The sequence below is a fragment of the Hetaerina americana genome, unplaced genomic scaffold (assembly GCF_022747635.1).
Source record: "Hetaerina americana unplaced genomic scaffold, ioHetAmer1.1.p SCAF_3, whole genome shotgun sequence".
In the NCBI taxonomy this organism is placed as follows: domain Eukaryota; kingdom Metazoa; phylum Arthropoda; class Insecta; order Odonata; family Calopterygidae; genus Hetaerina; species Hetaerina americana.
The window spans coordinates 95,482,858-95,554,946 of NW_027286874.1; the positions used below are offsets into that span (position 1 = coordinate 95,482,858).

General features: G+C 35.9%; 4 protein-coding genes and 1 non-coding gene across 8 annotated transcripts in view; 2 read left to right on the forward strand and 3 right to left on the reverse strand.

Moving 5' to 3' along the window:
- Positions 1-14,915: 14,915 nt before the first annotated feature.
- On the forward strand, positions 14,916-15,879 carry LOC139690471 (uncharacterized). The gene is made up of 2 exons (XM_071587927.1): positions 14,916-15,254; positions 15,703-15,879. Exons 1-2 carry the CDS (start codon positions 14,916-14,918, stop codon positions 15,877-15,879), a joined length of 516 nt encoding a protein of 171 aa, XP_071444028.1.
- Positions 15,880-16,862: 983 nt separating this feature from the next.
- On the reverse strand, positions 16,863-24,023 carry LOC139690221 (ribosome biogenesis regulatory protein homolog). Its single transcript, XM_071587531.1, has 5 exons — positions 23,847-24,023; positions 23,518-23,770; positions 23,195-23,431; positions 21,819-22,069; positions 16,863-17,194 (listed from the first exon to the last, which is right to left on the reverse strand). The coding sequence occupies exons 1-5, from the start codon at positions 23,993-23,995 to the stop codon at positions 16,939-16,941; spliced, it is 1,146 nt and encodes a 381-aa protein (XP_071443632.1). The 5' UTR covers positions 23,996-24,023; the 3' UTR covers positions 16,863-16,938.
- A 3,107-nt stretch (positions 24,024-27,130) lies between these two features.
- On the forward strand, positions 27,131-27,206 carry TRNAA-GGC (transfer RNA alanine (anticodon GGC)). Its single transcript has one exon. It is a non-coding gene; the product is annotated as a tRNA-Ala (tRNA).
- A 6,776-nt stretch (positions 27,207-33,982) lies between these two features.
- Cdk2 (Cyclin-dependent kinase 2) lies at positions 33,983-42,892 on the reverse strand. The gene is made up of 5 exons (XM_071587348.1): positions 42,634-42,892; positions 40,676-40,871; positions 36,142-36,414; positions 35,194-35,397; positions 33,983-34,085 (listed from the first exon to the last, which is right to left on the reverse strand). Exons 1-5 carry the CDS (start codon positions 42,747-42,749, stop codon positions 33,987-33,989), a joined length of 888 nt encoding a protein of 295 aa, XP_071443449.1. The 5' UTR covers positions 42,750-42,892; the 3' UTR covers positions 33,983-33,986.
- Positions 42,893-58,178: 15,286 nt separating this feature from the next.
- Positions 58,179-72,089, reverse strand: part of LOC139690326 (microtubule-associated protein 4-like) — a 79,229-nt gene continuing 65,318 nt past the window's right edge. For all 4 annotated transcript variants that reach the window (XM_071587717.1, XM_071587715.1, XM_071587718.1 and 1 more), the window contains 2 exons: positions 65,661-65,840; positions 58,179-60,374 (listed from right to left, as the gene is read on the reverse strand). In XM_071587717.1, coding sequence (XP_071443818.1) covers positions 60,312-60,374; positions 65,661-65,840 — 243 coding nt within the window. In that variant the 3' untranslated portion in view covers positions 58,179-60,311. The remainder of the gene's footprint in view (positions 60,375-65,660; positions 65,841-72,089) is intronic.

Sequence of the window (72,089 nt, forward strand, 5' to 3'; positions counted from 1 at the left end):
AAACCGACCGTAACTTTTGCAAATGTCAAGTTATGACACTAAGATTTAAAGGGAATATCAACAACAGATGTACCAATTTAACAAAAAAAACAGAACTCAAATCGGAACGATGGGAGCGCCACACGGTGATTATTCCGGGAACTTTTCGATCAAGGTAGTATATATATATATATATATATATATATATATATATTTATCCTTAAAAATGTTTCGCTTCACAAATATAATGTAATTGATTACGCCTAGAAGATGGATATGAGAACACATTTTTAATGTGACCAAAATCATTACGAATAAAACAATATAGTGATAAAAGTAATTTAAAAGGCGAATATTTCCATTGTTAGATTTGAAAGGTATTTTTGTAACCAAAACGATAAAGCTATGCATTGATAAATCCCATTCTTAAATACAGCATTTCTGCCTAGTCTTTCATAAATTATCACCATGGTCATTCATCACAGTTACTGTAAGATAATATAAATATATAGATACTACGTTTACAATTACAAGGCCTAAACTGGTCAAAAAATACAATGGAAAAACATTAATGTGAGCCCTGAGCTCTCATATTTTTCCCTGCGTCTGGAGTGGAGAGAGGGAAGTGATCAATGCCCAGGCAGGCATGCGAACCGGAGAGGGGTAGATCTCGAGCATGCCATCCATTAGGGCAAGAGATGTGGAACGGAGCTAAGCCGATTACCCAAGGCCCTTCGAATTCAACTCACAAATGCCAGCCCCCCCCCATTTCCAGCATTAGTTCCTCCCTCCGAGATTTCTCTTTACTTCAAGAACATCATTTAGTCCCATTATTATACAGGTAGAAATGAAAGGAAACTTGGACCAAAGAATGCTCGAACATTTTAACTAATTAAAGGTTTTGGATTTCAATAAAACGCAACTGTGGTTTCTTAGTTGGATTTTTGGAAAGAAACTCACACTATTTAGGAAACAACGTGCGTGCATATAATGGCTCTTGAAACTTAGTTATAAAACATTCACTAACATTTTCAAACATCTGTTAGGAAATTTCTATTTAAAAGGATTGATTTGAACTTTTAAGGTGTGACAAAAATTGGTTTATTAACTGATTACGACTAACTTATTTTTTATTACAGATATCTCACAGAAGAAAATAGAGTTGTGTTTCTAGGGCGGAAACCTTTATCTGAGAAAGCAAATATGTAAAATTATATATTTCAGAACCTATGGTATTAATCCAGGATAAATCTGAAAACAAGAACCTGCACTTTCGACCTCCTTTTGTTGCTCACATGGGACACAAAGAAAAAGCGAGTCACTGCGACAGCGTTCAAATCCTAAGTAAAGCATATATATGCATGCATTTTCTTTAAATGCAATATATTAAAAAGGGTTGATGGAAATGTACGATTAAGGACGCCAATAGGTGTGATGATGTACACAAAATTAGATATGGAGGAAAACTGTTGCAGGTGAGTCATTCAGTGGCTTACTGAAAGAGAGCAATGAGACAACTTAGCGTGTAGTTACTAAGCTGGACAATCTTTACGAAAAAGGTGACGTGATGAAATCATGGCAGATCTGCACTGCGATGTGAAAGGTCGTCGGAAGTGGGCGAAGTAGAGATATGGTTGACAAATGCATCACTCGTAAAACTCGAAAACACTCCGTCAGATAGTACGAGTAAAAGAGGGTATCAATGTACATGGTCAAAGACATATTGTCAAGTTTGTGGACGAAAAATGGAATTGTCTTTATTTAAAAAAATCATGGAATGCTCAGGTGTCATTTAGAAAATCAGAAAATGAAATTTTGTTATATTAGAAAACCTTGACAGCTTTTAAGCTCAACCGATAATAGATATAAAATAAACGGACATTATTGAATAAAAATTCGACTTTCTTACAAAAACTGCAGGAAACGATTTTCGATTATATGCTTTAAAGTGTTTTTTTCTCAGGTACCGCGAAGTAGCGACCGATCTTCGTCTTGCCCACTTTATGAGATGGGGCGCACAGGGAATTCCTTGCAAGTAGATAGGGAATGCGGGTCGCAGAGCATCTCCATATTGGATTATTACAACCCAACTTGAATCTATTTCCCTGCAACCTGGTGATAAAAAGCCGAACTAAAAAAAAATGAATGTCGTAACAAAAGAAGCACGCAATGCGGCGAACAATTGAATCACGCAATGCAGAGAACAATAGAAACACGCCATGCGTGGGCGGGGAACGATTGGTTGTGCCCGAAAGTTGAAAAACGCATTGCGGAGAACAATTGAAACTCGCGAGGCGTGTTAAGCCCGGCAGTTGATAAACGCAATTCGGAGAACGATTGAAACATGGAGAAAGACGTTATGCGGAGAACGATTGCTTGTGTCAAACAGTTGAAAAACGCAATGCGGAGCACAATTGAAACAAGCCATGCGGAGAAGGCGAAAACGCGATGCGAACGTTCGTGACGGGGCGGGGCAGGGCCGGGCGGGGCTCATCTTGCTAAATGCATTCTGGCGGGTGTCTATGCACAACGACGTCATGATGTTGTGCGCATGCGCAGAGGTGTATAAAATTCTCAGCTCATACGCGTAATTCATTCAGAGTGAAAATGTCTGTGTTACGTTCAATTACTGCTCACCTCAGAGGCGAGCATTCGCTCGTTGTTCCCAAAGTGAACGATCATGTGAACTCAGTGTACCAGTCTACTTTCCCTCTACCACTCTTGATCGACAACGAAAGAATGATCTCATTCTGGAGGTGGAATTAGTGAAAAGGTTCATCGCAGTATTGGAAAACTCCATTTATCTCGTCGCACGGAAGGTGAATTTGTCAGGTTTCGAAAATCCTGAGTAAGAGGTGCGAATCCGAAAGCAATAGGTCGAACGCTTCAACGTCTTCCCGATAATAAACCTCAAATTGGGAGGGGAGATGTAGGAAAAGGCCGAGCGACAAGATCCATCCATAACGTGCCGTTAACGGAATAAGGGACAGAAGGAGTACTAGCTACTCCTAAGGGCATACGGACGAAGACGGACTAAGACGGACGGTGGAAAGGGAGCTTCCGCTCCCCCAGTGACTTTCACCACTGGTAAAAAATCAAGAGTGAACTATGGTGTGTGCTCAGAAGAATGCGATAGACTATTGCGAACACTTACATTCATCATGAAAGTTGTTGGATCGCCTGAAATTCTGCTGTTTTAAATTTTCATGTGATATATACTAGATAGATATAATAAATGCGATGAGATTATGAATAAGTAAACAGGTATTTTTCGTGTGAACAGGAATAAAGGCCGTAGGTAGAGAAGTTAAGATACGGGTATAAAAACTTTTACAGATACAGGAGAAGGAAAATCAATAAAGGAAGCTTTGCAAACGCGCTCCTTAGAGACTGTTGATAATTTGAAAAGAAAAGCAGAACACAAAATGAAAAGGGAAGCCGGAGCAGGTTTACGTGCTCCGAAGCGAGCTAGAATCGGTCGTGTCAAAACAAAAAACGAAATAAAAATCGTGTGCAAGTAGGGGGAAAGCGAGAAGGCCTCGAAGGCGAAAGCGTACGGTGAAAGAAATATACGAATAAATAGTTCGGTTGTAGGTGGGTTCGGCTTATTAAAAGCTTCGCCTCCGAAGAGTTATCACGGTTTTCAGAATGGAAGAATACATCCCAGAATCTTTTAACCTTTTTAGTGAACCAGTACTGCAACCGAGCGTGGATAGTTGTGCATTATTACCCCATAAACCGATCACTTCTCTCGATAATTCTCGCGAGATTCCTTATCGGTAATGGATAGTGGTGAGCCATACAGAAATTTAGGCGGAATAACTGAATTTGAAAGTAAAGTTATGTGAGTCCTACGGTACAGATAAAGCAGAAAGTGATATTAAACAACCTAGGGTGGGTATTAACCTTCTACATTCAATATTCGAACAATTTCAACTTTATTTTAATGGGGTTCAAATGACCTCCTCAGAAAATTATCCATATCGTTCATATTTGGAAATCTTGTTAAATTACAGCGTTAATGCTTCACGCACTCTCCTCGAGTATAACTGATGGGCCTTGGATACTGATAACGATTTAGACATTCAGAGCAGGGAAGACAAAGGATTAACAGTTTTAAATCAAGGAAAGTGAAACCTCGTCAACGCTTCTGATTTTAGCCGCTACTCTTCGTCCCGCATCAAGACATTAATCCCACAGTTTTGTTATCTCATCAATATCTATTGAAAAACAACCAGCTATATATCCATATAAGCGAACGGAAGTTTAGACTTTCACCTATTCCAGTAATATCAATTCAATTAGTATTGAGAACTTAAAAGTCGGTCAAATTCCTTCTAGCCTATTAGTAAAAATAGTAGATGGAGACGCATTTCCGGGGGAAAAGAGAAAAAGCCATTAAGCCTTAAACATTATTCGATGACCGGATTCAACTTATAAGTAAAATGTACTGCTATACCGTTAAGTGGTGTGAAAACGAAAATCAACAGCGAAAATGATAGTTTTGCTACTCGCGCCTTCCTTAAACTCTATTCAGCCTTAGGTACGAACCAAAAGGATTGGGGTAATCAGACGATTGACATGTTTAAACACGGATAAACAGTATTATCGTGGGATCTCACTCCGGATAGTGTGAAAGGTGAGGAAAGTCACGAGTCTACACCGGTTTACAGTTCATGCGAGATTTCAAGCTAACTTTGCGGTTAATCTTCCAAATTCCGTAACTCTCATCAGCTATGCCCAATATATTTACATATTAAGATTGATAAAAATAGGCTCACTATTCTTAGATAAGTTGAGTAGTCATTCATCATGCAAACAGATGACATCGAAGACGTTGTATCCGGAGATCCTAGAACGAAAAGTAAGTATAGAGGCGTTCTTCAATCGGATCGACTGCCCGACCAGCCCAAGCGTGGAATTGATATAGTCAATTTCGATACTTCGTAAAAACCGGGAATACGCTGGGTCGCGGTAAGCGTTTTGAACTGTAAACGTGAAGAGTATTTCGACTAATATGCTTTTTCTCCTTCGGTCGGATATATTAATACTTTTCTGAAACCCTTCAGTCATAGTCAATTCCGTTCGGTTGCAAAATTACCAATCAGATCTTTGTGGAGAGTTTGCTGTCTGTATGCACTTTTCCGATCCATCACTCGCAAATCTATTTCCAAATTCACATCCTTATTTCTTCACCCCACACTCATGGACCGCATCTCTGCTAAGCTTTTCGACGAGTTTGGACGACGCGGAGGAAAAGGAATAAAATGTCACTCAGCATCGCAGAAATCCGTCCAATTTGCGAAATACTTCGGTAAACCTTACGTAAATTTGGGGTTTAAGAAAAACACTCGTCACGTTGTATCGTTTAATGCTGGCGATTGGGGAGATATAGTAGCTTCTTTTGAGTCGAACCGATTAGGCGGAAAATTGAATTATTCGAATATAAATCATATTAACCAGAAGGATCCAGGGCTGACGATTATTTAAAAAAGGAAGACCATGTCGTTAGGCATCGCAGAAGTATTGTGCTTTAGTGGAGCCTAGCACCAGCTCCACTATATACAATCAGGGTAAGAGTCTCAGTTCAGCATCAGTTAACGATGCAGCAGTCTCAAGAGAAAAATAAGAGATCTTCGTTCCATAACTCCTACCCCTTATTCTGGACAATTGAGCCTCTAGGTAAGAACAAAAGTGTACGCGTCTGTTGGTTGACGGAGTCGGCAACGCCTTGCATGAAAATTTCCTCTTTGACCGGGATTGAAAACTACACCGTCACCGTTACAGACTATTTCAAAACCGGTGATTCCATCACACGTGCATTCTACGTTCAATTTACTTTTTCTGGTGAAATTCATTTAAATTTGTGAAGTTGGAACAATCGCGTAGCTCTTATAGCTGAAGATTGGGAAGCATTAATAAATTTTTCGAGTCGATTTATTCATCTCTTAATTTAGTCAGCAGATTGGATGATTCAAATATCCACCATCTGATCGATTCTTTCTTAGAATGTTTATTGCACGAAGAGACATCCGAAATATTCTTTGAGTAAGATTACATTTACGATGAATGGATGTATCCTGCAGTTTATAAGCACAACGAGAGTCTCACGGCATCAGTTAATTATGAGGCGGTCTCAAGTGAAGAAGAGATCTTCATCCACCTTCCCCATACCACAGACAATTAAGCCCCTGGGCAGAAACAAAAGTGTGTATCGCTTTTTGTTTGGGGTGGTATACGCCATGCGTATACCATCCCAAACAAAAAGTGCGTGCGTGCGTGCAAAATTCCTCTTGGAGAAAAACCGTGAGACTCGACCTAGAACAGTGGACTAACCTAAAAACGAAACTGCTTCTGTTACAGACTATTTTAAAACATCAGTTATTCCTTCGAGCGTGGCGGATTCAACAATCGTTCAATATATAACATATTCTGGTAAACCTCGCGTTAAGTTGAATAGTCGGATGCCTCGCTATCCCATTGCCCTTGAAGCTAAAGAATTGGTAGCATTAGTAAATTCTTTCATTTCGATTGATTCGACTCTTAATGCACTCAGGGTATTGTTTAAAGAGCTGGATGCATCCTCTAATATACAAGCACGGTGATAGTCTCACGAGCATCTGTCGAGAATGCAACTGCAGCCAATGAAAAGGAGGTCATCATCTTCTGACCATAGGAGGTCCCCGGCTCTGCTCCGGTCATCAACCTGACCAGGAACCAAAGTGTACACTTCGATTGGTTGACGGAATCGATTACACCGGGTGTGGTAATTTCCTCTTCGGTTAAACCTCAAGACCCTGCCTGGAACAGTGGACCAGCCTAAAAACTACGCAGCTTCCGTTATGGACTATTTTGAAACCTCAGTCATTCCTTCGTTCGTGGATTCATCCGTCCAATTTGTTAAATATTTCGGTAAACCTCATGTTAATTTGGGAAGTATTAACATATGCGTTGCTCTTAAGACTGAAGATTGGAAAGCATTAGGGAATTCTTTCGAACCGATCGACCCGGCTCTTGATGTTGCCACTCAATCGAGTCATTCGGTAATTAGTCACGTCCTGAGAGTGAGATTTCCAGTGGGATGAATTGTACATCCGTTCTAGAGTTAATCCACTAGGGTCAGTCGTAATCAATGCATTGATATTGGACTTTCAAGCCCTAGTGGGGAAGAGTGGTGTGATGAATGAATTCATAGTCAGAGAACTAACCATCAAGGATCTCGAACATGAACGGCGCGAGTCGTTGGTGTTTCAGACCTCCTGAGTGTTCTGAACTGTGAAGATACGTGCGTGCAAGAGCATAACAATGGGATACCTCCCAATGTGGGGGAAACACCATACAATGAGCCGCATAAAATTCTTACAGAAACCACCATAGCCTATAAGTATCTCTATGTAAAAGGTATTGAAAAATGTTAATTCCTCTCTAATGCTTTCGATCGTGATGTGTTCGAAGTTGGAAACCTATTTAATGTACCCTCTAAAGAATCTTAAACCATTGGGATGCACGTGCTAATTAGTATGTCATCAGACGCATAAGTACACGCGCGCAGTAGAAAATTGTTCGAGATTGAAAATATGGAATTGTAGTAATATTTTTTAGAGCAGATTATCGTTAAAATTGGAAGGTGAAGAAAAAGAAGAAAATGTATATTTATTTTAAATTGTATCTTACTCCATATACTTGTACTAAATATGCTATAATATACTGTGAAATAGATCATCATATCCTTGTGTTTCATGTACATTTACCCATTAAAGGAATAAAAACAACAATTTCTTGAACAATTTTTTTTAACTTTACATATCGAAATCAGTGCAAGTACTGATCTCATCTCCATTTCTGATGGGGTTGTCCTCCTCCACATATTCTTCAGTCGACTCGGTGGCGGAAAATTATTCACCATCATCAGATTCCACAGGTCCACAAAAAGGTAATGTGATCATTACAACATACTCCGCCTTGTTCGGAATAATTTTCGAACACCTTTTGCATTCGTGAGCAGGTCTCAAATCCACAGGGACTTGACGATAATACATGCCGCAAAAGGTAATTTCCGGGTAGAACGTACACTTTTTCAGTCTCGTGTGTATAATACACTGACATGAAAGGTGCGTTTAACGTATGAAAACATTGAATGCAGACTTTCTCGAATCTTTTGCACGGTATTCTGTACTTTTTCCTTAGGATCTACCGTGCACTCGGTATGTGACGTACCTCACGCAGGAGTATAGTGGCTACTCCATTGGATATATCGCAGAACAAGTGTGTGATTGCGAAAGACCTAGGGGTGTTTTATAGGTCCGTTGTGCTCTCAGATAACATATAACAGCTAACAGTTAGCAGACTACATCTGGTCGCCGTTCCTTGTGCGTGAGGACCATGCTCGGCAAAGCTTAATTGTGACATCTGGTTGAAAAAAAGCACCCAAGCTGTGCGTGAGAACCATGCTCGGCACAACTGAATGGTGACATCTAGTTAAAAAAAGCACCAGCCGCTCAATCGTGGGAAGCAAAAAGGAAGAAAAAGAGCTCGGAGTCTACTCCCCGCTGTCCTGTGTTTTGGTGAACATACTATTTAAATGTGGCAGTTTCCACTCTATTGTTTCCATTCTTTATTCCCGTGAAAATATAAAGAGATACTCTTGAAAGAATAAGACCATCAAAGCTGCTCCTAGAGCGTAAGGAATTGAGCATAAAGAAAATTGGAGGCATTTGGTGTCCCCGCGAACTTTGTGTGTAGATTATCTGCGACGCTTGCATCTTTATTCAACATTCTCGTCATCGCAGTTGGCCCGAAGTTGTAAGCTGTCCGAAGTGTAACGAAATCATCACCTGCGAAGGCTATCGGGAGGATTTCCTTGTTCAGCCCGAGCGACGTTCGTATGATTTGAAATCATTAATATTCATCAACAAAGTTCCGAGAGAGCTTTTACGCAATACAATTCTTCAATTTTTTCGAATAATGGACCTAATGCGTACTGAAATTTATAAACAAATTTTGAAATCTTGTGACATTTCTTTCATTTATACACCTCTGAAAGTTTGCGCAACGTATCGTGACGTTAGCGCGAAACAGACATGTCCCGGGCAGAGCGGCAGAGCTCTTTAGGCTTTTCAATTTTTACCTGTTTGTGCGTGCTTCATTTGGGTCAACATTCATTTGTTTTTAGTTCCGCGTTTTACCACCAGGTGGCAGGGTAATCAATCCAAGATGGCGGCGTAAAAATCCAACATAAGGGTATGCTGGGACCCGCACTCCCTATCTACTCTTACAGCTTATATTTGGCAGATATATTAACACTTTCGAACATGCCATGTAGCTACTCGAATTTCATTACAAACTGTGAAGATTCTGCAACGTACAAAAGCGTATTTGTTCCTCTGAACAAACATCTAACAAGACATTTTATTGGTGGCAAGCGATCCGAAAAAATATCTGAAACTATGAACATCTCAGCAAGTTATATTTTTCCCTTTTTTGTTCGCCCCAAAAAATTTTTAATGTTTAACAGCTGCCTTGATCATCCATTGGTAGGACGACATTTGAAACAACGGCTGGTAATTAATATAACCTGGTAATATTATTAGGCAATCTACCGGTTAATGTACGAGGGTCATCCGGAAAGTAGTACCCGTTCGTGAAATAAAGACACAAAAGTAAATATTAACAAACATAAAAAATTTTATTTGAAAGAGGATACTTTAAACTACTTCTCAACATAATCTCCAAGCAAATTAAGGCATTTGTCATAACGTGTGACAAGTTTCTGTATTCCTGCTGCATAGTCCTTCGCCGCCAGCTCATTGAGATACGCGAGGGACCCATCTTGCACAAATTTTTGCATAATGCAGATGGTGTTTAACAATTTCATGAACAATTGTTCGAGAAACATTGGGAAAATGCTCACAGATGTCATCAATTGTGACGCGCCGATCGTTCCTCACGAATTCGTCAACTGAGCTCACCAGTTGGTCTGTAATGACAGACGGTCTCCCCGAACGCTCATCGTCGTGTGTGTTCCCCCTCCCCATGTTGAAGTTGCGACACCACCGCCGAACAGACGACTCGTCCATTACATTGTCTCCATACACCTCCTTTAATTGGCGATGAATATCACATGGGCGAACGTTTCTTGCATTGAGGAATTTAATCACTGCCCTCACTTCACAACTGGCGGCGTTCTCAATTTTTTTAAACATTGTAAACAATCACAGAAACAACACAGGCAATGCTAGCGTCACGCAACTTGGCTCAGAGAAGGCAGACAAGCCACTGAAGCTATCTGACCTCGTCCAGCGGCTACTCGCGTCGTCAGCACTTCATGCGGCACGAACGGGTACTACTTTCCGGATGACCCTCGTAGGTTTTTGGATGGACATAATTACTAATTATATAATTTGTGACCCCTAGCAAAACACAACATCGTACTCTACATCAGGTCCCTCTTCAGCTCCGAGTACTTTCTACCCACCTTCATCCCGTCCAACATCCCTATCCTGCTCCTTCCCTTTCCTCATTTGCCTTACATTCTTCCCTCTATTACAGTCTTCAACACCCCGCTGCCGGTCAATATCCCCCCTCCATCCACTTTTACTGCCTCCATAGGATTTCTCCCAACAAACCCCTCTCTTCGCCCACCATACCAAGTACTTCCTCATTTGTTTTCTTCTCTGTCCATTTCACCTTCTCCATTCTTCTCCACACCGACATTTCAAAAGCCTCCAGTCTATGTCTATCCTCCTGCTTCAATGACCACGTTTCCGCGCCGTACATAGCTACCCTCCAAATTAAAGTTTTTACGAGTCTTTTCTTAACATCCTTGCTCAAGGTCCCCGTCATCAACTCCCTCCTCCTTGTGAAAGCCTCTTTGCCTAGCGCAATTCTTCTCCTTACATCCTTACTACTTTGACCGTGTTGGTCCAAAACACTACCGAGATACGTAAATTGTTCTACCTGCTCTAGTTTTTGCCCTCCTATTTTAATGTTAAGCTTAGCCTTTTTCTTTCTAGAAAATCGCATAACCTTTGTTTTATTAATATTGATTCTCATCCCATACCTGTCGCACTGAATTTCCAATTCACTAAGCAATGCTTGCAGCCCCTTGGCTGACTGACAAACTAAAGCTTGGTCATCAGCAAACCTAACTGATTTTACGAATTCCCCGCCCACCTTCATTCCTACCTCCAGTTCCTCCCATGCCTCTTTAATCATTTCCTCTGCATACAGGTTGAACAGCAACGGTGATAATGGGCAGCCCTGCCTCACACCTCTTCCTAACACTGCCCAACCGGACTCCCCGTTCCCCACTCGTACCTGAGCAGTCTAAGACATGTACAGGTTGCGGATTAGCCACCCTCCCCCTCCAATCTATTCCTATTTTCTGCAGAATACTCATTAGTTTTTCCCAATTCACTCTGTCAAATGCCTTTTCGAAATCTACGAAACAGGCAAATACCTCCTAGTTGTGTTCTATATTTCTCTCGATTAATAATCTCATTACTGCAATGGCATCATGCATACCTCTCCCCTTCCTAAATCCAAACTGATCATCCCCTAAGTAATCATTTGCCCTACTCTCTATCCTTTTGTTTATGATCCTGAGAACAACTTTAGCTGCGTGGGATATCAAACTTATCGTCCTGTAGTCCTCACATGATGTAGCCTTAACCTTTTTCAGAATAGGAACTAAAACTGATCTCACAAAGTCTTCCGGCCAGATTCCTTCCTCATAAATACTAGGGATCAGCCCATATAGCCTCTTCTTCCCACATTTTCCTAAGCCTTTTAAAAGTTCCACGGGAATGTTATCTACCCCCACGGCCTTATTTAGTTTCATCTCCCTTAATGCCCTTTCTATCTCATTGTCTAGTATGCCTGGACCTAAGCTGTCTTCCTCTACGTCATTTTCTTTTTCAATGTCTAACTTTGTTGGTCTGAGATCCTTACTATAGAGTTCTTCTATATACTCCTTCCATCTCTCTTGGATCTTTCCTGCGTCAACTATTACCTTACCCGCCTTATCTCTAACTGTTAGCATAGCTCTTCCTTTCTTATTTCCCGATAACGATTTAACTTTGCTGTACAGCGCACCGATTTCACCCTTCCTCTGCAGACTTTCCATATCCTCGCACTGCGTCTTCCACCATGCTTCTTTTGCTTTATTTGTTGACCGCCTCAATTTATTGTTTAATTCTTTGTACTTCATTTTGCCTAATTCTGTATTTACATTCTTCCATTTTTGCCGCTCATCCATCTTTGTAATCATCTCATCCGTGATCCATGGTTTCCTAGTCCTTTTAGCGTTAAAGGTTCCAATAGTGTCTTTTGCGGCTTTAGACAACCCTTCCTTGATACTTTCCCATTTTTCTTCGATAGTACTTAGCTCTTTACTATCCTCCATGATTTCCTCTACCGCCTGTTTGTATTCCTTCCTTTTCAAACCATTTAATGCTTCTACATTCCATTTTCTAACTCGCTGCCCCTGCCTTATCTTTTTGAAACGGACTCTACATTTCATAACAACTAAATTGTGGTCAGAGTCCGCATCCGCTCCCGGGAAGCTGTGCGAATTCATCACACTTTTCCTAAACCTGTGTCTAACCAAGATATAATCTAGCTGATATCTTCCTGAGTCACCTGGCATTTTCCATGTATACCTGCGTCCTTTGTGGTGTCTAAACCAAGTATTGGTGATGACTAGCCCCTGTCTCCTGCAGAACTCAACTGCTTTCTCCCCGCGGTCATTCCTCGTGCCTAAACTGTAGTCCCCGACCTCGTCACCATCTCTTCCTTCATGTACCTACCCCCCATCACTATCAAATGTTTCCCTGCGGGAACACACGCAATTATGTCCTCTAACTGATCGTATATCCTATCCACCTCTTCTTCCTTATGGTTGCTCGGTGGCATGTATACCTGAATAATAGCCAAGTTCGTTGGTTCTGCTTTTATCTCTACTAGTAGTATTCTGTCCGTTACCTGCTCTATGTTGACTATGCTTCTTCCTACCTCTTCATTTAATACTATGGCAACCCCTCGTTGGCTCTCGTCCCCGCCGCTGTATATTATTCTATACTTATCACTCCAGTAATCCCCGCTATCTTTCCATCTCACCTTGCATAGACCTAAAATATCTATTTTTCCCCTTTCCATCTCTCGCTTAACATTCTCCAATTTCCCTGTCCTCATCATTGTCCTAACATTCCACGTTCCTATTCTAACTACTTTGGTCTTCTTCTCCTGCGTCTTCTGTCCTGCTGCTGCTGGTTTTCCCTTGCAAGGGTTTCGTGGGATGACGACCTCGGAAGCCTTGCTTCCCCCGCTGCCGGGCACAACACACGGCCGATTGGGCCGAGCCCCGTAGTTGCCAGGACTCTAAATCTCTGTGTTGTCCATCATTTGAATCTTGGGAATGACAATGGAGGTGGTTTCCCGTTGCCTTCCTCAATAGTGTTTTCTACGTGACACCATCACTTAATGGCCGCCCCACTTGGGGCAGACGCCATTGCAGCCGCCTCACTGAGGAACAGACGCTGCGTGGACTACCTTTCGTCTGGCACCTAACCTTCGACCTATCTGACTTGGGTGACCCTACCAGGAGCAATTATTATTACTCCCACCAGCACAGCTCTAGGGGTCATCGGAACGCACAAGCCGTTCCACAACGTCAAGGTTGTAGACTGGGGAGGGAAACCTTGTATAGTTAATGGCAAGCAAGCCGACCGGCATTCCTTTTCTTGGTAGATATGTTACAATAATTCAAAATGACGCTGCACAATAAATTATATCCCTTTAGTAAATTAAATCCTTTTCTTACCCATGTACACAGTTTTATACGACGGTCAGTTTCGGCCAAACAATGTCAACGGTACCAACATTCATGATTTTGCCCGCCAGTCGTGACCTCAGCGGGTAGAGTAGTTAATTCATGGGAGACACGGTCATCATTCCGGAAGGTTATGAGAATTTTGACTTCCTATTCAGAAATAATGAAATATCATATGGATCAATGATTGAAAAAATGTAGCTGCATGCCCTACAATCCCTCAGGTAAATATAAATATATGTGCATAATTATTAAGCTTAAATCTGGAATCATTGAATAATCTTCAATACCCACAATGTGAAATAAAATAAACAATTAGTATTTAAAATCGGAATGGATATTTATTTTAAACAAAAAATAATAGATGAATATGAATGCTCTAATTATTATGCATACATATACGAAATTTTATTTGAATTCTCACCTGCACTTTATTGTTTTGCAACGACTCCTTTCATTTTTACTCTCATGCAAACACAATTATGATTTCAAAATATTAAATTCACTAACATGTCAAAAAGAATAATAATAATCATAAACAGAAAATATTCAACTTGTGTTTTAACATTTTCCTAGATGGTTCCATCGATTGATGATCGACTGTATGAGGCAACGTTGGAAAAAGTGAGGAAGTGGAGAAAGCGCATTGAAACGATTGCTACTCGGTTAGGATATTTATCGTGTTTATAAGTAATCGTACTTTTTTATACATGCCTCCTTAATGTCGATCTTTTTCCTTGCTTTAATTCTAAGTTATAGCGACGCGGCTGTCCCTCGAAGCCGTACGCGTAATAATTAATTCTGTTCAATAATCATTGCTGATTAGTGATAAGTTTTTCGTTTTCAAATATTATTGCATGAGTTTCATAATATTTAGACTCTTCTCCTTGAATATTACAGTTTTAACTAGCTGTAGACCTCAGCCCAACGCATTGTCGACAATTAAGTTTGTTACTGCGACGACTTCGTTTATTGAAGGTGGTTTCAATATTAGTGAATCCATATGGCAATTGTGCAAAATGCCAAATATCCCATAGCTGAAACTCGCGGACTATTTATTAGTTTCGAGTACAAATTTTTGTCGTAAAAGCTGTATTTAACCGCTAAAATGTCCCATTTCTATGATACAGAATTCGAAAGGCTATTATGCCGAGCAAGAGAGATAATCATGAAAATAAACAACATTGAAGGTGCGCTCATCGTTAAAGGCATTGACCACCGAAATCTATGTGTCACTTATCATTTATCTCTTTTAGACAGAAGAATTTGTGCTCAGTGGGTAGCTAAGCTCTGTAAGTTGCAGTCAGAAAACATTGCTGTTAAGAAGGACCGGAATGGTTTCTTCAAGTACATGCTCCAAGTAATTGGTCAGGGCACGTTGGCTGGCCCGTTTCTATCGATTCCAGATCAAGGTCCACTACCCAATTTCACTTATTCCGACGAACAGGTGAATGACATGTGACAATTAAAGAAAAGATATTTTATCCGAACTTCTTTTAAAAATGTACATTATGTCGAGATATGACTAGGGTCAAACTATATTTTCAGTTACGCAAATAGTTTTCAATATTGTATCTTAAACGTGGTTGCTCTGTTTTTATTGAAGTATCAGATAATTTAGTTGTTTGGGAGTATACAATTACTATAATTTGAACGCACGACACATTCAAAACAAAGATCGAGGAATAAGAGAATTTTATGGACTAAGATTTATTGCAGACGGTAAATTAATTGTCCAATTAAAATGTTATCATGGTTCAAAATGGCAATTTAAATAAATGATTCGGGATGAAATTTATGGCACATTAACTTAAAATAAGAGGATGTGGTTATTTTTGCTGTACATATTATTTTGTCTGAATCAAATAGTAATAATCTAGCATCATTCATAATAGGGAAATCACCAAGCTTCTGAAGATGATGAACCAGTGATCATAACTCGATGGTCAGATGACAAAAGAACTTATGTAGCAGTTAAGGCTATACCTAATCAAGGAGCAATTATATACATGGCAGTGGCGAAGGATCCTACTCAAGGATGGGAAATACCACAATCTGACAGCATGTTTTAATGCACAAAGCTCCAAATTTACAAAATATGCAGATGAAGATACTACGACTTCCTAGGCAAATATTTTTATATCATGCATATTTTCATTGCATTCAATTTTATGCCAATCATGTTTCCGCTGAATTCAGATAGCTCTTGAACAATGTATGAAATAGTCCTAAAAGAACATTTGATGTGTACAGGAGCAGTTATAATATTTTAGCAGGAGAACTTATAATATTTTTGCTCCTGTCAATATATTAATTGAAAAGTGTGTTCAAATTAAAATTATGGTAGAAACATTTTTTAAATTGGCTGGATTTAAAAGTTATGTACACAACTCATTGGGAAAGTTTTGAATAATTCTTTATACTAGCTGAAACAATACCATCTCCTTACAAATTACTGTGAAGTTACAATACCTATTTCACCATTCTACTGCAACATCATTGCCCATTAGCAATACTGAGCATATGCATCAGGGAGGATTAGGGTGCATATATTGGTTCAGTTGAAGAGGATAATGAATGTATTAATGTCCATTACAGTAAGTATCCAACGCATCAGCCACTACTAAGTTAAAAGCAATTGCTTAGCAATGATCAACTATGAATATGCCCAAGAGATCTAATTAAAAAAGTAATTGCCATAATTTTTAATTATTTGAAGGTTCCCTTGTGTTTGAAACTTCTGCTTGCTATGCTAACTTCATCTGCATGTTGAGTTTTTTGTGATGCAAAGGATTAAATAAATATGAAGAAAAAATAATATATGCCTGTACTTCAAGTTACTGTAAATGGAGGATTAAAATGTTTTATAATTTCCTTTCTTCCTAAAATAGTTTTTGATGGACTATCTCCCTTAAATATTGAGTATATACAAGCTAAGCTTAGTTGTTATGCATGGAATCATATTTAGGTAGAACTCTGCAAAGACTTAAAAATGGAATCTAAGTAATAATGTCAAAACAAACACAAATCAATCAATGAAATAAAACCATAAACAAATATTGCAAAAGAAATATATTTTTTTCTGTAGTATATACAAGGCCAGATAAAGTCAATGGGTACTAAACAAAGCATCAACGCCTTTTACGGCCCTTAGCCTTGTGTATTCTCTGACCCTTTCCTGATGACTTGGGTCCAAAACCTTTACCCCCAGATGATTTCGGTCCAAATCCTTTACCCTTTCCCTTGCCACTGGAAGCACTCAAAGAGCCCTTTTTATTTCCTCCGTCTCCCTTGAATTTATTTCCTTTACCCCCTTTCCTTTTGCTGCCTTGGTGCATTGTCCTCTTTTTGCCTTTTTTTTTCTCTGTTTTCTTCTGTTCTGCTTTCCTGAAAATTACAACATTAAAAAAAGAATGAACAAAAATGAAAGAGATGTGTTTATAAGTTTGTGTCATTAGATTTGAAAAGTACATTGATAGTAGATTTGAATATATTGAGGGCTGCAACATTTTTGTATCAAATAGAGCAAATTAGAACAACCCACAAATTTCTAACATTATCACATTAATAATGGGCTAGAACTGGGTTAGAGTATGGTAATTTGCAGGCAGCAAATTATACATGGAAAAACTCATTAATTCATCACAGAAACTAAATACATAATAGTAAATTTGACTATTTAAACTGTTAACAGATTCATTCCATTTGTGAGGCTGGGATTAAGAAAAGGGATGGAATAATACTTTTAACCACAATTTAATCTTAAAGAACTGTAGCATTATCAAGAATGCAAGATACTGTCTCTGACAGCATGACAAGGGAATACTGTTACTAGTCTAGGAGTTAATTTTGATGACCTTAAACAAATGAATTTACTGACAATTTTCATGCATTGTTAACTATTAGGTTTGATTTTGGGTAACGAATAATGTTTTCTATTTTATACAGGTAGGGAGTTTCAGCTAATGGGTCTAAAATGAATCCCTTGCAAGGATGTCATAAGTAAGCATATTAAAAGTCCATATAAGATTACCAGAACTAAAAATTGCCATTGATACTTTAATTTTTATAGTTCTAAATATGATACATGAGCAGCAATCAAAGAAAATTCAAGTGGCTACTGAGTGGAAACCGTGAACATAAACATACTGTGTTTTGAAAGTCAAGATTTAGGAATCATCAAATTGACAGTTAAATGCTTCCAGGCATAGTAATACACACACTATTCTCATTTATGATTGTTTATACTAGGTGTCTCATTTCTTCCGTGTGTACTTGAAACTTATGTCAAATTTATTTCCCAGCATACACAAACAAATGATAGAAAAAGTGAGCAGAATCAAGAGTAATGGAAATGAAGAGAAGGAATGTCTAGGAACTTACATAATTTGAGACATTTTTAAGAAAACAAACAATGTGGATGGAAAAGATATTGAGAGATTTTATATTATTTCTTGTAACTGAGCACTAAGGCATAGGGCCATCCACCAGCCTGTGAATGGGGGGCTCCTCTCAAGATACCCAAAATAAGTGAGGGTACTTGATGAATAAATGTCCTTGGGGAATCTTTACACTACATGAATCTGACAGTTAATCACTTTTATTTCGGCTATTTTGTAGCTTGAATAATAATGTAGTTTTTCCAATCCTATGGCATCTAATACATTTGATGTTGCATTAAGAATATTAAAAACATCATAATTAAAAACAAGGTTTTATGTATTCCCCTGAAATTCTATTCCTATCCCTAGATATTAATACAAATTTAATATTTTTACATCCATTTTAATCAACTTTTATCTCAACTCGATAGCACATAAATTTATTTGGTTCACTATTTGGTTTTTATTAACAATAAGATCACTGTCACTGACAACCTTTACAGTCCTAGAATATTTCTATCCTTTCTATATTTCTTACAATAAGATGCTTAATTATTACACTAGTAATTCAAAAAATATTTAAAAGGTTATTTAATCCTTACTGATTGTTAGTCAGATTTTTAAGTAAGCAGAGATAAAACTATACTTTGCCCTTGTTAACATGATTTTCCTTACGGAAAATCTGAGTTGTTTTCAATAACTGATGTATTGTAAAAATTAGGATTAATGCAAGATTTTTTTGCCGTTCCAGTGAAATGTTCAATATTCTCAAAAAGTATTTCCTTTATACCATTCAACATTACCCTTCAACATAATAACAACAGCATAAACAAGATCCTCCCTACTGAACAGGTCATGCTGAATACCAAATAATCTGATTAGCACTAGCAAATCTGCATATACGATAGTCAACATTACTTGTAGCCACCATTAAAACTAATCCCCTTCCCAGAGTTTGGGAATCAAATATGAAGTCTCATCTCTCAAGTTTCTTGTAATGGATATTATGGATTAGAAAATTCATGGGGACACAATATCTAGACATGCTACTGCTGGAATCTACATGATATGCATAACAGCTTAATTTGTTACTGTTGATTATCAAACATGTGCATCATACTTAAATCCAAACCCATCAACCATATGGGATTCTCTTATGGTGCAATGCCCTAATTACCCTTCTTGTGCAAATTGGCTATCTCTTTTTACATATTTGGGAATATTCAATGTACCTAGCATATAATTAACTATCTTGCAGCGACTTATCGTAAGAAAAACAAGTATGACTTAATGATGAATAACAGTTATCACTCTCAGAATACCAGAAGATTAAAAGATATACATGTGAAAACATCAAACCTGTCAATTGTAGCTGAAAGACCAGCATCAACGTACACAAAATTGTTTAACAATCCACCAAATCATTTCAAAAATGAGACAAGAACTTCACTATTCAAGGATAATCATTTGCATATCTGGATGATGGAAGATATTATAGCATAAAATTTCACATATTTTGTTTCAAATCATATTTTTTGCTACGAGTTTTGCTCGTATATTCCAATATATGTTGACTTCCCAGATAATCATAATCTCACTGTCTTTTGTGTCTTTTAATTTTTTATCAGTATTGCATTATATGAATTTCTCAATGTCCGCTGACAAACTGAGTTGATAAATTATTATATCTACTAGCTTGTTCTCACCCATACATGGATTTTTCCTAAAATCATTCTCACCTTCCATTCTGAGCAACACGTTTTACATAATAGTTTGTCTTGAATGTTCCCCGTTTAATTAATAAGTGCCCTATACTGTAATCACCGATTCCAAGATGAATTTAAACATTTTTTTAATACATCATATGGCCAAAGTGGGGAAAAAAAGCATTTTATTTATTTATTAACCATAGCAGAGCCACCTGCAGATTTGAAAACAAATGCTTGAAGTTCACCGGGTAAAAATCATAGGGCATCCTTTCTCAACATCATTATTTTCACAAAAATGCAAAAAATCTCCTCCTAAATTCATACCAATTGCAAATCACACCCAAGAGTGCTATTAACCACCAACATTGAACAATTAAAAAATTGAAGTAATCCATGACTAATATCTTGAGTTCAGTTATTTTTATTATTAACAGGAATAACAATTTTTAGAATGCGGGTTGAAGTTTCAATTTTGATGACTTCTACTGAGATTGTTAAAGATAAGATAGAAATACAGGTTTGAGTAAGAAAATTGTACTTGGGAATACATACTATCATGCATTAGATACAAAGATGAGAAATACTTTGCAAAAAGGCAGGCCTTGTCATGATACAAGCAAACGGAAAGATCATTAAAAACATGACATTGGGTCATCTGTCAAGTCTCCCTCATTCTGTTGGCATGATTCCAAAAACGTTTTGTGTTATGCTTGATGGATGACTTAAATTATCTTACATAGCCGTTGTAATGATCCCTTAATTAATTTTGCACATTCTGACCTCGCCTACAGAAGTTTAGCAAAATCTACAGGCATAACATTTAGTATAATAGAGCTATATATTTAAAAATGTTACATTCTTGAAAATGCAGCTATGATAATTTCAAATATTTTTAAATTCATGAATTGCAGTGGGCTCAGAAGTGCCATCCAATCTATAGAACTATTATTAGCCACATGGGAGTACCAGTAACTGGCTATGCCAATGAAGAATTTTCACTTTGGGTTACAGAGATAATTTACAGACAATGGCATTTTTCAAGCGATGAACTACCAGCAATGATGGCATTTACTTTATGAGCAGCAGCATGCATGCATGGCATAATTCAATGTTTAAGAGTGACTGTTCAGCCTATTGAAAATCACATTGCATCATAAAGATCAACTCTAGAAGCGATTTTGGAACTAAATACATAATTAATTATATTTTCATTCATTGTGGATAGTAAACAATAACCGAAACATTATTCTCATTATTTAACAGATATTTTTCAGTTATCGTGTGCCAGGAAGCTTGAAAACAGAGATTAAACAGATAGAGAGACTTTTAAAGGAATAATTTCTGCAAGGTTATAAGCGACTAAAATTTTCCTCTATTCACCGCCAATATTGGGCTTAGGTGGAATAAAATTTTTATGCACAAATTTTAGAACAACTATTTTTCACATGAAAATCCTTCCAAACAGGGTGAATACAGTTAGGTCAAAACTTTTTCAGTCACTAACCACTGGGCTGAAACCTCGACACAAAATGACTCCAAAAACTTTGTGGTGACCTTTTATTTTTGCAAGACCTATATTAAATCAATAGTTTAAGAGAGCAATATTGTATACATATATATCTATTTATGGGTCACAGTAGTCCAGGGGTAGAGCATTGCACTACTGACCGGATTCGATTCCTAGGCAGGCCTCTCTCGACAACTGCAGTTCCACCCAACCTAAGTGATTTTTTGGCAACTAGGTCTTCTTGATAAACCGAAACCAGCACAGGGAAACATACTGGCCTCCCTAAACTTATGTGCGAATATCACATTCCGTCGGGCTTAGTACTGGGTGAACTCTACCATCACCTACTAAACAGAGCTTAGGGTTGATTACTATGTTTACGGTTTATATAACTATTTGATGTATGTACTTACTCTTGATCCTGATTGTATAATTCAGTGTTGACAGCCTTTTCAACATCTAACTTAGGCTTTTTACAAAGAATACTGTCAGCAATTGATAAATGAGTGTTCTTTTCCATTTGTGGAGTAATAGACTGAGCATCAATTTTTCTTTTCTTTGGAGCTAAGGGAGATTTTGCATCAGTTTTCTCCTTTCGTAATTTGGGCTGAAATTTTCCTAAGGAAGCTGTTGAAGCTTTAGCCAAATGAGTGGCAACATTGAGCTGCAAGTAACAGTAATAGGCAATTAATTTTCATAATCTCACTCATACATGCAAACATACACTCATGCAAACTTCAGATAAATTCTGAATACAACAAACAAAAAGATGAGCGTTTAAATGATAATACAGTTGCAAATTATTGATTTGCAACTGTATCATCATTTACTTGCCAACTGCAAATCGAGTGGCAATCATCAATTTCAAAAGCGAAAATTGATGACAACTTGAACTGAGGGAAGACCCACAAAATCTTCACCCCAATTGTGTCAACACCAAACTTTTCATAAGATTTGGTGAGTAAAACACCAAATCTTATCAAATGATAGCAGCCACTATTCATCAAAGTAATTGATAGTGGATTGGTGAATGCTTGCAGAATCTATAACTATAGGTAACCAAATATATATAATATTTTAGCCTCAGTACGTATATATGTGTGTATATTTATTAATTCAAACAGACATGAACAGAAGATGGATTTTTGAGAAACTAGCAGATTAAAATTATTTGAAGCAGTACCATTTGGGTGCCTGAGGGGTAGAAATGAAAGCTAGGCTCTATTCAATTCTGGATTAAATTTCAACTTTGGTAGGCAAAACTAAGTATAAGAAATTATGGTAAAATATGCTAGGATATTAAAACTGAAATAAGGCCTTACAAGTTCTATCATGCAAACTTCAGTATATTTTGGTCTCTTAATGTCGTTACGTTATGAATACCTTTAAGGGTCGTACAATGAAATGACAACTGTTATATGACATACCATGTGAAATTTGCATATCCACATATGAACTTAAAATTGGCAATACTAGAGTTCGCGAACTTTCATATTTTTAAGCATCAATAAAGACAATCGCTGCTATGCAAAATATAGTTAATATCTAGTCTAAGTACCACGTTATATGGTTTTATAACACATCACTTATGTCTCAATGATTATGCATTTGGCATAAAAATATTTTCATTGGCAGTAGTTGGAATGCATTAATTATAAACGCGTGTGCAAATCGTAAATAAAAATGCAGAAAGTGGTACAAAAATGAACAATATACATCACTCAATGTGTAAACGACGTTTAAAAGCTCTATATGGCGTCAATTCCTAAACTGTTATAAATGGACTCACATGGGCAGAACTAGGATTATCTGTAGGGAGCAATCCTATTTTTGGAACTTTGATATTCTTCGCAGCGGCTAAATTTCGTAACCTTTTGAGTTCATTCTTGGCCACACGTTCTTTTTTCTCTTCCACTTTCTTGGAAAATTGATCTTCGTAAGGATCTGCATTTTGAGGTACTTCTATGATCCAATCTTTATCCCTCTGAACCGAAGCCTTCTTATAACCGTAGTTGGGAACCCATTTCTGAAAAAAAACATTATTCAGTTTTCTGTTGGAACGACTGTGTCTGAAGTAATCCATTAAAATTAAATTACACCAGTCACAAATACCTGAACAACTTCATCCCACACCAATTTTTCCTTCTTCTTCTTTTTAATACCTTTTTCTTTAGCATATTCTTGCCACTTAGTTAATGGCCTTGGTTTCGGTATGGGTTTCTCGCGAGGTAGAACGAATGATGAAGCTGGAAGCTTCGCTACAAATGCTTCTTCAACTTGTTCCGTAGGAAGTTGCCATATTTTGTTAATTATTAACTGAGTGTTATCTCTTGCCAGCTGTTTGAGATAAGATTCAGTATTTTTCCTAAAACAAATAAAAGGTATGGAAATAATGATTTGTTAGGTTAAGTTGTGAAACTCACGAAAAAGCTGTCAAATACCTTAATTCCTTTTCCTCTAAATCGTTTTTGTCAACTGTAATCAAATTTCCAATGTCATATTCCAGATCTAAAGGTTTATTTACGGTTATTGGCTTGAATTTTTTCTCATCTTCAGCCGCTTTTGCCAAAACTTTTGCAACTAGATCCATTATACCAAAACAAATTCACGTGGACTTATTTAGCTCGCAGGACGATTGTCACTTGTCATTCGTCATTTTTAATAAACAATTGAATAAAGTATGGCATTAATGAGTTGAAGATTTTTTGGTTGATATTGTAGCTTGTGATTATATCCGCGTAGGAATGCATGACTGTCTAAATGATGCTATTCTTGAGAAGGAACTTAATTAAATATACTTTCATGGTGAAAAGTTGGTGGAATACGATCGAACCAATATATTTGTCAGCCATACTTACAAAGCACAAAATGAAAGAATAAATTTTCTTTCGGTGCTGGGTACTACTTGGAAACTTTGAATTTAAATACACCATTTAAATCCAAACCCATCAACCATATGGGATTCTCTTACGGTGCAAGGCCCTAATTACCCTTCTTGTGCAAATTGGCTATCTCTTTTTACATATTTGGGAATATTCAATGTACCTAGCATATAACTAACTATCTTGCAGCGACTTATCGTAAGAAAAACAAGTATGATTTAATGATGAATAACAGTTATCACTCTCAGAATACCAGAAGATTAAAAGATATACATGTGAAAACATCAAACCTGTCAATTGTAGCTGAAAGACCAGCATCAACGTACACAAAATTGTTTAACAATCCACCAAATCATTTCAAAAATGAGACAAGAACTTCACTATTCAAGGATAATCATTTGCATATCTGGATGATGGAAGATATTATAGCATAAAATTTCAGGGTTTCAGGGTAAAATTTGAGGGTACTTGATGAATAAATGTCCTTAGGGAATCTTTACACTACATGAATCTGACAGTTAATCACTTTTATTTCGGCTATTTTGTAGCTTGAATAATAATGTAGTTTTTCCAATCCTATGGCATCTAATACATTTGATGTTGCATTAAGAATATTAAAAACATCATAATTAAAAACAAGGTTTTATGTATTCCCCTGAAATTCTATTCCTATCCCTAGATATTAATACAAATTTAATATTTTTACATCCATTTTAATCAACTTTTATCTCAACTCGATAGCACATAAATTTATTTGGTTCACTATTTGGTTTTTATTAACAATAAGATCACTGTCACTGACAACCTTTACAGTCCTAGAATATTTCTATCCTTTCTATATTTCTTACAATAAGATGCTTAATTATTACACTAGTAATTCAAAAAATATTTAAAAGGTTATTTAATCCTTACTGATTGTTAGTCAGATTTTTAAGTAAGCAGAGATAAAACTATACTTTGCCCTTGTTAACATGATTTTCCTTACGGAAAATCTGAGTTGTTTTCAATAACTGATGTATTGTAAAAATTAGGATTAATGCAAGATTTTTTTGCCGTTCCAGTGAAATGTTCAATATTCTCAAAAAGTATTTCCTTTATACCATTCAACATTACCCTTCAACATAATAACAACAGCATAAACAAGATCCTCCCTACTGAACAGGTCATGCTGAATACCAAATAATCTGATTAGCACTAGCAAATCTGCATATACGATAGTCAACATTACTTGTAGCCACCATTAAAACTAATCCCCTTCCCAGAGTTTGGGAATCAAATATGAAGTCTCATCTCTCAAGTTTCTTGTAATGGATATTATGGATTAGAAAATTCATGGGGACACAATATCTAAACATGCTACTGCTGGAATCTACATGATATGCATAACAGCTTAATTTGTTACTGTTGATTATCAAACATGTGCATCATACTTAAATCCAAACCCATCAACCATATGGGATTCTCTTATGGTGCAATGCCCTAATTACCCTTCTTGTGCAAATTGGCTATCTCTTTTTACATATTTGGGAAAATTAAATGTACCTAGCATATAACTATCATGCTGCGACTTATGGTAAGACAAAAACAAGTATGACTTTATTCACATGTCTATCGATCTTCCTCATGGCATCTCCTCTTCTTTAATGTTTCTCATTAATCTATTGTGCCTCAAGCTGTCTAATCCATCTAGTTCTTCTTTGCTATAGAGTTCTCCATATGGCCCTTTACTCTCCTCATTCTTCATTTTGTCCATTTAATCTTCAGCATTCTCCTCCAACTGCATTTATCAAAGGCTTCTATTTTTCACTGGTCATTTTTCACAGATATTTATTCCATGTAATGCACAATCATCAGGTGCAATAACATTTGAATAGTCCAGAGTGGGGTATGCATGCCTATATACATTATATATATGTATATATATATATATATAACCATTAACACAGTAATCAACCCGAAAGTCGGTTTGGTGGGTGATGGTAGAGTTCACCCAGTACTAAGCCCTATACGGAGTGTGAAATTCACACATCAGGGTAGAGGGGCCAGTTCCTTTCCCTGTACCGGTTATGGTTTCCCAGGAAGATCTGGTACCCGAAAAATCACATAGCTTGGGTAGAGCTGCAGGTGCCCAGAGATATATGTATTTCCCCCCTGCATATTCTGTTATGGTGTTCATTTGTGAGGGGGGTCGTTTTTGGAGATGTGAAACTTGAAATTGTCTTGTTTTAATTCTGCCTCAATATCCTGGAACAACTGGAAATCATGCAGCTGAATAGGACAGGGTAACTTTGATTTCCCCTTCTTGGTGCTAACCTTCATAACTTCAACTACAATAATTCCCACATGATTTCCACCCCACTGCTTCCCCCATCCCCAAACTCACCCTAATTTTGCTAGAAATTAGGGTGAGTTTGGGGATGGGGCCCGGCAAGTGGAAAGATCCGGTGTTCGAGTCCCGGTTGAGGAAATATTTTTACTCTTGTGATCCGTTCGATTCCGCCTTCCCCACCTCTATTGTGTTCGTCCTTTATACGTGTTCCTATCCCTTTTCCTTATATATGTTTCTGTATATATGAGTATTTATTCGCCGTTTGGCGGGATTTCGTGTTTGAATGTGTATTTGGCCAATGTGGCTCATCTCTTTCTTCTGGCTATGCGTGCCACGAAACGCACTGTTCTTTTCCTGTATGATGTTGTATGAATTCTAACCACTTTCCTTTCCTCTTGTGTATTGTCTATTTCTCCTTTGGTGGGTGAAACAGCCCCCTGACGCCATCTCTTGGCTAAAGAATCGGGGCGCTTGGCGACATATAAGACCCACGGATCTCAGGGTAAATTACATATCCTCGATAGCTCAAGTGGTTAAGAGCATCCGCCTGGCAAGTGGAAAGATCCGGTGTTCGAGTCCCGGTTGAGGAAATATTTTTACTCTTGTGATCCGTTCGATTCCGCCTTCCCCACCTCTATTGTGTTCGTCCTTTATACGTGTTCCTATCCCTTTTCCTAATATATGTTTCTGTATATATGAGTATTTATTCGCCGTTTGGCGGGATTTCGTGTTTGAATGTGTATATATACTACCTTGATCAAAAAGTTCCCGGAATAAACACCGTGTGGCGCTCCCATCGTTCCGATTTGAGTTCTGTTTTTTTTGTTAAATTGGTACATCTGTTGTTGATATTCCCTTTAAATCTTAGTGTCATAACTTGACATTTGCAAAAGTTACGTAGCCAAGAGTACATCTATCTCTGTGTGTGTTGGCGATTTTTTACAATTTCAGAAATGGATTTAAATTTGCAACAACGAACTTGTATTAAATTTTGCGTAAAAACGGATTTAGTGGCGCACGGACGTTGGAAATGTTGGAAAAGTGTTTCGGCAACGATTCTCTAAAAAAAACGGTCGTTTACCAGTGGCACGAGCGGTTCAGAAGTGGTCGTGAGTCAATCGAAGATGATGAACGCAGTGGCAGACCATCGACATCGAAAGTCGGTGAAAAAATTGATAAAGTAAAAGAAATGTTGGTCAATAACCGCAAATTAACCATCAGAGAAATAGCGGAGGACTTGAACATTGCCTATGGATCCGCCCAAGACATTGTGGTTAATGATTTGGGTTTCCGTCGTGTAGCATGCCAAAAGACCTCAATTTCATGCAAAAAAGAGACCGTGTTGACGTCGCAAAAGACATGATTTGCGAGGCTGAATCCGATCCCACATTCATCAAAAGGATCATTACTGGAGACGAGACGTGGGTTTATGAGTACGACACGCAATCCAGACATCAGGCAAGTGAATGGCGTTCACCAAATGAGCCGAGACCAAAAAAACCACGTCGTTTTCAGTCAAAAAAGAAGGCAATGCTGACGGTTTTCATGGATTACAACGGTGTAGTGCATCATGAATTTTTGCCAGAAGGCCAGACAGTAAACAAAGAGTATTATTTGGGCGTTATGAGACGTTTGCGTGAAGCAATTCGCCGAAAGAGACCAGAAATGTGGGCAGAAAACTCGTGGATTTTGCACCATGATAACGCACCGTCGCACAGTGCTATCATTATTCGTAATTTTTTGACGAAAAATGCAACAAATACCATCCAACAGCCACCGAATTCACCTGATTTGGCTCCCTGTGACTTCTTTCTGTTCAATCGAGTTAAAAAACCATTACGGGGAACGCGTTTTAGCAGCCGAGAGGAAGTAATGGAAAAATCGCAGGAAGCACTGATGGACATACCGAAGACCGAATATAAAAAATGTTTCGAGGATTGGATCAAGCGCTGGCATAAGTGTGTTGCAGTCGATGGGGATTACTTTGAAGGGGACAATATAGATTTAGATGAATAAACTTGTATTTTTAATTTTCTGAATAAATTCCGGGAAATTTTTGATCAAGGTAGTATATATATATATATATATATATATATATATATATACACATTCAAACACGAAATCCCGCCGAAATATATATATATATATATATATATATATATATATATATATATATATATATATGTAAACAGGTCACACATAAAACATAGAGGACAATCATATTGTAGATTGTTTGAGCTTTCGGCCTTCTTCTGTGTTATAGGTACCTGATGATGCATTAGAATTGTAACTAGCAGGAAAAAATAAAGAGCTGAGGAAAATTACAATTTTATTATTCCACATTGTGGTATTCCCTTTAATGTCCCCCCTAAGCAGTTTTGACATGTTTTCAAGGAGATATGGGTTGACATATACCTGCACTATTATGAATATAATACTGGTAGGAAGGTGCCTAGAATATAAATGCACTTTTCCACTTGATGAAATTTTTTTATTTTACGACCAGGTTACGATGTATTACATCATCATCAGGCAACAAGATGAACTGACACAGCTTCAGTTTGTTACCTGATGATGATGTAATACATCGAAACCCAGTCGTAAAATAAAAAAAAATTTATCAAGTGGAAAAGTGCTTTTATCAGTTATTCATTATGCTCGTCTTCCATCACATCACGCCAGAAGCTACTCAATTTGTCAATAGAAATGCTTTTCCATTTATCCATCATCACCAATCTGTATCGTATTATGACACTCATAAGTTACCATGAAAAGTACATTGTATTAACATATTCCCAGTTTTTCCATGTGATTATGGAGAGCAGAATGAAATCCATATCATAAGACAGCATTATATGACAAGTGCTGCCTGTAAGTCATTGATAAAACTTAGAACCATTGTAAGCTGTACCTATGAACATATGAATAGTAACTTTTAATATTTTATAAATGGAAAAAATTCATAACCGAGAAAAAAAACCACGACAATTTCTTCTCCAAGTTGCTATACACATATAAATGTATTTACACAAAAAAGGGTAACTTTTCCTCGGCAAAATCTGAACAGATTTGAGAATATAATTTTTGTGTTTATGGTGCTTGCCTTTGTCAGGGATTCTATACAATACAAGGCATCTCGTTTTTCCAAATACACAGTATAAATAAGTGCTAATTGCAATGATGTGTATAATGCTGATTGCAGAAAAATATATTTATTTCTATCCAACATTGTATCACCGAATAAAATAACAGCATGTTTATCCAAATTATTGAACTACAAGGTGATTTAAATCATTGATGATACAAATGCCATTGTGCCAGCCTCCTCAGTAGACAGTTTGACAGAAAGAGCAGCTGAAGTAGCTCAGATTTTCAATGAATGGTGTCTTGATAACTTTCTAAAGCCCAATATAAATAAGTCCAGCCTGATTTATTTTACTAATAAAAAGGAAGTTTCATCTGCAATGTCAGTAGATGTAGAAGGTGTGAGCATTCCCCAAAATTCCAGTACCCAATTCCTGGGAGTAATCCTGCATAGAAACATGTCTTGGGAGGAACACATTTTCAAATTACGTAGCAAGTTAAGCTCCCTATGCTTCCTTATTAGAAATATTAGATATTCTGTAAATTTAGAGGTCCTTCTATCCATTTACTATGGTGAATTTTATTCTCGTGTTACTTTCAGTATCCTCTTCTGGGGTTCCTCTCCCCATGTGGCCATAATCTTCAAAATCCAAAAGAGGATTATATACGGAGTATGAGCAATGCTCCTTGCCATGCACCATGTAAACCTCTCTTCAAAAGACTTGGTTTATTACCAGTACCTTGCATATATATATTTAATGTCATCTTACATGCAAAGGGTAATATTTCCCAGTACAAGTCCAACCACAATTACCATAGTCACTATACAAGAACCTGCAATGACCTGCACCAACCATTTGTCAGGACACCCAATACTGCCCATGGGCCCAAAGCAATGGGCTTAAGGTTTTCAAATAACTTCCCCATGAAATCAAATATGAAACAAAAGTACCTGTTTTCAAGAAAAAGCTGTTTACCCTTTTAAAAAATAATATGTTCTATTCTGTAAATGAATACCTTGAATTGTCGCTAGGGGTCAATTCCGGCTTAAACAATTAATATGTAATTATACTAGTGAATTGGTATGTATATATATATATTGTATCTCTTCTAAAATTGTGAAATTTATATCTGACGTGTCCTATATTTGTGTATGTATGAATATGCAACAAATCTCCGGACAAATAAATGTATTATTATTATTATTATTTATTTCCATCACTGTTCAACTGCTATCACCATTAAGGAGCTCATAAAATTTCTACACTTTACTCACACCAAACTTGATCAAATCATGATGGATAAAATGTTTTAACAAATTCAGTTTATACTGTGTAGTCTAAAACTTTCAGGTTAATAGTTTCTGAGACTTAATATTATCAATACTTAAAGTTGGAAATAAGCCTAAATTCTTTTAATCATGAGAAAAATTAGCAATAGTTCCAAGAAATATTTCAAAATACTCGCAGGTGGCATCCTATTAAACTTACATTCTTTGTTATGGGAAGAGTCAACCCCAGCCGTACTCTTACAAATGGGCAAAGGATATGGCGAGAGAAAAAACAAAATAAATAAATAATTCAAATTTAATAAAATTCCTTCTCTGAAGAGGACTGCTTAGCAGTTGAAACACACTGTCAGCTTCTGGGCTCATCCCTAACCTTTCCTTCAGTGCGATTACAGGACTAACGTCAGAAGAGATTCCACGGTAGACCTGTCTGAGTGAGTGAGTTTTGAAAGGGTTAAGGTATTTACTCATATTCAAGCAAGTGAGTGATTGGCGGGCCACTGACACAGAGGGAAACCTCTCACAAGTCCTGGTTGTGAGTTCCTGCGACTAGCAAGGAACAATGCTACTTAGTACATCCAAGCTGGAGTGTGCTTGATTTATTTGCATTTATTTTATTACATGTCATTGGTGGGCCACTGGCACAGGGAGAAAATCTCTCGAGACTTGTCTGGGTGAGTGATTGACAAGGGCGACGGTCAATGCTTTCTAGTATACCTTAGCCAGAGCTTTTTTTTGTTATTTTGGTTTAATTGTTTTCTGTTCTAACCCCCTATATCATTTTATTTAATTTGAATGATTTATTTTGTTTTTAACTCTCTAATTTCCCTCACCATATCCTTTGCCCATTTGTAGGAGTACGACTGGGGTTGACTCTTCCCATACTATTCATACGGCCGTAGTTACCTTTCGCTTCATACATTACATTCTTTGAATGAAGGAAGATTTGGGATGTGCAGGTCAGCTTCACTGCATGGATACACAAACAACATTTCTCTGCAGCAGTTGGATTAGAAATATACAGGCACAAGAAAGTGACTATTATTTACATGCTTATACCAAGAAAAGGTTAATGACAAGGGTATGTAGAATGTTGCTGTGTGAGGTTCTGGAGAAGTATGGGGTTAGAGATATGCTTCTGCAGGCACTATATGAAGGTGAGAAATGAATGGTTTAATGTGATGAAAGTCCCAAATGGCAGTTCAATATCTTTATTGTAAGTTCATGACAAGTGTGTGAGGAAGTTTGAAGGAGTCACAATCATAGATACAAGAGTATCTGTCCTCGGGTATGCAGTCTTAGAAAATTAACAAGTAAATGAAAAGAAATTTTTGGCTTTTGGGAGTGGAAATGATGAGTGTGATTTGGAGGGTAGTGGAGAGGTGGAATTGGTGAATGAGGTTGTATATTTGTGTAGGTTGGGAAAAATTATGTTATGGATGGCGAGATTGAAAGGAGTGTGTTTGAAGATGAAGGGTAGCACTAAGAGCCAAGCAAGGAGTGAGCACTGTCAAAAAAGGGTTTAAATTCCTATTAATAGCCTGATGCTACACCTTAGCATGCAAGTAAAATAAATGAGGTGGATGTGACTTTCCTACGTGGGGTCTAAGAAAAAAAAAGAGAAAAGTACACAGCCCTGCACAGAAGCTATACATGAATTTGAAATAACTTAAGTGTTTATGAACCCCACCAGAGAAACATGTTGATGTGGTTTGGGCAGATAGTGAAACTGATGGAATAGCAAGAATGGGACAAGAAGAAGGGGTTACCCAAGGAAAGCCAGGAAGACTGCAACCAAGGGATCATTTTTTTATTGCACAACAATATTGCACTTTGCAGTTGGCAATTGGTAATACTAAGAAAATATGAGAAGTCAAAGGCATCTAGGCAATAGTTAGTGTGAAAAAAACAATAGAAAAGAAAATACAATAAAAATATTGATCACCTTCATTATTAGGTGCCTATAAACACAACAAAATCCATCAATGTGATAGTTTTAAGAAGGCAGTCTGGGAAATGGACTAAAAATAAATTTTCTAAAGATTTTTATCAACGGTTCTTAAATATTCTAATAAATTTAAATTCATGTGTTTATTTAACATGACCTCCAGGCTTTAATAACCATATTTCTAGTGTTACCAAAATAATGCACTCCCCATTCATAGGAAGAATACAATTATTTTATTTGCAATGATTTAAACATAAAATTCTTTTTTAAAAGAGTTTCTGGTTGGAGTCAAACTAAAGAATAACTAGAACAGTCATTTATGTATCTAAATAAAAAGTAGGTCGGAGTGAAGAAAGTAAAATCATTATTAATCCAGCCTGTTAGCAAAACTGCCATGTCTTTTGAGAGATGAAGTGGCAGAAATACAAGGGCAATGAAAAGTAATTGAGAACAGACTAACAAATTCAACTATACAGTAAAATAGTTGATACAGCCCATTACCAAGTACTTATTAATTGATAAATGTATCTCAAATTCGGAATGATCTCATTGTAGATTCGGGTCCAAGAAACTATGTTGTTATTGTGTACGTATTACTGGGTTCATTGTGTATGTACATTAATTCTTCAGCATTTTGCCTAATGCTATGTCCTTGGTACAACATGAACACCAGTAATACGATTCACAGTGGAATCCTACAATTGATAGTGCCTTCATTATCCGTATTTCAACTGCTACTTAACCTTTTATTGACATGTCAAAATTCTAAACAGCTCAAAGGGAAGAAAATGAAAAATATAAGTTTATGATAATGAATATCAATTTTCTTTATTGAGTAAAATACAAAATAAATGAAAAATAATTCAATGAATCAATGTCTCATAGCTAGAAAAATCACTGGAACATAACCCGAGAGATGTGATGTCACAAAAATGACACCCAATTTAGACTTAAAACAGCCATACAATGGAACATAAGACAACAACATTCACTTTTATGTAGTGAACTAAGTCATGTCACTGAAAGTGAGAAATTATTAGAACTCACTGATCATAATGGTGGTTTCAACATCTTCCAATCACTGAAATACCGGTGACGTGAAGCAGCCCTAGCAGATATTCTTTTATGAGGATCATATGTTAATAGTTTCTGAAAAAATTATATAAATTTAACAGTTAAGGATATATATTACCATGACACTGCACACTCAAGTAAAAACAAATAGATATGTATCATGAATGCGGTAAAATGGAAGAATACTTTTAACATATACATGCAATAATTACTGGTAAGTATATTGTAATTAGTGTTCCATATTATTATTTAAACAACAGTGAAAATTTTTAGACAAGCATTTTGCCATAATTTAGACCATAATGGAGGGCACAGAGTTTTGTGGACCCTGTTCCACACTTTGATTTGGAAACTTCTGAGAAGTAGAATAGTTATTAAGGTAATCCACCTTAAGTACCTGATGGAGACAGAACTACCAACCATGTTAGCACTTGATGTGACTTTTGCTTGTCTATTACTCCAACATTACTTGAACCTCTTAAAAACCAGTCGAGTACCAATTACCAATATGGTATCTCTCTTTCCTTGAGTAACTAGCCACAAGGGAATAATTTTTGTGCAACTCAAGAATATGAATAAAAGTGAAATAAAATAGATGATAGTTTAGCAGACTCTCCACCCCCAGTAACAGAATACTTGACTTATTTAAATCCTCTCTCATGAAAGTCATCAGTATATGTAAAAGACACTCCTTTGCCTTATTAGATCCTTAACTCGAGTAAAATACGTAGTAAAAATTAGTGAGCAAAGAATACATTCCAAAGCATAAGCTTGAAAAAAAACAGCATTTATTCGCCTAAAGAGCACAATGACATTGCAATTTACCTGCTTAAAATTATTTGCACACTTCATTAAAACATGCACGTCACTAAGCCATGAAAATCACAGAGGTACAAATCTCTCTCCTGTCATTCCTTTCAAACAAATTTTCATCATGGCACTGGTATAGCAAGTTTGCACAATTTTCATTCATTACGTGTGATAAGAATAGCGAATACAGCCAACAAGTGGTGACAGGACAACTTAAGTGACAATTGAGCCCTGACCTAAGCATTGCCAGCCACCCATGGTGCCCATCAGGCTAACTGGCTGACTTTATGATTGTTTCTTATCTCAGCTTCAACAACTATGGCAATTGCCTGGAAATGGTGTGTTCAAACAGTCAAGTTCTATGTAAACTCACCAAGAATAAGTCCTTTGCATCTGGATCCATATTAGGAATAACTTTAGATATATTTTGTGACTCCCATCTAGGAAATATAGATTTATAATCAGGCAGGTTAGAAACTCCTGGCCACATACTCTCATCTGGTGTGCCTAATGTGCGAAATATTCTAAAAAGTTGATCAATTTCAGAATCTCCAGGAAAGAGTGCTCTCCTCGTGAGCTGTAAAATAGAAATTGTACAAATTATTTACTTTCATTACATTCCATATTGGAAAACTTTTACATGCCTTAAAAGCCGATGTAAAAAATTCCAAAGCAACATTACAGTAAACTAAAAACCATGTAATTAATACCTTAAAATCTTAGAATACTACACAATATTTTTAGCGAATTTTAGATATTGCGTTAGCCTACATATTTCCTTGAGATAATATATATCACTTTTACATAAATTTGACTCATTTAACACTCAACCTAGTTTAAAACAATAACTACATAGAAACAAACTTCATTACTTACAATCGCAAGGAAAAAATCCAGGGAAGCAAAGAAAGAAATGTTTTGTCATCAACATGTTAAGATAAAAAGCTAAAAATATGTAAATAAATGTTCACTTTTGATAAAATTTTAAAACTTACAATTTCCTCACCAGCAATATTTCAGTTATTGCAAAAGCGAACCTACAATTTAGACTGCATTACTTCAAAAGGCAACAAATTCTAATATGTATTTGATGAAAATTTCTGCAATAGCATACCCTTGTTTCCCAGTAAAATAAATTGAAGTTATTTCACCATACCATCTCATTAAAATATGCACCCAATTTGGTTATATATAGCCAAATATCAGGCATTGCTCGGTGACCAAATAATGAAAAATTGAAAGTGAAATAAATAAATTTTGCGTGCATAACATTGCTAAGTCATATTAATATCACCAATACAAAAACAACTAAATTCCTTACCATTTCTGCAAAAATACACCCAATGCTCCAAACATCTACCGAAGTAGAGTAAAATTTAGTCCCTAAGAGAATTTCTGGGGCACGGTACCACAGTGTAACAACTTCATGAGTGTACGTGCGAACAGGAACACCAAAAGCTCTTGCAAGGCCAAAATCAGCAAGTTTGATCGATCCTTCTGCATCAATCAGCAGATTCTGAGGTTTAAGATCCCTGTGTAAGATTCTGTGAGCATGGCAGTACTTGATCCCTTGAAAAAGCTGCCATAAGTAACTCTGTAAAATGAAAACTAAGGATAAGAGATATTCCCGTGGTTACACAAGTTTAAAAAATGTTCAGAAAGTAAGGCCAAGGGATTTAATGTTTATTCATCATTTATTCACCAAAAACATAAACACACACTGGATTTCCACCACCTTTGCCACCAGCTCTAGCAAGTCTTGAATCACATTAGCAAAGTGAAAGCTCAAAATGCTATTCAGTATAGGATTAAATGATTTCAACTGCTATTCAAAGTATCCCACTAGTAAGGGAGTTGCTATTAATAGCCTCAGCAGCATACTGTCAGGATGCAAAAAATTGCATCTAGCCGGCCCCGGTGGCGACGGAGTAATGTCCTCGCCTGCCAACCCAGAGGTCATGGGCTCAACTCCTGCCAAGGTGGGTTTTTCTACATCTAGGGCTTGGATGCTTGTAATTGTTATATCATTGTTAAAAGTCTGATGTTAAGGCCAAAGGGCTGTTTTTGTATTAATGTGAAATAAATAAATCCAGTCAATCATCTCATGAACATTGTATACAATTAAGGGTTTTTACTTCCAGCAAAAGAATTTCTTAACTCTTAAGTAAGCATTATATTCTTATTTACATGCTATAGGTGGAGCCATTATTGTATGCTCTAGATATTTAAGAACATACAAATAATGCAATTTTAAAAATTCAAGATGGAATAAACAACAAAACTATATTTTCATCAACTTTGACAGCTAGTTAGACTTAAATATACATATATGCTTCTCTTAGGGTTTTATTTAGAGAGCTTTATGGAATGTATTATCCTTAGTCTCTTAAAATTATATATTAAGATAAAGTAACATGTAATTTCAATTAGGCATAATATTTGATATATATTAATTAAATTAAAAGACATATGTACTAGGACTTAACTACAACTCTTGCCAGTAGCATAATGTTGGCAAGCATCAGGCCATTAAAAATTGAGATAATAAAACAACTCATCATTTAACATCAGTCCCATACACCAACATTCAAATTTTGCGCAATATATAAATAATTTTAAAGTTCTGATCGACTACAAGACATTCTACATGGGAGTTTCATAATTGTTTCCATCTATAAGATAACTTGACTTTTTGCATGAGGTGACGATCAAAATGGAAGGGTCTTCTCAATACGCCACTGAAAGCCGGTAAGGATTCATAATGACCCATGAATTCAGGGAAAAATTGATACTCCTTATTCTAGGCCCAACCAACAACTAGTCATGCTATTTTACAATCCCAAACACCTAAGCCTTACATGAAGGAAAGCCCACCTAACTGAGATCTAAACCTGTGGCCTTTTGAACAGCAGGCAAGAATATACTTCCAATGCCACCAAGGTTGGTTGGGTAGGGACCCTAGTGAGTTGGGACCCTTCATGTATTTTAAGAGGTGTACATATTCACCACAATGCACAGTAATTTTGATACTATTGCAAAATCTATCCATCCATCAAAGTTAAAGAACAGTGGCTCAAATTAAAATTATTGGTTTCAACCAGTCTTCTTGTGTTTCAAGAAACCCAAGACAAAAGAATGATTCACTTCAAATGCTTTAACAATGTCAAGAATTTAAATGAATTTGCAAAAATATTTCCTATATGAATCTGATGTTATTCTGGATTTAAAAAATAAATCATTGAATTAACACATGACTATGTATCACCTGACATAAATCACCCTGAAGAACAATCCATTCATTTGAGAATTGTAACTACTTCTGCCCCAACAAAAATCTCAGGTCTACTCAAAAGCAATATTTGTTCACTTAGATGCACTCAACAACTGTAAAAATCAACCAGTAAAAAACCTGCTGTATCTATTAACATTTGCCTCTTATCTTACTAAGTTTTAGTTTTCTCAAGGTACATTAATTTGGAGAAAAATTATCGTACATTCAGGACACAAGCCATATTTCTATGAATCAACATTTCCACACATTGTGTACTATAAATGCTTGGTACTTAAAATTAATAAATGCCATAACTTATTATGAAGCTGCCACAAGACCCTAACAGCTTATTCCATGTGAAAATAACCGATTAACGAAAGCAATAGATTTTCTTGGGCAACTGGAAACTTTAGAAGGTTAAAATCAAAATCTCATGTGAGCCTGAGATGAGAACCTTTGATATATCGCATATCACATCAAGGAACACCGCAATCTCTTCAATAAGTTCACCAGAACATGAATTTTGTTCTATTATGACAATGAGGACCCTTATGAAGCTAGTCACCCTCGTTTGATTACCTTGAAATAATTAATTTTATGTTGAGTAATTCCTTTCAACATTCACAGCTTCAATAACAAAACTGAAGAATACCATATGAAGACAGCCCAATTCTTGATCCATCAACATTTAACGATTCCCATTTAATCCATATCCAAAATTAGCCCATCACATTTTATGGGTCACTGAAGCGTTAACATATGATATACCATACATGGCTATCTGCCAATAATATAGCATTTCGAAGATGGGCTGCCAATAATATACATTATAAATGATACTGCCAAAAATTCCAACATTATCATTATCTAATTTTGATGAATTACTAACTTGACTACCGATTATTAAAAATAACAGGGGGGCAATTTCCATATTTAATATCAAAATAATATGAATACTTCTCTTTGAGTCAGAAGCTTGAGCACTTAAGTTAAGGAATACCTTTGTCCAGAAAGTTCTCAAGACACTTGAAAGTATCCAATCAGTTTTCGTGACTGGCCTGAAACGTGTTGCTCATCATCACACATTGAACACACATGGGGCATCTCCATTTTACTTGTTCATATTTTTAAATTAGTACCTTTTCCCTTTTTCAATATTAGGTTATTTATTTCCTTCTTTATTATTTTGGGATCATTCTGTCTGGGAGATCAGGGACCTATTTCTGGAATCTTTTTCTTTGATCATACAGAATCTATGGCTTTGCAAAAATATCTACTTCATGTATTACAGGATTGTGAACGTTTAATACTGTTAGGATTGTTATATTTACCATCATCTTTAACAATAGACCCCAGATTGCTAACATATGGCCCCTTTCTTTCCATGCATCTGTATGAAATACACAAAGTTAAGACTAGAAAACAAACTTCTTTCCATTTATGATTAATGGCTATTTAATCTTTGAATGTTAAAGGAAAGCTAATTTATTACATGAATTTCTGACCAAGAACCTCGAAGAAATAAATTCCTACATGTACAAGATTCATTATCATTAAGGATATCCATTTAATGGCTTGCCATTAATTTACTTAATCATGCACCTAACATGCAAACTACTTACTCTCCACTACAAATGAGTTACAAGCTGGCTCACGATTTTATGCAAGCGTCTATTGCTTGAGTAGTTGTAAAGAGAGAATTTCAAAAAGGCGAAGTCTGCACCACTTAATTAGTTCAATGCTAGGTAAGAAAATATTTTACCTCCTTAGAGCTTTAGCAGAGCCTGCTACCTTAGGAGTGCCCCTCACAATACACATTAATATTTTGCGCATCAGAAGTGACTCACCAATGTTTGTTCATTAATAATTGATAACCATCAAATAGCTTACAACAGCATATTCTTCCTTTGATGATGACAAGCTACAATCCTGTTCATTCTATTCAAACTCAAGTGCTAACCACTTACCAAGATTGCAAATCTAACCTAAAGAGCTATTTAGAGTGAAATTAAATTTCTAACATTACTTCGACTAATTTACATGCAATGAAAAATTTCAGATAAAAAACTTAACACTCCACCTTACTAAAGCTTTTAATGACTAGCACTTATAGATGTAACATTCCATTATGGAGTAGAAAAAGGGAAGAAATGCACTTATGTATACATTACTCTCTCCCCATTAATACTCTTGTGACCAATACAACTCTACACTTCACCTTCCTTCATGCGCAGCTGATGTTATATACTGATAGAAAATTTAAAACTGATATTACTCTACAAAACATCTATGGAATTTCATATATCAGACTTCAACAATGAAAAAACATTTCACAAAAAATTTAGTGAAATAACTGGTTAAAGTTTAAGACATATGTTATTCTGGTAATGCCTACACCTTTAAATTTAAACTAAGTCGATTTGGTATGGAGTCGACAACAATCAAACAAAGAAGTTCTGAAAGACGCAGGCTTGATTAGGATACACAAGTTTTCAAGACATTGCAAATGGATTCATAACAGCCTCCAATTGATAGAGCCTGATGGCAAAATGAAAACCTGCCCAAATTCAATATATTCCTATACCTTAACTAATGCAGGAGGAAGCAAATCCTTCGAAGAATCAAGAAACTTCTTCAAGTCTTGGGTAAGAAATTCAAATACAAGATAGAGTTTCTTGTCTGCATGAACCACATCCAGGAGGCGAACAACATTAGGATGTTTTAATTCTTTCAGAAGAGAGATTTCTCTGATGGCAGTACTAGGAACGCCTTCTACTTCCCTGAAATAGGTTAATTAAGTTATAAATAATACCGCTTCCTTGGAAGAGGGCCGTCAATGCCGCGAATGAGACACATAAGATGAATTCAAATATATTTATTCAATACCAAACTCCACACAAATCTAAATACAAAATACAAAGACATTCAACATGTTATAATTAATCTAATCACTGCCACATGTACATCTTAAATCACATTGTTAAATTTAAAAATCTATTAGAACTATTAATTAGGTTGCAGCCGAAGTAGTATTGTTACCCAATATTAGTAGGCTTTCTTCTGTTGGAGGGTGATAGGGCTTGAGGCTTAATGCGAAGTCGATGAACGGGCAAAGCACCCCAGCGGACTAAGCTGAATCATGTGGTGCTACGCTCGGTCACCACGTATTCACCACAAGATTCAGCTCAGCCCGAAGGCAGGGGATGTATTACTTAGAAAGAAGACGAGGGAGCCCAATAGATGGGAGCTTGACACCCTGAAAGTGAGTTGTAGCACAGTTCATGCAGGCGTTTGGTTAGATCCTCTCTCCATGCGCACTCCCTTTTACACAAGCATTTCATTTAAAATGTGATACATTTTGAGCAAAAAGATATAAAAAACAGTTAGCAGTTAAGAGCAATCATACATTGCATACAAGCGAAGTTAGCTTACACACCAGTGTCATCGTTCATGCTTTATTTACAAGCCAATTAACCCACATTGGATATAATGACATTAAAGCAAAAATCTTTCGCATAACTTGGTACAAAAAAGAATAAGCCATTCCAGAGAGCAATATTTACAGAGCCCAACAAATACATAAATATAATTGGAAACAAGGTCAAACATTGCGTATTTTTTTCTCAGAAATAAATTCGATTAGTAGGCAGAAAGTAACATTGCAAAATATCACAAACGATCCAACTTAACCATTTTACAAACTTATGGACACAAATGGGATATTCCAACCTCTGCGTTTTGTTAAAACAACATTTTAGTAACACAATCGCCAATTGGCAAACAAGGCAAACGTCAACAAACAAAGAGCGTATTAGCAAATACAAGTACAATTAAATATATATAACTTGCTGTACAAATGATGATACCTGAGATTAGAAAAACCAATACGGCCAAATTGTTATATATTAAGAAATAGCTCGGTTACTAAAGAAAATGAGCAAATTGTAGCCACGGATACGACGCACATCCGCCATTTTCACTAAGCCGAAATGCAATTTTCGCAAAGGTGCTGCCACCTAGATACAAGCGGAGGAAATCTACGAAGCCCAAGCAAATCGAAAAATTCATACGCACCAAAGAACTTTAAACCGAGCATTCCTAATTCGTAACAAAAATAGCAGTCAAATACTTGCAATGCTCCTACCAAAAATGCTCCTGCTACCTACAAAATTTCGAAGACTTGTGCATGCAAGATATAGAAACTCAGAACTGTGATATAATTCAGTTCCCATATACCACAGAGCGAGTTCCTTAATCCGACATCCAACAATTTGCACTAGTCTCGCAGTAATAGAGCTTACACAATATTCTTGCAACTTTAACCAAATAAATAGCTACACGACGCTGCTGCGTTTAACGTCTCCTCTACATAACGGCATAATAGGTCGTAATGACGTCACCAAAAATGCTAAAAGCTTCAGTTTCCCAAGTTCATTCAATATGGCGACTAAAATGAAGGGAAATTTCATACATTTCGCGCACCATACCGTGGCGAATACTTCTCTCGGGACTTAAAAGAATACAAAGTCTTTCAATACTCACGTTTCCAAACGTATTTTCTTCAACGCGACAAGTTTTCCAGTTTTCGTGTCTTTAGCCTTGTAAACCACTCCGTAAGTTCCTTCTCCAATCTTTTCAATTTTATGGAAAACGTCCATGCTGATAACTCAATAGGTTAAGTACCACTTACTTATATGAACTACGACCACAGACACACCATTATCACTAACTTCCAGAACCACCTGTTTTTTGCTCCACACACCACATTGGGACGCACGTCCTACGGATTCCCGCGCATTTTAGAAAATGAAATTTATTCTGCGGGCGTCTACGTAATCATGGGAAGGAAATGACAAAATACTTGAGTAAGCGCAATATTACTGTTAACAATGGAGAAATTATAAATGCAAACTTCAGTGAACAGCTGTAAGAGGATTTTTATCGGAGATAGTGTGCTTGTTAGCAATCCTTAAATTATTATTAATAATTAAAAATCTATTGCTCATAGTAGTGTTCTTTGACAGCGTGGCGTTACAATAGGAATGAACTTTTATGGCTATGAATCCGTTAACCCAAGGGAATTGGCTGACACGACGAAAGTTAACATGCAAAACTGCTTAACGTTGAGCTGTGGTGGCTACGGTTTTTGCTGAATTCAAAAGGCCAAGCATACAAATGACCATCACAGGGTCGAAGTCTATTGGAAATTTTCTTTATTTTTTCTAAATTGAAAATTTGTCACTAAATTTGAGTTGATCAATTACTATGCTTACTGAGTTTTAAGAGCAAAATTTAGATAAAGTGTTTCGTGCAAAATTTAACATTGAATTTTTTAATAAGATTTGTTGCATTCGAAAGAGCCTCGGCAGATTTTAAGGCCGTTTTAATGAGTTTCCAAATGACCGAGTGATCCGTAGCAGTGTACTTGACGGATAATTAAGATTCACTATTGACGGCTGATGGTCGCGCAGAATAATATATTCGTTTCACTAGTGAGTAATTAATTCTGATGGAATTGCATCAGAAGCGCAACAATATTCGAACAACCACTGAGCGCGAGGAACGGGCTGGCGGGGAACTTAGCTGGTGCCCCTTTAGGTCACCAGTTACCATTAATAAATGCTTTTAACTTTTCTCAGTCTTGCCCAATAGGTTATGGATCAAACGTTTGATTGTTCATAGTCTCGCTCACCGAACATGTAATAGTGTTGAATAACCATTGAGTTTATTATTTTGTTTCTTCTCGTTCCTTTATATCTTTGTTACTCAAAGTATTCTAAGAAAATAATAAATGAATCGATTGAAATACACGTAATTTAAACTTTGCGTAATACAGGGAAAGGCATTTTCATCAATTTTACAAGCGCAAAACCTGGTGTTTATGTAAAGTAGTTAAAGATGTATAAGACACCCTATGCCCTGCTGATCTTGTAGATGCAGCATAACTATCTACGCTGAATGTTGTCTGACGTGTGTGCCCTCCTACTATTTCTGTACACTGATAGCGTGAGTAATGAATTATCTACACCATGTACATGAGCTCTTTTAACTATTTCGTCTAACTCGTGAACCACACTCATCCTATCCAAGACTTAGATAGATATTTGTCAATATAAGGGCAAACATAAGCTTCTTTATGGTATTTCACGTGTTTTCTCATCCAAAGGCGTTTGAATTATTGACCCTTATTATGAAGTTCATTGGCGCAGTTAATAACACCTACACAACAACCACTCACATTTTTCCGTGTATCTAAACATAAGAAAATTCAACTATGGCCTTAAGAAACCAAAGATTCTCAGGTGAGCGGATTATATACAGCTACAACAAAGGATGTTGATAATTTTCCTATTTTCCTTGTTTCACAATAATAATATGATCATCTTTACTGTCTTCTAAACCATTCAATTGCAGGAGTGGTGTTCCCCTAAGTATCAGCTGACCTAAACTTACTAATGTTTGCACATGTTCAGGAAGCCTTTAATGAAACATTTCCATGCTGTAAGCATATTTTAGATCTTCCTTCATTTCCTTCCAAGGAATACAGGGCTTCACTTGGCCATTACTAGCGAATGAAATCACGTATAATGATTGAATGGCGTAGAAAATATTTTGTACTTCCAAGAGGAGTGGAAATTAAATCCCATATTTACTTTACTTTGAAGAGTCCATAAACAAATTGATTGTATAATGTAGTGTTGAGTTATTATAGTTCTCATATATTTGTTCTTGTATAGTTTTCATGAGGTTTTCAAATATGTTGTTTATGTGTGTTGCCATCATTTAACTCTGCTTTTAGGTCTGATTATTATAGGAATATTATCTCATTAATGTAGTTTATTTGCCTAGTGGGCCTATTAATATGTAAGCATTAGGATGGTGAAGTGTATTAAAGCCAGCATTATGTCATATTGAGGCATTGGTGAACTATTTAAAACATTATTAGATGTTCTATCAAATTACCAAAAATAATTATGTCTAAATATATTTTGCAGATATATTCATTTTACATGACAATGCCAGAACATTTTGGCCAAAAGGTGTTTTTCAGGAAACACCAGTGCCTCTAGTCCTTCCATAATGCAAGAAGGAAGTTCTTTTCACATGATTGCCTGAATGGCACCTTTTTGACATAATCAGTGTGCCTTGTAGCAGGCTTGCCCTGGAAAGTGCCCTTTAGCTTTGGTTAGAAATAGTTCTGGGGGTGGTTACACATATTGGTGCAGAGTGTCAATTGTTGCCTAACTCTGCTGACCTGGCTTCGTCTTTATTATGAAAGCCGAAGCTTTAGCTAGAATGCTTAAAATGCATAAAAGAAGGCAATAAAAGCATAAAAGAAGGAAGAATAGTTAAGCATGGTGTGAATTATTAGTGTGTAAATCAAAATTTTCTGGAGTTATTATTATTAGGTAATCTACCGGTTAAGGTAGGTTTTTGGATGGACGTAATTACTAATTAAATAATTTGTGGCCCCTAGCAAAACACAACATCGTACTCTACATCAGGTCCCTCTTCAGCTCTGAGTACTTTCTTCCTCCCTTCATCCCATCCAACATCCCTATCCTGTTCCTTCCCTTTCCTCATTTGCCTAACATTCTCCCCTCAATTACAGTCTTCAACATCCCGCTGCCGGTCAATATCCCCCCTCCATCCACTTTTACTGCCTCCATAGGATTTCTCCCAACAAACCCCTCTCTTCGCCCACCATACCAAGTACTTCCTCATTTGTTTTCTTCTCTGTCCATTTCACCTTCTCCATTCTTCTCCACACCGACATTTCAAAAGCCTCCAGTCTATGTCTATCCTCCTGCTTCAATGACCACGTTTCTGCGCCGTACATAGCTACCCTCCAAATTAAAGTTTTTATGAGTCTTTTCATAACATCCTTGCTCAAGGTCCCCGTCATCAACTCCCTCCTCCTTGTGAAAGCCTCTTTGCCTAGCGCAATTCTTCTCCTTACATCCTTACTACTTTGACCGTGTTGGTCCAAAACACTACCGAGATACGTAAATTGTTCTACCTGCTCTAGTTTTTGCCCTCCTATTTTAATGTTAAGCTTAGCCTTTTTCTTTCTAGAAAATCGCATAACCTTTGTTTTATTAATATTGATTCTCATCCCATACCTGTCGCACTGAATTTCCAATTCACTAAGCAATGCTTGCAGCCCCTTGGCTGACTGACAAACTAAAGCTTGGTCATCAGCAAACCTAACTGATTTTACGAATTCCCCGCCCACCTTCATTCCTACCTCCAGTTCCTCCCATGCCTCTTTAATCATTTCCTCTGCATACAGGTTGAACAGCAACGGTGATAATGGGCAGCCCTGCCTCACACCTCTTCCTAACACTGCCCAACCGGACTCCCCGTTCCCCACTCGTACCTGAGCAGTCTAAGACATGTACAGGTTGCGGATTAGCCTCCCTCCCCCTCCAATCTATTCCTATTTTCTGCAGAATACTCATTAGTTTTTCCCAATTCACTCTGTCAAATGCCTTTTCGAAATCTACGAAACAGGCAAATACCTCCTAGTTGTGTTCTATATTTCTCTCGATTAATAATCTCATTACTGCAATGGCATCATGCATACCTCTCCCCTTCCTAAATCCAAACTGATCATCCCCTAAGTAATCATTTGCCCTACTCTCTATCCTTTTGTTTATGATCCTGAGAACAACTTTAGCTGCGTGGGATATCAAACTTATCGTCCTGTAGTCCTCACATGATGTAGCCTTTACCTTTTTCAGAATAGGAACTAAAACTGATCTCACAAAGTCTTCCGGCCAGATTCCTTCCTCATAAATACTAGGGATCAGCCCATATAGCCTCTTCTTCCCACATTTTCCTAAGCCTTTTAAAAGTTCCACGGGAATGTTATCTACCCCCACGGCCTTATTTAGTTTCATCTCCCTTAATGCCCTTTCTATCTCATTGTCTAGTATGCCTGGACCTAAGCTGTCTTCCTCTACGTCATTTTCTTTTTCAATGTCTAACTTTGTTGGTCTGAGATCCTTACTATAGAGTTCTTCTATATACTCCTTCCATCTCTCTTGGATCTTTCCTGCGTCAACTATTACCTTACCCGCCTTATCTCTAACTGTTAGCATAGCTCTTCCTTTCTTATTTCCCGATAACGATTTAACTTTGCTGTACAGCGCACCGATTTCACCCTTCCTCTGCAGACTTTCCATATCCTCGCACTGCGTCTTCCACCATGCTTCTTTTGCTTTATTTGTTGCCCGCCTCAATTTATTATTTAATTCTTTGTACTTCATTTTGCCTAATTCTGTATTTACATTCTTCCATTTTCGCCGCTCATCCATCTTTGTAATCATCTCATCCGTGATCCATGGTTTCCTAGTCCTTTTAGCGTTAACGGTTCCAATAGTGTCTTTTGCGACTTTAGACAACCCTTCCTTGATACTTTCCCATTTTTCTTCGATAGTACTTAGCTCTTTACTATCCTCCATGATTTCCTCTACCGCCTGTGTGTATTCCTTCCTTTTCAAACCATTTAATGCTTCTACATTCCATTTTCTAACTCGCTGCCCCTGCCTTATCTTTTTGAAACGGACTCTACATTTCATAACAACTAAATTGTGGTCAGAGTCCGCATCCGCTCCCGGGAAGCTGTGCGAATTTATCACACTGTTCCTAAACCTGTGTCTAACCAGGATATAATCTAGCTGATACCTTTCTGAGTCACCTGGCATTTTCCATGTATACCTGCGTCTTTTGTGGTGTCTAAACCAAGTATTGGTGATGACTAGCCCCTGTCTCCTGCAGAACTCAACTGCTTTCTCCCCGCGGTCATTCCTCGTGCCTAAGCTGTAGTCCCCGACCTCGTCACCATCTCTTCCTTCATGTACCTACCCCCCATCACTATCAAATGTTTCCCTGCGGGAACACACGCAATTATGTCCTCTAACTGATCGTATATCCTATCCACCTCTTCTTCCTTATGGTTGCTCGGTGGCATGCATACCTGAATAATAGCAAAGTTTGTTGGTTCTGCTTTTATCTCTACTAGTAGTATTCTGTCCGTTACCTGCTCTATGTTGACTATGCTTCTTCCTACCTCTTCATTTAATACTATGGCAACCCCTCGTTGGCTCTCGTCCCCGCCGCTGTATATTATTCTATACTTATCACTCCAGTAATCCCCGCTATCTTTCCATCTCACCTTGCATAGACCTAAAATATCTATTTTTCCCCTTTCCATCTCTTGCTTAACATTCTCCAATTTCCCTGTCCTCATCATTGTCCTAACATTCCACGTTCCTATTCTAACTACTTTGGTCTTCTTCTCCTGCGTCTTCTGTCCTGCTGCTGCTGGTTTTCCCTTGCAAGGGTTTCGTGGGATGACGACCTCGGAAGCCTTCCTTCCCCCGCTGCCGGGCACAACACACGGCCGATTGGGCCGAGCCCCGTAGTTGCCAGGACTCAAAATCTCAGTTTTGTCCATCATGTTAATCTTGGGAATGATAATTGAGGTGGTTTCCCGTTACCTTCCTCAATAGCGTTTTCAACGTGACACCATCACTTATTGGCCGCCCCACTGGGGTCAGACGCCATTGCAGCCGCCTCACTGAGGAACAGACGCTGCATGGACTACCTTTCGTCTGGCTCCTAACCTTTTCTGGAGTACCCTTATAAAAATAGCTCAACACAAAAGGTTGTACAAGCCTCATGAGTAGTCACAAATTTTATGTCTGTGCGAATTCCATAATATTTAGTTCACAAATAGTACATTTCCAAATTTTCCTCCCCAAAAACAAAGGTTATCTAGGTCTGGTATAGAGCCACTATGGTTTGATAAATTATGGAATTATAGGAAACGATAATGGTTGTATTATTGACTTCAGATTATTTTAAATTTTGACTGCCTTTTAATATTGTGTCAGTAGCCTGCCAGCAGGGTGTTTCTAAAATTCAAAATAATTTTTGAAAATATGCTCATTAAAATAAAACTATTAACTACTAAAATTATCCTTCAGAGTAATATTTAACTCAGTGTTCTGTGTTGGTGTAGTATGTATCTTTCCAATACCTAACTTTCTTAAAAGAGCAGTTACATGAATTTAGAATTAAGGCATTTAATACACACGTAACCTTATGTAGATTTTAATGCAAAGTTGAATATGTATGTAAAAATATTAAAATTTCAATGTTGTACCGGGTGCCACTTGCATGGCTTTTCTCTTTCATGATCATTCATAATATTTTCATGTCATGAGTTAGGCTTAATTCTACCCAAAAAAACTTGAATTTTCTTGCTTTTTATCATTTAATTAATGTAACATCAGCCTCTAGTAAAACTAGAAAAATGTGGAAAGCAGCAATGAAAGATACCAAATCAAAGTACCAAGATACAAAATATGCTGCAGAAACTCCCACCCTATGTATTTGTGAGACTTTCATGGCAATCCAATCAGATTTTTTCACCATGCATCTTCATTTGTTGTTAACCTCTCCTCCAACCACTTCACCAAAATCATAGTCCTCTGATGCTCTCCTGTACATTAAAAATAATCCAAAATTCCTTCCTTCATGTATACCCACTTAACTCAAAGCTATAATTCTTAGTTTGATTTTGAAACAGTGCTGGCATATATGAAATTGAATTTAATGTGTTTGTCCTACTTTGTATTCTTAATTTCATTGAATTTAATGTCCTTGCTGCATCCATGGCCCCTTTATTTTGTATCTCTTATTTTGAAAATGGGGCAATGTGGTAGTTTAGTGGGTGGAGTGGTGGAAATTTGATTAAAGCCATTCTAATTTGCATAAGGAAGGATTACCCTAAAGCTTCTATAACTATTGCCCAATGTCCCTACTAAGTATTGGCTGATAAAATATTTGGGAAACTGCATTATCCAGCTGATCTCTTTCCTTGAGTTTTGAAAATGTTTACTGCATGTCAGCTTGGTTTCATAAAATAAATTTACATCATCTGTTGTGCAGGAAGTGGTGAACTTTATTCTGTTATCTTCCATTACCTTGAATATTGTGGGGTTATTTAGTGATTTCTGTCTACTACGACGACTGACGACTACGCATGCACGACTACGAATGCATGTGACATTGTATGTACGGTATTTCGTCGCAACATCTAGTTCCTTTAAAAGCCCCAAAATTTCAGAGTTTAAGAGGACGCCTCGGTAGCTTAAGTGGCTAAAGCACTCGACCGGATATTGAGGGATCTGGGTTCGAGTCCCAGTCAAGGCGAATGATTTTTACACTCTGAAATTGTTGCATTGAAATGCACATTAGCGGATGACTCCGTTAAAAAGTTACTGTTGCGGCATTTCCCGCAGTTTCTTTGGAATTTGTCAAAATAACTGGTGCTATTAGAACTATTGAAACATCACCAATGGTACATTTTTAGTGCTGTACTTAAGTCCTAAGAAGAAACACTAGAATGACCCAAATGATGAGAAATCTTATCTTCTTTGTCAAGCCCAGGGCATTAAGCTCATGGATATTCAAGTAACCTCCAACTTTTCTAGGAATTCAGCCTGCTTCAAAATCATAGTTCAACAAGTTTCCTCATACGCTTATCATGTTCACTGTTAGCCAAGATGTATTACTCTTTACTATTGCTTTTTCTATGTCTACTTTGTCACTAACATTATTTTCTGGGGTTCATCTCCCGCAGTAATTAAACTCGTCAGACTGCAAAATAAGACATCACCTAATGACTTTTACACCACAATGTTCTATGCCATTGAGTGAAGAAACAGAACATTCTCCAGCTCCCATATTTTTACATGTCTATACTATGCTGTATGAAGGCAAACTATAAAGAGTGTTATAAAAATTCTTAAGTGCACAATCATCATATGAGAGTACCTGTGGCTTTGTTACAGTACACTTAAAGTATTTCAGGACAAAATTTACTTCAAAAGGCCCAAAAACTCAAGGGGCATATACTTCCAATGAGTTACCATGTGAATTATGTGAGCTTGAAAGTTTAGGGTTCTTTAAAATAAATTTGAGAGGGCTTTTGTGAAAAAGGGTTGACCATTCCCTGGATGTGTTCTTCCAGGATAACTGCTTCTAAAATTTGTATTATGGTTGCTAAACTTGTACTTGATGAATCCTATGCCATGCTATTTTGATCTCTTAGTAATGAATATTATTATTACCCCTCAGTTCTTGGAATACTAAAAAGTTCTTTTTTCAGTGTTGAATGTTCATACATATTTGCAGTAGAATGATTTAAATGCCACTATATATTTCCTTTTTATATTATTTAGCCGGGGAAGAACTTCTTCATGACACTTTGCAATTGAGTTTTTTGATAATTTGTCAGGATCATCCAATTCAAAGGATGATAAAAAAATCAAGATTGTCTGGTTCATTGCTGGCTATAACATTTGGTTGATCTGCCAGGTGCTAATGCCTATGTTTCTTAAAAGAATGTCTATGCACTATTACCCATCTCTCACTTAGAAAATGGACAGTAGGTCTCCACATAACGGGAGAAGAGTGGTAGATCCTCAAAGTCTTACTAGCTGTTAACTTAATCTAGATTTGTATCAGAGTTGGCATGATTAGATTAATCATTGACTGACAAATGGTCCTGATTACTACATGTCAACAACTCTTTTAGGGGGAAGAATATTCAGGGAAAATATTTTTTTAGAAGCCATTTCCATTTCTTAATGGGCCAATATTGTACTATCTATGCTGCTGTTTGTGGCTGTAATTGTCTAAGGTTTTTCATTGACATTTTAAACTAATTAAAGGTAGGGTATGCAAGGTTACCTGTTTTTCCAACCATGTGAAGTATTCCCTGCTAACGGATACTGGTCAGTTTTGGAAAATTTTCTCCAACATAGCACAAATTAGTTCTCAAAGCAAAATACAATTCATAGTTGATGTACAGTAGGACTCTTAAAGGAAATGTGTTAGATTAATATAATTACAAAAAGTATTTTTACTCCAAAAATGATGGAAAAAAGCACCTTTGTCTATTTCTGCCACTTCCTTTGTGCAAACAGTCTGAGAAACTGAATCTGTGCTCCCAATGTCAAGGTAAATGCCAGACAGATCAGCTCCCCACTGAACAGTTAATAGATTCAACCCAACTGGACTGTTTTGACCTCTGAAAATCTGACACATTCTAACATATGCAGTAGATTTCAACAACATATATTCCTATCATTAATGATCAGTTTATGGAGGCTTACTAGCATATTACCTTGAAATTCTGAAAAGTTATCAATACTGGTGGTAAATTGGAAATTCTATCACATAATATTCTAAAGTTAAAATCAATAAGAATGAGGTCCTGGAGTTTCCATAGTAAAAATAGGAGAGTTATGAAGAGGAGTTAGAGAGTTGGCTTTGAAAGAATGTGAGCTGAATCCACTGCTAATAGAAGAGTATGAAAGTGCGCTACCCAGAATTTCCCAAATTGTGAGAATAAATGAGTGTTGAATCTTGAAGCAGGTATATGATAAAAAAGTGAATGGTCGGAGAGGAAGGGATGCACAGAAGATTATAGTTGATTATGGTTAATGAGGCCCTCAAGACAATATTGGATGTCTTTGGGGCAGAGGAGGATATATGTAACAATGGTTGAATGAGAAAGAGGCAATAGAGTTATATAAGGATAGAACAGCACAGAATAAATGAGTAAAAGTGTAAGTTTCCCTTTGTAACCTAAAACTAGCTTTCTGTTTCTTTCCTATGCCTCTCCTTAAAGGGAACAGCACGATTGCTGTTTACTTATGCATGCATTTTAGAAGTCCCCAAACAGAATAATTCCTCACTACAAGCCAGGAGAATGACATTCAGAAGAGAACCTTTATATTTACTTCATATCCTCCAAAATTACTTGATGAACTTTTACAACAAAAGGATTAAGAGGAATTATGGATACTTAATTGACCAAGTCTTTATAGAAATAGATCACAAGCAGCAATTTCAACTGTGCAGGGCTGATTAATTTCTTAAGACAAATTTTTCACAGGACAGACTATGCAGGCATCTAATAGGAAAGCTTTAATTAAAATAGATCTGAAGCCAGCTAACTTGTTCTAGATATTTATCTCCAAAATAGGAATTTCCCTGAATTTATGCCTACACATAGCATCCATCCTACTACGCTTTTATCTAAATAATAAGAACGAGAAAATCATCAGAGCAGCAATGACATACAGCTACGATCACGCATGAAGAGCCTTTCACAGTTAGCAAAAACTTAGTAGTTCTTTGAGTAAGTATATAAATTCATAAAAGTAAGTAAATTACATCAATTTATAAAAAAAGCTGGGTATAACAGGAACTTATAAAATCACAAAGTTGATGAATAACTGGTTAGGAAAGTTAAATAAAACAATAGAATGTGGTAGCAGTACCTATTATTTAGGTTTTTGAGATGGTCTAATAGTATAGCTCAGGTCATACTCTGTACTTAATTAAGATAAACTGCTACTGAGCTAGAAAGAAACTTTTTGAACAACACTAAAAGCGGCTTCTTTCTTTGCTATTCAAGAAGTACATTTATTTCTTAAAATTTTATCAGATTCATCTGAAAATTATATTTTTTTATAATTGACTGGTGGTAGGGTAGAGTTTTTGGGTAAAGGCAATTTAACACCTAGCACCCGATTGTTATGAAGCCCTTAACAATCATTAGTCCCTAGCCACAATTCCCCAAGAAAATTGACACAAAATTAACTATCATAATACGAAGGTCCTGATTGGGTTACAATATCATTAGTTTGAGTTGTTTATTGCATGATGCTGAATTGTGTATCATTGATGTGTGGTCTGTGTCTTCTGACACACACCTGTGCATAATTATTGTGTGAATTATGCATTATAAAAAACATTGATGAAAAGGATACCATGTTCAAATAACTACTAATAAGGACTACCTCCAATAATCTGGGCTGGCTATCCAAGAAATAATACTTAACTACAAATAAACATGACAAGCTTCCAAGAATTAGGGTCAGTTTTGTAGAAAAAAATACGGATGCTAAAAAGAAGGGGAAGCATTCAAATCCAGGACTGGCTCTAAATGTCTACAGTACATAGCCCTGCTACCCATAGCCTGTTCATCTTACAGAAATCTCTGCATGAAATACATTGTCCATCATCCCTTCCAGTAAATTCAACTTCACTGGTGAGACCATCATCCAACATTTTCATGGGTTTTCAGCATGTCCCAATATTCTGTGCCAGTCTATATACTGGAAATGACGATGTTTCATTCGCCTTTTCCTCAGGAAATAGATTAACTTGTATATCCCCCTGTATGTATTTTTCTGTACGCTGCACTTCAGCTTCAATGTTGCAGTTGTCTTCATCGTACACTTAGCATCCATTTTTGAAAAGGTAATGACAAGTCTCTTCTTCATGATCTTACCGGTAGAAAGAGGATTGGTGCTCAGGTCAGGAGCATAAATAATATTTTTAACTTCAACTACCTCACTAACCCCATCATGATTCAACCTTATGGATACAGTTCATGTGCTCTCCGTATAAACTTCATCATTACTGGTGACAGTAACTTCCAAAATACTTTTACCTTACTTACTTTACTATCCAGTCTTTTTTCATTGTCATGTATGACAAGGACCCAGAATAGCTGATCTAACCTCTCCTGCTTGTTGTGGTTTCTGATAAGCCAGCTGAGTAGAACTGATACCTTCTGCACTTGATATTCGGTCATGTATTGCTTTTTGCTCCAATTTCTTGGGTTCCCATGCCCCTTATAATCCAATTGATATATTGGAATGACTTATACCCTTTCTTGTTTCACTCATAGCACGCAATGTGTTTGGGTAAAATCTGGAGGCTTTTCTATAAGCAGGGATTATGTGCCTGATCTGCCCTCAAAATATATTCACATAATATTTTTGACCTGCTCGCTTCAGAAATCCATTTCTTGATTTTAAAACTGGTTTTGCCAGCTCTTGTTTTATTTCAAGGAATTTTTTCCTTGTGCAAAACTTAGGACCCATCTTGTTATGATGAATGTGTTTTAATGAATTTGCAGCCATGATAGATGCAACAGATAAAAGAGTGGCACTTCATGATTTTTTATTATGTATTATGTATCTTTCCAGAGAATACAATGGAGAGATGGTAAAAGGTATGGACAAAAAGGGGTTGCAAACTTTCTGAATACCTTGCCGAAGATTTTTTCACTAGTCTTCCCTGGAGGCAATCTGAACAGGTAGGAATTTTATGATTCCAAATGGCATGAGAGTTTAAGAATATGAGCTCCCAGAAATTCCATACCTCTGAACACCTACATTTCGAATCATCCTTTGCCTAGGCATCTAGGTCCATTGCCACATCCCATCGCCCCATGCTTCTCTGCATGAATCTGGGCCCCAACAGCAGGTCATAAATGGTTGTCAACCTTTTTTATGACTACATAGATAACATAATTCACTCCAAAACATCTCATTACAGAATGAAAATATATATCCAACCTTGCCAAAGGAGACTGCAGTTCTGAATACTTAAAGTTTAGTAAAGGATCGAGATTGGATGGCTGGGAAGAATAGTTAGGAGTAATGACAATTGTCTGTTGTAATCACGACATTGTTAACCAATTTTTGTATGCTTTCCACTCTTCCCTCCCAGAACTTTCTCTTTTTGTCGGCTAAGTGCTTGGGGAGTGGGGGTCCTCACCTCCTGCTTAGTCTTCCTCCTTCCATGCTCCTCTCCTAACTGGTCTCCCCTCATAATCTAAGTAACTCCCTACCTTCCCTCTCTTTTCTGATGATATATATATATATATGCAGGATGCGGCAAAATAACTTCCCTTCTTCAATTCAGTTTGCTTTATAAAAAAGGAAGTCATGTTGCCACACCCTGTACTTGTGAGAGTCTTCATTAGTTCACCCGATGATGATGTTTTATATTGAAACCCAAGTCCTGTCTGAAATAATATTGTGTTGAATAACTTAGTATTCTTATTAAATTTTACTTTGATAAAAGTTTCGGTGAAAAAAATTAGTTAAGTGTTAAGGACTACAAATTATTATGAGATTTGAATGTAGTAGGCAGATGAAGCAAAAGAAAAGTGTGTAAAAATGTATTCTTCATGTAATTCTTGAAGTGAAGGCTCATTCTCAGAATTTTACATAAATGCATAAGAAATGAGAATTAAAAGAAAAGTTACTCCAACCAATGGCTATCTTATAAAAACAGCTGTTGAATGTACTATAGGTAGCCAGCCATCTTCGGAACCGGGAAAAAACTGAGAATAGAAAAAAACCTGAGAAAACTCAGGAATTGAGACATGAAAACTGTTTTTTTAACCATGTTTAACATTTGCCATTTTAACCTGTAACATTTACCAAACCATGTTATTTTACGGTAAATTTGCTAGTAGAGAATAGAGGGAAATTCTGTATTCTCATGATTCGAATTTAAGAGTAATGACTATTCTAATGACTTTCGTATTTTTTTCAAATCTATAATGAGCTTACTTCAATAGTTATTTGGGTATTTGTATGATCCCAAATGCTAGCAATAAAAACATTAATAGTAACGAAAAAATTTGAAAAAGGAATTTCTACCATTGATAAACTCAAAATCAAGAACCATCTAATTGCAGGTCACCCTGAACTAATATAATAGAAAATGTGTCGCAGATTAATTTAATGTTCCATTAAAAAAGTTTTGGAAGACATTCTACCAGGGGATGGAGATGGTGCGGGGGCTAACTTACTGGCTTCCCACCCAGAGGGCCCGGTTTGAAATCCCGGCGGTGTCGAATATTTTTCAGAGGTATCTCGATCCCTACTTGAGGTGCTTTGTGGAGGGCACTTTGAGTGAGTATGCCGTCCGTTGGATGGGATGTTAAGCTGCAGACCCCTTGGCGCCTTTTGTAAAGAGTAGGCTAATGCCAATGCCGGCAATTTCTCTCCACCCTTCATCCTTTCCTGTCCATCCCCTATGGCACATATGAGCTCAGCAGTTGACATTCTACCTAAAAATAAGCTTCTATACTCTTGAATACTATAAACTTGGTAAATACAATTGAAGTTCAATTTTAATATAAAGCATTATTTCACCTTGAACTCGACTAATCTTAGACAGGCCAGGCCATGAACACAGGATAAACAGGCCATGTTCAGAAGTGTTTTAAATAAGGGGTTGGAATTGAAGGAAAAAAATAATACATAATTGTACATAAGGCAAGAATCCTAGGTAATTATTGGTATTCAAGAACCAATACCAAAGTACCTACTAAAAATACCAACAATATAGGTAATTTTTGGGTAGGCCAACATCCACGGATAGGGAGAATAGATCTAGAGCTGCATAAATGGGAAAAGTGTATTTATAATAATGACACAGAAAATGTGAAATGTAAGATTAGCACCGGTATCTAGGTTAAGAAAACTATATGCCAGTATTCACATCACAAACCCTATGTACCCACATAGTGCAACAATCCTGGACACTGATACCTAAGGCAAAAATATTTGGTCTTTCTAGGAACATAGATACTGGGACTAACTCAGAGTTTTAGGGACAAATATATGTAGTGGGTTCTGAGATGGCACGAATGGGAAGTACCTCTCTTCACCCAGGCTCTCTTGGCATAAGCCATTGTATTCTTAATAGCTGTCATGATTATAAATAAAAGTTTCTGGCGTCATTTGGTGGAAAATCTTCATATTGAACTTGAAATTAGACTTTTGGCTTTTCCACATAGAAAAAAAAATTTATTTACTGCCTAGGTTTCGTTATGGTATAACATCATCAGGTCACTGGGTGATGATGATGTTATACCATAACAAAACCTAGGTAGTAAAAAAATTTTTTTTTCTATGTGGAAAAGCCAAGTGGTTTAATTTCAAGTTCAATATGTCATGATTATAATTATTTGGAAACTTTGAATGAAATCTCACCTTTTGATAAAGCCACTTGTGGTTTTATCAAATATAATTGTAATTACATAAAAGCTTGTATTTATAATTGAATGTTATTTATAATTTGAGTGATTAATTAGTCACTTGCACACATTTTTTCTTGAGTAACCTAACTCCGTGACAGCAGCACATTAAAAGGTTTAGTGAGTGAATAAAAAAAGATATTTTGTCAAGTGTTTTTACTCTTTCCTTACATTTTACAGAACAGTATTATAAATTTTCACTTAGGTATACATACGGAATGGAATCAAATCTCAAATAAAAGCCATTTGTAAAACTATCAAGCACTGAGTGTTTCATAAATGCAAGGTATTCCTGGATTGCAATTAGTCATTCACTCCATTTCCACATATATATCAAATCAGACAAATTTAAATTCTCATATTTTTACCTATTTTAAACAATGAAATGTTTATAAATTGCAATAAACATTTTCATGCACTCAGAGTGCACTTTAAAACTTTGATTAACATGCATGACTTATGAGGTTCTCATGGAATCTCAGAATTGTGGCTGGTAAAAACATTTAACATCTGTTATTCTATTAAACTGAGTTAACACCTGCACGAAGGCAAAATATTGTTCTCATTTTTAGAGAACCATTTGCTTCAATGGTACCATATTATAAACATGCAATATGTTCTTTAAGCTTCTTTTTATTATCACTGCTGAAGTGTTTATAATTAGTCATGGAAAATACATTCTTCTCCATTATTCCCCATAAATGATTTACATTGCATTTATTGCCTAAATAAAATTGCCTGATTGCTACTAGCACCACCTTAAAATATCAGAAAATGGACAAGTTAAAATTAACACTGAATTTTTTTCTCATAAAGCACATTCAGACATTCTTTTTGCTCACACACACAGCCACATGGAAAAGATATTATATGTATAGGCATGTAAACATCTTTATCAAATTCAATTTTAAAGTTTCAAGTGATTCATCTAGTTTCATTACCAGATATACAAAAAACAAATTGGCAGAGTATATTTAAGTTAATTGTACACAACATTATACATTTCAGTCAAGGTAAAGCACAGCATATTAGACATTGTGACCAGAAGATAGCATTGAAGTGTTTTATTTACTGTTTGCTAAAAAATGTAACTAAGATTAATAATTTCCATTCATTTGTATATCCTTGTATTACATTAGGTAGATATTAAACTGGCAGTCTATAAGTAAAATTATACACAATATTTTAAATAAAAGACGTGTGAGAGACTACTGTATGTACATATAATTTCTGTGCAGATATTTAATAAAAAAGAAAATTAACAAATCATTATGGAATATCTTTGGATTAGAGAAACTATACACTCTTAATTGAATATATAGTTTGTGTGTTTATATCCACAAATATTTACATACACCACCATTCATTTGATTGTAACACTAAAAAGGTGCTTGAAGGATAAGATTTTTAATTATACACTATTTATTCATATTTTTGTTTGGAACATTATTTTGGCATTTTAATACATGCATTAAAATTCTGATATCAATATTAGATCACTTTTCAAAGATAAAATTAAGAAAATACAATTTCTCTTCACACACAGCTAAGCTATCTGAAAACTTGAATGAAGATAAGCCCAAAAATAAAGAAAATTGAAAAAATATTATGTGTTTATTCGTCTTATAATCATTAACATTTAATGATGAATATCAGTAAGTTTAATGCAATAATTTAAAAATACCTTAAAGTAAAGTGACAGGTGCTTTTTATCTCTTATTCAAAAAGTTATCAGTATTATTCTTTAAGTGATTAATTTATTTGTCAAAGAAAAATGTTCACATTGTGCATATCAGAATGCAAACGTCTCACAAGCATACATAAAATATTCATTTACAAAGATTCTGATAAAATTACAAACACTTTGTCACTGCTATGTTAATGCATTACAAGTGGAGAAGCACCAAATGCCAGAGTTTTTCACAAGGATATACAACTGGGAGGGGCAAATCATAATGCAAATATCTCTATGAATGATAAAAAATTATCAAAATCCTAGCAAAATATTTGAAGGGATTTTTTTCAACATGGATGGTAAAAGCATTTTGACACCATTTCATGTACCTATTCATACACAAAATATTACTTATAAAGAAACATCACTGTACAAAATTATCAAAACTTTTCCCTTCTCAAAATGACTGCAAACAGTGTCATATCACAACAAACACTACCGTTGGTGATGGAGAGACTCTTACTGCACTTCAAGTCAGTCAATCTTCACTGATCCAGTAGCCAATCACATAGTCAGGAACGAAGACACTTTCACTGCTTCGACTGATATCTAACTTTCTTCCACAGAATTCTCCTCAGAGAGTCGTTGTGGTGACATTGGAGGTACTGGACTCTGAAATAATGGATAGATATTCCCATTTTAGCTTGATATAAATTCATTTATTTTGTTCAAGAAATCTACAAGCTAATGATGGCTGTCGTACCAATATTCACACCAAAGGAATAGAAGCAGACAATTGTACCAAATAAGACCTCCTTCACGTGGACCATCTTGGAGGCCACATTTAAACTTGGTTGCCTATTTCTTAATGGAGTAAATTGGACGAGAAGAGTCCCCATACACATTAACAATCGTTGAATGAATTTTGATCAGCATTTAACTTTTTAATTAAAATTTTATCACTCCATTTTTTTCCATTCATAACATCATATGCACCAAAACTGAATCAAATGACTGCCTACAGTGAAATGCTGGATGGAATGGCTCGCGATTTCAAACGGCATCTACTTACATTCGCGCCAACATGAGAGAAAAAAATCATGTAAGTAGTGATATCATCTATGGGTGAGGCCGAGAACTTTTCAAATCACTCTTGTACTTTTAGTAGAGTACTATCCTGATGTTTGAATTTCACACGCTTGGGCTTAGTGAACTCTATCATCACCCACCAAACAACCTTAGGGTTGATTACTGTGTTTATGGTTTTTTAAATATTTAATAATGGTTTATTTTCTCCATAGAGTAGCCTTCCCATGGTCTTAGACTCTGATATTCATAGTCTCAGTTGTCAGCATTATTTTCTGGACTCAGAAACATAAATTGAAAAATTTCCAAATGTGAATGAACTTCATGTTTTAAATGTACGTTACTCTGAGTGGATTTACCACGCCCCTAACATGGCTCATCTCATTTTGTCCTCAGCAGCTGTCCTAGCCTGTCAAATTTGCGTTGGGTAGAACTCCAATGTTCATGTTGTCTACATTCATATCTATATTATTTTTTTGTTTTGTTGCGAAAATTACATTTTATTTTCCTTTAAACTTGTTATTAATGAAAGCAGTTCTTCAAAGCCAATGAGAATCCTTGAAGTGATCACCATCAATGAAAAAGTATTTATTCATGACTTGATTCAACAAGAAAAACCGAAGTCATCAATGTGCAAGCAAGAATGAATCTTCCATCCATATGTTGGTTAAGAAAAAAATAATGATCTAGATTTACTGTGGCACAACATTCTGAAAATGTGATATTGCATCATATGAAAAGACCAGAGTAAAACCAATAAATTGGTTCATAGGCATGTACTACAAACCTCATTCATTTATTGTCTTTATTCATTTCAGAAAACTGACATGAAATTTATCATCTCGGAATAATTTGAATGGAGATTGAGTTTTCATGTATCAAATTGAGGGCATTGCTTAGTTTGCAATTTGAAGGGCAGAAAACTTTTATTCTTACTACAATTTGCGGTGAGTTGTGGTAGGTTATTTTACGTCCTTCACACTTCATACTAAACACAAAATCCATTTGACAATGACAGATATTTGTGAATGCCTAGAGCCAATATCGTTTGTTCATTTGACTGTCACATAGTAAGTTGTAAAGCCATGCAGGCTGATATGTATTACTAAATAGTATTTACTTCATTTTGTGTTTCTCAATGTTTAGAAGTAAGGTTTTCCATCTTGTCAAATAAACAGTAACTTAGCTTATTATTGGTGTACCAAACCAGCTTAGAAGATGTGATATTTGAGAAAGCTCAAAATGCTTACTGAGCCTGATAAATTCTATCACATCCAATATGTGACTAAAAACCATGTTTTGAATGCTTTTGTAACCCTCACAGTTAGTGCCAAATGATGCCATTCCATGACTGAATAAAATTTACAAATGAAAGAATTTTTAGAGGCCACTCATCCATGTTAAAGTACCCTAGCAGGGTACCTAATACCTGGGTTCTTCAGTACCTATACCCAGGTTCCCAATCATTACTTTTTAACTGAGATATGAATGTAGGTATGTTGTTGTTTATAACAATGAATAGATGCCACTTTTTTGATATTATAAATGGAAATATATTTTTATTAATACTGAAAAATGAAAACAAAAATATGAGAATGTACTATGGGAATTAAAAAGACCAGAAGAAAGAGAAGAAATACCTCCACTGGTAAATGATACCGATAAATGATAAATTCAACGTTAGAAATAAGTTATCTACTCTCTCTCTCAATAGTAATTGACTAATCAAGGTATATTTTTGAATGATCCCAGAAATAATCACTGCCTTAACTGACACTACCTAAATTAGCACCCTGGAATAAAATAAACCATTATTAGACTCCTCATACTTCTTACCTCCCTTCCTTTTGGTCCAATATAGCTATTATTTTTCTGCTTCCACCCCTACTTTCCCCACATTCTCCCCTCTATCTACAATATACCCTGTGTCTGCCCTGTTTTTCTGGGCTTCTTTCATTTTCTCCCAACTACCTTCTTTCCACCCACATTATGCCTAGAAGTTCATTTGTTTTTCCCTATATCCATTTTGCTTATTCCTACCTCCATTCCTACATATCCCAAGGATAGTCATAAAAAGGTTATTTAATACCATTACAGATCAGCTGTTATTCGTAATTAGTGAATTCCTAAAAATTAGAATTTTCACAAGCACTCTTAAATCAGCCATAATAGTGCCAATGTACAAAGGCAAGGGTTGTAAAATGGCCATGAATTCTTAAAGATCAATTCCTTTTGAACCAGCTGGGGAAAATATTTGAAATAGTTGTCTTTCATCCTCTTGTATCATATCTTGAAACATATAACCTGTTCTCCACATCTCAACATGGATTTAGAAAAACAAGGTCCTTTACAACAGCCACATATCACATGGTGAATCAAACACTTTTCAGTTTGGACTGAAACTTTAGGATTATTTTTTGATCTCACCAAAGCTTTTGATTGCGTCAATCATCACCTACTCTTGTATAAACTGAAATTTTATGTCATAAGAGGCACATCCTACAAATGAATTGAATCATATGTAAGTGAATGGCATCAGCATGTGCAGCTCTTAAGAAATGCCTCTAAATTTGTTTCTCCCGGTAGAGAAGTAACACTGAGTGTTCCCCAGGGTTCTGTATTTGGCCCTACTTTATTTTTAATCTACATTAATGATCTACCAGATAAGCTTAAGTCAATTAAGGGAATAGACCCATTAGAATGCTGATGATACAAATATTATTGCGTCAGCTTCCTTGGAGGACAGTTTGACAGAAAGAGCAGCTAATCTAAGTAGCTCAGATTTTCAATGAATGGCATCTTCTTAACTTCCTAAAACCCAATTTAAACAAGTTCAGCCTGATTTATTTCATTAATAAAAACAAAGTTTCCACTGCAATTTCAGTAGATGCAGCAGGTGTAAGTAAGCATTCCCCAAAATCCAGTACCCAATTCCTAGAAGTTATCCTGCATAGAAACATGTCTTGAGAGGAACATATTTTCAAATTACGTAGAAAGTGAAGATCCTTGTACTTCCTCATAAGAAGTATTAGAATTTCTATGAAATTGTTGGTTCTTCTATCCATTTACTATGGAGAATTTTATTCTCATGTTACTTTCAGTACTCTCTTCTGGGGTTCATCTCCCTATGTAGGCATTACATTCAAAATCCAAAAGAGATTATATGTATTATGAGCAATGCTCCTAGTGACACACTATGTAAACCTCTCTTCAAAAGACTTGGTTTATTACCAGTACCTTGCATTTAATGTCATCTTGCATGCAAAGGGTAGTATTTCTCAGTACAGGTCCAACCACGATTACCATAGTCGCTATACAAGGACCTGCAATGACCTACACCAACCACTAGTCAGAACACACAATACTGCTCATATGCCCAAAGCAATGGGCTTAAGATTATTCCCCATGAAATCAAATATGAAACAAAAGTACCTGTTTTCAAGAAAAAGCTGTTCAATCTGTTAAAAAATAATGTGTTCTACTCTGTAAATTAATTTCTGGAATTGTCTCTGCACATCAATTCTCACTCACCAAATAATATGTAAATATAGTAGTTTAGTGTTATGTACACCTGTATGTATATATATAGTATTTTTTTCTAAAATTTTGAAGTTTATATATGACGTGTCCTATATTTGTGTATGTGTGAATATGCAAAAAATCTCCGGACAAATAAATGCATTATTCCAAAGAAACTGCGGGATTTGCCGCAACAGTAACTTTTGATGGAGTCATCCACTAATGCGTTGCATTGAAATACACTATTATTATTTCAAAAGCCACACTTATCCTCTTGCCTCCACAACTAAGTTTGCAAGCTGGATAATACTATGATCTGTATTCAAGTTTTCACTATCCTCGTCCTTATTTATTCTCTTATGGTCCCTGTTACCAGCCCTATACTATTTTTTTAAGCTTCTGTGCCTAATGTAACTATTTTTCTGATGTCCAAACTGCTTTGACCACCTTCTTCTAAAAACACCTTTTTAATTGGTGGGCCTATCTGGTGGGTTCCACCTGATGTAGTTTATGTCACACAAATTTGGATTTTATCTTAGAATTCCCATTTCAGAATCTCATTAGCTTCATTTTATTATGCCATTCACCTTTTATGAATGATGTTTACACTTTGAAATTTTTGCATTTTAATGCATATTAGCGGGTGATTCCATTAAAAGTCACTGCCATGGCAGCTCCCTCAGTTCTTTGAATTTGCCTAACTGAATTCTGGTCGTCTGCAAATTTTACTTGATTATTTCCATGCTTCCTTACTTTCTTTGTTTTTAATGGTACTAGCTTTGTCACATGAAGTAAACATTTTTATGTTCATTCAATACAAATGTTTTAATCCTTTATCTAAACAATCATGATTTTATATACACACATGTGTGTTTATTCAAAATAATTGCTTTATTAACTTATGTGCCATGCTTCCTAATGCAGCTTATTTATTCGAACAATATTAATACCTCAGAACAAGTAAATACCCTTCATAAAAATCTTTAAGGCACTATCAGAAACTAATAATTGAGAGCCAATTCTTACATGACCCTTACTATCAAGGTTAAATTGATAACCTTAGATTTATTGTAGCATGTCAAAAGACATGAAAATCATCAAACATGGCTGAATGCAATACAGAAATAAAAAGGCAAGAATATCTATGCCGCAGTGCTGCTATCCAAAAGAAGAGCTGATCACCTAGCAAGTATAATTGACATATCTTTGGAAGATACATGCTGATGTTCTTTGTGGTGCTGAATTAGCACACGTGACTTAATATTGTTCATCAAAATAAGTATGTACAAGGTGAAATGACAGATGAAAAATAAGTCCTTTTTTCAAGCATTTGAAAGTTTTCAGGATTTTTACCTGTGCACCGGAAGCCACACCTTCTGAGCTAGCTTTACTGCTGCTGCCTCCTACTTGTTTAAGGTAGTTTTTATCATCAAAAATCTTGCGTTCACCACCACCAGGCTTGTGCTTAACATTATCCATAGATCCAATTTTACTCTGAGCTTTGTCTTTAAACTCCAACTTCTGACACTCAATCTGTAGGAATAAATAGAAAAAGAATGTATAGATGATGAATTAACAACTGTTATACTCATACTACTATAATGATATGAAGTAAACATAACTTAAAATTATAACATTGCGTAACACCATAAAACTGTCCATTTTCATAAACATAGGGTATAAACCTTTAACAGAATGTTTACTCTTTTGTTTAGACAAATGGTAGGTGAGGCAAAATACTACATACTGCAACGGCACAAAGGTTGAAGGAAGCATTGGACTTTTGCTCATTTCAGTCACAATAAAGCGTACAATGTAACACATGTTCATAAACAAATGTTAACATGTTTGATGAAATGAATGAGATAGATGGAAAGATTAACTTAAAACACAAATCAATAAAAGAAATGAGAAGTTGAGCTAAAAGAAATTTCTCCTTGTTTGCCAAGTAATAAAAATTGTCAAAGATTTCCTCAGCTATGTCCATAGTAAAAATGAAAAAGAAACCAAACATTTCAACCAAATAAGAGGGACAAATGTGGAAAGTAATGACTTCATTCCCATGAAAATCATTCAACTCTTAAGAGAGATGGCATAAGGAATATTATAATAATGTTTTAAGTGAAAAAATGATAAATATTACAATTCAGTCAGGGTTACTTGTATAACAAACAAAAGAACAATAAAATTACTTTACTATGTAATTTGTCACTGAAAATATAACTTTAACCCAACATCTTAGCTACATGGTCTGTTTTGTAAATTCTGCATTGGGTTTCCTTTCATTTTGCAGTTCAAATATTAAGGAACACTTTCAATGTGTTTAAAAAATATTATATTTGTTAACACTGGTGGTAGTCTGTTGGGAGTAATGTTTGGTAACTGGCTGAAAAGTCGAGTATTAAAATCCTGGGCACCCACAGCAGAAGCATAGCTGCTGAATTATTTAAGTACCAGAACTCTCTGGGGAGTTGCAAGTGGCCGAGAAAAAGCTATTCCCCTGCCCTAAACATGTGACTGCAACTTGCTTTATGTTTATAGGTGGTTTCTACCTTTACCTATCAAACCAGCCTTCAAGCTGAAGATTGTTTCGCAAAATTGAATCATGCGATACTTTTCTTGGATAAGTATTTTTAAGGATTTTCCAGTATCTCAAAGATACCATGTTTCTACTGATTATCTGTACATGACTATCACAATATAATTTCGTTTTGTTCTTGTGATTTCTTATGTCCTTTTAATTTAGTCTCCCATGAAAATTCATACTTCAATACAGGACCAATCTAACAACACTAGAAATATTTTTTTGCTTTTGGTAGAAGATGATTTAAAGAGGGTTAGATACTCAGTGAAAGGGAAGGTGAGCTCATTCCACATTATACTGTTCCACTTCCATTACTCTTCCAGCCTATAAAATATTCCACCATTTGTGACAACGTTCCTTTTCCTCATTACCACTAAAGCCAATCATATTTTTAAAAACTTGAAATTACTAATCTTAATGCTTGCATTGCAGATACTATACAGGTGATAAGGAACAAAATTGGGAGGGGAGAGGCTTGTAAGGAGTGAATGCTCTTTAGAAATGAACAGTGAAAGCTTATGCAGACTAGCTTGAGGATATATACAAGTTTAAATGACACCAGAATTTGGAACAAACATCAAGGGAGCACATTCTGATGACATTTCCCTAGTTCTGGGAGCTAAATTGGTACCAATTCCTAGACAAGTGAATGCCCAATATCCTCATTTTTTATGAGTAACTGATTTTAGATGTATGACCATTAATTGTGATTAAAAATAATTGCTTGTCAAGTGCTAAATGATTGAAAATATTAAAACATTATTCAAATGGTATATTATGAAATAGTTGCATAATTTGTGAACTGGTTTTTTTTGCTGTATGGCTGGATACTTCTGGCAAAATTATTACAACTATGTATCACTACCTACTTTCGCATCTCTAGTAGGTTATTGTCATCACTCAAAGAAAATGAATTTTGATTCAGAAACAGCTGTTTTCAGTTGTGATTCCCTCAAGTTTACAACTTCTTAATATATTTAAAAAAGCTGACACAAATGTTTATTAAAATTTTTTCATAATTATCAAAAGTTATACCTTGGCAATGAGAATAAATCATGCCCAATGTCAATATTTTATCCGAAAAAAGACATATTGCAGTCCTTCTTACTGACATTAGCCATCAGGTTTATATACATAATCGATACTGCATAATCAATTGGTGCATTGCTAATCCAGCTTTACTTAACCAATTCAATCGAATATAAAACAAATTTCTATATAAAACAGCATAAATACAAATATATTCATATATTAGATACCCACATACTGCACTAACAACACCCAAGTTTTTAAACATCTTTGAATTTTGGAAAGCACCTATTTATGGACATATTATTACTTAAGAGATTTTTTGTTTAATATGAGGAATATCTCAAATTAAGGTGATGATAACAAAACACAAGATCAAATTATTTTATTAAGTATCTGCTACTGAAAAGGGAACATGAAAAATAATTAATGGGGAATACAGTATCATTTGAAATTCTGAATAATTGATAAGGAAAACCACTATGCAGCATTAAAACATCCACTTCCATTGCAGGGTATAGACATTGTATGCAGATGACCTTCAGTTAGAAATAAATGAGTAAACAACCTATTCAACCTGGAAAGCTTAATTGAGTCAGGCTTTAAAATTATAATATTTTCATTATAAGGTAGGTTTATTACTGTAGATGCACCACTTTACATTCAAACATTGAATGAGAAAATAGTGGATAAATTAAAATTTTAAAACCCAAAACATGTCCTGCATTCCTTATTCAAAAACATTGGATCCAGATTTTGTTAAAATGTTGACAAAATGTATTTCACAGTCTTGGAAAGACGTTATGTTTTATTTATTTTACATCTAAAGGTAAAAACTTGATGCGAGTGAAATTAATGCAATGTAGGCTATTTCACCAACATAAAATTAAAACAGATGCATTTAACCATTGTCACAAATGGGGAAATCTTAAACACAACATTTTTACAGTAATAAATAATCTTCAGAACCAGGTTAACATGCAGGATTTCAGATATTTTCTTCATAGGACTCAATAAAGAATGTCAACAGAGTGAGTTACTTGTCTTGTTAGTGACAAAACCTTATCAAAAACCAACTTTTTCTCATATTCTAGATATTATTTTGCTTTCAGTTCTAAGTGTTCCTGTATAAAACTTGGTATTTTTATTATTGAAGTAGGTAATTACATTACTGAAAATTTTAATTAACTAGAAGTTTTGGATTAACTGAATATCAATTGTAACCAGAACCATATGTATGTATGGAAATTTTATTTTTGTGGCATATATGCTCTGGGCATTTCAGAGTTAACTAGATGGATATATAAGAACAAACACAGCTGACATTGTAAAAATATTTTTTCTTATGGAGCAGATACCTGAGACTTCATTTAAATGAGCACACTGGTACCAAAAATTAAAGCGTTATTAGTATCGTTACAGGTTAATAATAATTAATCAAAACTAAAACATCATTTTTAGCTTTTGCAACTTCAGTAAAATTGGTTACCAAAAGTTGAACACTCTAGCTAGGTATATTAGGCACAATAGAATATCGGTATTGTAGCTGCCAAAATGAAACTATTTTAGTTAGAGGCTGTCTTTTTGGCTTTTTGTATCCCTCCCCTCATTGTATGCATTTATAAGATCTTGAAATAAGGGACATAATGTATTCATCCACTGGATTTTATTTAGGTACAACTACTTTCAATGCTAGCTAGATAGCATAGCTAAACGCTTAAGCTTTTTAACTAATCGTACCTCAATTAATTCCAGTAGATGAATACATTGTGTTCCTTACTTCATGAAAGTGAACTTCCTCATAGTAGAGTCATAAACAATCAAATTCATCCATGAAATTTGAGCCCTCATTTAATTCCCTTATGATATTATTGGCACTATTACTAATAACAAACTGGCACTAAAAAACAAAAAATTATTTAGTTTTACAAAAGCAAAATTACACTCTTGAAAAACAACTCTTTATTTTACCGGTATAATACCTGTATGCAATAAAATGATACAAACATATGAGAACTCTTTGCTAATAAATGCTTAAATAATTTGAAAATGAGTTTTATTAGAGAGTATATGCACAAAGTCTTCGTAGGTGATTAATGATAATTCAAAATCTTTCTTCATAAGCAAAATAAAATATTTGTTCTTTCTGTTCCCATGAAAAAGAAACAAGCACAGTACAAGGGGGTGAGTGCAGCCATTTCATTCAAAATTAAATATAAAAACTGAATTTTCAAGGATTACACAACAAATAATTTTGAAAACAATCACTTGTCCAAAGTTTCTTGAGTCAGTCTACCAACAGCTCAATCAGCGCTAGTAGGCAAGCTGATTTGATGACTCCATTAGCTTCAGGTTTTGTCCTGATGAAGGTCTAAATTGTAATCGATGACCCACTCCACATTCCCTACCCTAGATTTGCTATCTTCACACAGGATAGAAAGAACTTATCACCCTTGATGCACCCCTAAGTGTATAAGATTCACTCCCAAGGAAGATCATATACTCGAGGAGTTTTATGCTTTTTTCATTTCTTTTTTTATTATCTGATAAATAGAATCAAAGTGGAGTTCATTTAATTTTTGTATTTATATGAAGTGATCCTGATTTTTAAGGCAGTCTCTCTTATCTTATAATTCTGTTGCTCTTAGAGACCTTAATAATTGAATACATTATTTTATATCTACTCAGTAGTAAACAAATACCTTCATTATTTTAATAACAAGTAACCGTGAACTCTTTTCTTTAGTAAGCTAGGCTGCACAAGGTAATATTTCGAGATTACTGTGGGGAAAAAGCAGTTCAAGAATATCTATATTTTTGGCTAACTTGGATGTGCCCTTTTCACAACTTTGAGTATGACCTAACCCTGAACAGGAACTGAGTTAGCTCTTCATGTTAATGCATTAAATTAAACATTTTATACTAACAATATAGAATAATAAATGCCTCATTGATTAGCAGTCACCACACAAATTTGTTGCAGCTAAAAAAGTGCATTAATAAATCTTGAATATGATTTCTTCTGAACCTCTTTCCTCCTTGAAGAAAACTTCATACAGTAGGATACATCACACTTTCTAAAAGCCGTATGTAATAAAGGAGCAGCCCCTAAGGCAAGTTCACATTTAAGGGTGAGAACCAGCCTTTCACATGACAATGTTTCCAGAGATTTTCAGGTTTTTAGGACTTAAAAGCCTAGTTTTTTATATTTTATCAAACATAAGAGTATTTCAGTTACTTGGAAATACCTGTTCTGCAATGTCTCAAAGCCATCAATGCATGAATTTTCATGATAAAATTACATATTAAATCAGTTGACAATCTTCAAATGTGTCAAGCTAAAGCTCTGAATTACAACTTTGTTCTTAGGCATTGAGGAAGCATTCCTTTTCATTTTTGGAGATTGGCCTATTTGGTAGGTACTATGTGAATTTACAAGGTGAAACTATGTCATTATTTATCTGCTGTTAAGAGTGTAGTGTAAATGACTACAGCCTAAGAAGTACCCAGAAAGCATAGTATTAATTATAGGTCCTCATTAATATTATACTACCTAGAATACCTAATATTTATTTATTTTAATTCATGGGGTTTTGGTCCATATATTGTTACACTTAAAAAACTAGTAATGCAACAGTGAGAGTGAGGACCCTTTAACCTGAAAGTAGAAAATTGTTTCCAATATTTTTACATTCACAACACATAATCTAATGCAGCTTAATGATTATGGTTTCACTCACTCCTACATGCATATTCATAGGTTGTTAATAATATTAATTGTTCAGAAGTCTCTATACAGCAGTTAACCTTGGAATAATTCTTTACTTGAGGGCCTCACTAGACATTTTTGATGTTCTGGTTGGTATACGGTAACAAAAACGTCAATTTAATTGATGGATTCAAGAAGTTCTAATGAAAGAGTCCATATTAGTTTCTATGTTTTTTTCAAATTCTTTTCGGCAGACATATTTTTAGTCTCTGTTCCAATTTTTTCATTAAAGATTCACCAAACACTGGTGACATAATGAACTTTTTTTTAAATGCTGTTATATAGGAATGAGAATATAACAATGCTTATATAAAACCTGTACTCTAAGAGTTGAATCTTTTTAAATTTCTTGATGTTTCTCCAACATTTTTCAATTGATGGAAATAGTGAAGTTCTCAGG

Bases quoted from the DNA above. Each gene is read 5' to 3' on its own strand.
- Cdk2 (XM_071587348.1), bottom strand. From the start codon at position 42,749: ATGGACGTTTTCCATAAAATTGAAAAGATTGGAGAAGGAACTTACGGA. The intron at 40,872-42,633 runs GTGAGTATTGAA...AACCTATTTCAG, and splicing joins AAGAAAATACGTTTGGAAAC to GGAAGTAGAAGGCGTTCCTA. The intron at 35,398-36,141 runs GTAAGGAATTTA...TCTATTTTACAG, and splicing joins GGTGTATTTTTGCAGAAATG to CTCACGAGGAGAGCACTCTT.
- LOC139690221 (XM_071587531.1), bottom strand. From the start codon at position 23,995: ATGGATCTAGTTGCAAAAGTTTTGGCAAAAGCGGCTGAAGATGAGAAA. The intron at 23,771-23,846 runs GTATTTGACAGC...TATTTGTTTTAG, and splicing joins TTAGAGGAAAAGGAATTAAG to GAAAAATACTGAATCTTATC. The intron at 22,070-23,194 runs GTGAGTCCATTT...TGTTACTTGCAG, and splicing joins ATAATCCTAGTTCTGCCCAT to CTCAATGTTGCCACTCATTT.
- LOC139690471 (XM_071587927.1), top strand. From the start codon at position 14,916: ATGTCCCATTTCTATGATACAGAATTCGAAAGGCTATTATGCCGAGCA. The intron at 15,255-15,702 runs GTGAATGACATG...CATTCATAATAG, and splicing joins TCACTTATTCCGACGAACAG to GGAAATCACCAAGCTTCTGA.